General features: G+C 40.4%; 1 protein-coding gene across 3 annotated transcripts; it reads left to right on the forward strand.

The window, feature by feature from the left end:
• The first annotated feature begins 2,404 nt into the window (after nucleotides 1-2,404).
• Nucleotides 2,405-58,085, forward strand: ppm1e (protein phosphatase, Mg2+/Mn2+ dependent, 1E). Of its 3 annotated transcripts, none has more exons than XM_085364682.1 (8): nucleotides 2,405-2,553; nucleotides 2,666-2,853; nucleotides 46,171-46,292; nucleotides 51,495-51,694; nucleotides 52,766-52,954; nucleotides 53,237-53,380; nucleotides 54,364-54,457; nucleotides 55,368-58,085. In XM_085364682.1, exons 2-8 carry the CDS (start codon nucleotides 2,675-2,677, stop codon nucleotides 56,294-56,296), a joined length of 1,857 nt encoding a protein of 618 aa, XP_085220808.1. In that variant the 5' UTR covers nucleotides 2,405-2,553; nucleotides 2,666-2,674; the 3' UTR covers nucleotides 56,297-58,085. The 3 variants fall into 3 exon arrangements, with proteins under 3 accessions (XP_085220808.1, XP_085220807.1, XP_085220809.1); XM_085364681.1 differs by having other exon boundaries at nucleotides 2,405-2,534; nucleotides 2,618-2,853; XM_085364683.1 differs by having other exon boundaries at nucleotides 2,405-2,534.
• Nucleotides 58,086-65,721: the final 7,636 nt, after the last annotated feature.

The raw sequence follows: 65,721 nt of genomic DNA on the forward strand, positions 1-65,721 counted from the left end.
TATGAATAAGATAGGAAATAAATATGAAAAATTAAAAAGGGTAAATTTAACTAGGAAGGAATAAAATATAAATTAAGGTTAAAAATGAAATAACTGTACAACACAAATTAGAATGAAGGGTAAATTTAACTGGGAAGAATAAGATAAAATATATAAATTAAAGTTGAAAATAAAATAACTGTACAACAAAATACACAATATAGAACTATATAAGAATGTATGAAGAAATCTAAATATAAATAAATATATACACAATAACAGCAGCTGTACAAGTATTAACCGGAAATGAAGAATATAGTGACCAGTGTTGTGCAAAACCAATGTCCAGAAAGTCCAGTGTGTGTGTAAGAACTGTATGTGTGGGTCAGTACTGTGTGGTGGTGTGATTGAGAGACCGTATCGCCTGCGGGAAGAAGCTCCTCCTCAGCTTTCAGTTGTTTTTGTTTCCTTTTTTCTAATTTCTTTTTCAAATTAATTACTATTTTCCATTAACTAAACAGTTTTCTTTGCGTGTGTTTTTTATTTTCATACGTGGTTTTAGTGTTATTTTTTTAGTTTTAGTTAATTAGAATAACCTTAATTGACATAAATATTAATTCAGATGTAAAAATAAATAAATAAAAAAAATAAAAGTAAAGCAAAACCATACTGTCAAAATATAAACCGTAAGAATGATGTGAGACTGAAATTTTAATTTGTAAAAAAAAAATAATACAAATTTAAAAAATTAAACTGCCCATTTTAAGTAGTTAACATAAACAATCATTAAAGTTTTGTTCTAAGTTTTTTCTTTAGTAAGTCTCATGTTTTAGCTCTGCTTTTGTTTTGCATTTAACTGTTAATATCTTTAAGCGACAGCAGCTGTCACATAAATGCAATGAGGTTTTTTCTTGTACTGAAATTTTGATGTTTTTTGTTTACTTTGGAAAAATGTGTTTTTAGTGTTATCAATGAAAAAAAAAAAGTGTTATCAATGATGAGTGGATTGACCTAAAATACACTTTCAGATGAAATAACATATTCATTAATGTTCTGTTTTTTATTCTACTCGAATTGATCAATTTTATATATATAGACAAATAGACAGCTGTGTAATTATCTGGATATACACTCATGGCCACTTTATTAAGCACACTCTGCAAGTATTGATTTGAACGCCCCTTTCGCCTTCAGAACTGCCTTAATTCTTAATGAATATGAATGAAGCTAATGTAGGCTGCAAAATGCAAAATATACTGTGTAGAGATGTGTGTGCTTGTGTTCTGTGTATGGATGGGTGTGCTGTGACATTGAGGTTATACCTGCAACTTGTGATCATGTACATCACTTCTGACCGTTATAACATTTCTCCTAAGCTCTGTAAGCTGCTATTCTCTCCATGGAAATGTACTCTGTAAGTAAATTAATCCAAAATTATCGCTAAGAGGGAAATCATCTGGGAATTCCGGACTTTAGCCAGATGTGTGTTCATGGGGAAAGGAAATAAAGTAAGTAGACAAGCATTAGTTATTTAAGACTTTGAAACAGTTTGTTCAAATCCAGATAAAAAAAACTAAGTCATAACTCCTGTTTGAGGTATCAGTGTTTAGTAAAATACATGCTCTTATCAGTCCTGCTATTTTCTTTATCAAGTGGATATATACAGTATATCGTTTCAGTCTCTAGGGCTAACACAGAAAGACAGACAACCAGTCACACTCACATTCACACCTATTAGAACCACCAGTTAACCTAACCTCACTAACTGCATATCTTTGGACTGTGGGAGAAAGGCGGAGTACCCGGAGAGAACCCACACACACAGAAACTCCACACAGACAGGCCACGGCCAGATGGTGGATCCAAACCCCAGGACATTCTTGCTGTGTGCGGAGTGCAGAGTGCTAATGACGACGCCATCGTGCTCTCCTCAAAATATATTAATAATTCTGTAAATTGAAACATAGTCATAGTACTGTTCCCAAAAATACTGCAAGAATACTACAACCTAAGAAAAAGTTATATTTAAAAAAAGCACTAAAACTAACTCACAAAATGAAAACACATAAAAACTACTACATTTAAATAGTATAATAAAGTTCTCTGTATAAGCTGTAATAAAGTGTATAAGCTGTAATAAAGTGCTCTGTGTGTGTGTATATATATATATATGTAGTGAATCCATTCTGACTGTGATATGTTAGTACTGTTGTACTCGAGTTAAATATCTGAATTCCTTCCTCCACTCGTGTTTACTTTAAACACCTATCACCTTCATCGTGATGGCATGTCTTCAGAAAGGTCTCGGGACGTCAGGAGGCAACGTTGCGTGCGCGCTCGCGACCCCGCTTTGGCGTCCTCTCTCTGACGTCACCGCCCTCTGATCATCCGAAATCCCTGATAACACGGCGCGCGCTCCCGCTCTGCTCTGAATGGGGGCTCAGTCCAGCTTGTGACAGCTCGTCCTGTAGTGTAACCGTAGAGGCCACGGTCCGCTCATCCAGTCGGGTCCGCTGCTTTCAGACGCGCCGGTAGTCCACGGCCCTGCTCCTCCGGTAGTACACATTTATTCAGGTAGTATGGTACTGCACTGTCAGTCCAACTAGTTCGGTTAGTGTACTGACTCTTCTCTTCTTAGCCCGGCAAGTTAGTGTACTGACGGGCGGAGCTGTCTCTGTCTGTCCAGGAATGAGAAATGATGGCCGCAGCAGAGGAGAAAACCTTCCGACGGTTCTTGGAGCTCTTTATTCGGGAGATGAGGATGCCTCTGCAGGAGGGCGACCCGCTGCCGATGCGCCCCTTGTCGGACCTGGTGTCTGAGGACGAAGTGGAGGGGGAATGCCTCGACCTGTGTCTCCAGCACCTCTACAAATAGTTAAGTGTCCACTTTTTGTTCGTGGCATGCTGTCATTTCCGTGTCTCTGTATAGTCAGATAATGTCAGTGGCCGTGCTTTTGAAATGTGGGTTTCTACTTTGTGGAGAGCTGCGCCAGGTGAGCGGAGCTGCGACCCCGACTGGGTCCAGAGCAGGATGAAGCGGGATGCCCGAAGCCTGCTGCCCTCCCGGGCGGCCAGCCGCCTGCTTCTGGGCATACCAGGGTGTGCCAGCATCAAGTTTAGACAAGTGCCGTTACAGATGCGGAATTAAAGCTAAAGCAGAAGTTAAAAGCCGCCTCGCCTCGGAATGTGTTCGTGTTGTTCTGCGTGTTTTATTTGCGCACTTGCGCCTGTTTTGTGCCAGAAATTTACGTCGGAGCTGTAGGTCCACAAAAGGTGAACCCCTGGTTTTGCGTAACAGCACGACGTCATTGTGGTGTAGGAGGAGGAGGAAGCCATCGCCATCACTGCTGAGCGCATCTTCACGGGCTAAAAATAACCCACCGGTTACGTTATTAGCCTGAATCGTTACGCTCTAAAATCCAAGTCGCAGACTGAATGAATGGCCGCAGACTGAGATTACCACATTTATATCAGTGACATTTAACAGATGTGTGCTGTTTACCTCAACCTCAATCCCATTGCGAAAGGAAAAGAAGCAAAGTACAGATATGTTTATGAGTGGACTCTTCTCTAACATGCACGCTTTTAACAGCTGCTCAGTTAAATTAGTAACAATCCAGCTTCTGAGGCACGAACAAACTTGGCATGAACGGTAAAGCTGAGACAGAAATGTACGGCTGCCCTGAGCTCTGCTGCCTGGCCTGGTTTTTGAATCCAAAATAGGTGCAGAAACTGTGCTGGGAAGAAGAGGGTGGAAGGACTCATCTAGGGCACCGAGTGGCAAGGGGACTGCATGGTTGCATGTTGAAAATGACTGCACCGACCGGTCTGCATGCATGCTCTTCCAGCTGTGGTGAAGATAAACTCACGCACAGCCCGGAGTGCTCACAGGGGCTTTCTGCAGAGCGTATTTAACCTGTTGCAGCAGCAGCCACATCCAGATCAGTGTCACCGCACATTCACGCTGTCTCTATCGCAATGTCCAGGTTTGTTTGGCTGGCGGATACAAGGTCACTGACCGTTCAGCACTTAACATCTAGCGCAGCTTGCCACCTCCTCCCTCTCCCTGTCTTCACATGCAGGTTAACCCCAAAGGACAAAGAGTGGGAACAGTATGAAAAAACCTGTAGATTTTTCTGTTTAACTCATGCTCTTTAGGAGCAGCTGCATCGGCTGGCGTGCCTGTGCCTGATGGTTTTAAATATTCAAAGAGCAGGAGCTAACAAGTTATTAGCAGGTACAATACATAACCACTGAGTGTAAAGGTTTCCAAACTGAGATGCACAATAGAGGAGGAATTAGCTACTACCCACTCTAAATTTATTGAGCTTTTTTTTTAATGTCTTCTGTATTTGAGAAACCTCCACAATAACCAAAGAAAGCATGAAAGATAGAAGTGCCTTTAACCTTAAATCAGTATTTATAATGACCAACAGGGGGCGACTCATGTGGTTCCAAAAAGAAGTCCAGATTATAGAAGTCTATGGGAAAATGACTGTGGGCTCCTATGATCCATGACCTCAGTAAATGCCGTCCTGATGACTTCCTAGGCCCAATCACTAGTTTAAGGTCATAGATTAAAACATGAAGTCAATTTTGTAAAATATAGTTATTATTAGAGTTAGAAAGGAGGATCATCCAGCATAAAAATCCAGCCAATGAGAATGCAGTGTCTTTGTTTTCCCTTCGGACTGATCCTTTCGTCACATTTTGTATCAAATATCAAGATGACGATAGTGAAAATACTAAGTTTGAGGCTTCATGATGCCACTTTTTTAACCGTTCATCTACATTCATCTTTTGCAATGTCACATCACACTTCCATCTTTTCGTGATACTTTGATACCCACAGTGAATGCTAATCTAGTGAAAGCTGTAATGTTTAAAGATTGTCGCTCACGATCCAATCACAAACAAGTGATTGGGACTGTATTGCAGATATATATATATTTTTTTTAACCCACTGTTTCAACGCTTCACAGTAGGCGTGCCTGATCTTTCAGCAACTGATCAACCATAAGGTGGGCTTACAGAGTTTTGATTAGCCTTTAGTAAAACTGTGCAATTAATCAAATTTTAATCTAAGCAGCAGTTTTGCCTTACACTTATTAATAAAACAAAACAGCCAAGGTGATTATTGGACCACGTGATCACTCCCCACAACGATCAGCTTCTCCCTTAGTTTTGTGTAGAACTTCAAAAGCGGCCAGAATTTTTAAATTTAGCAACATATTTGAAAACTCAAAAAGTAGAATTTTTCTCAACATTACAGCACAAGTCTCAAGTCTCAAAATCTCTTGGTGTTGCCGGGTTCAGCTAAAGTCACAAAAGGGAACACAACCCAAGTTTACTCCAAGCTTGTTGCACACTTACCTTCGACAAGACGTTGAGGGAGCTTCACAACCTCAACGTCTGGGAAACCATTTAAATGCAATCGCTCACCAACCATGTTTTTTTTGTGGTCACACGGAGGTTGATGATCTATTTTTTCCTCTACTGTGATTGAGGCCTTAAGCAGTCACTGCACTTCACACTGTGCTTCGTGTACTTTATAAACCTGGATACGACAAAACATGTCGCCTGTACGATGATATCACCTACGGAGATGCACGTCTGCACTATCCTCCCTCCTGCATCGTGATAATACAGAGGTGGAATACACAGGGAGGAGACATCACACAATCTTTGTTAAAATTTCAGATTTGCACTGTAGATATGCACGTTTCCTATTGCTTGGCTGGTTAGTGGATCAACAGCAGCCATCTTTGATCGTATGAGCGACCAAAGACATTGCCAGGAAAATTTCAGCATGCTTATCTTTAGTCTTGGAAAGCCCGAAATCACACATCATATATTTTATCTAGCTGCCCATATGGACACTAAAACAGGTTTGGTTTTCTGTGATGATTCCTCCAGTTCATACTGCACATTAGGAGTCTACTCGCTAATGCGCTTCATACTTTAATCCAAAGATGTGTGACTTCGCTCTGACTCACAAGTCTGAGCTTTCAGCTGGGTGAACGTGAGCTTCCACCCTCACCACCTGGTGCCAAACCACTCCAAGGAAGCAGAAAGTTGAGGCCTGAAGCAAGAGTTTGAATCTGATGGGTTTCTATAGAAGTGACTGTTAGTTCATACATTCTTGGTTGTATTCAACCGATTTCAGAGCTGACAGAGCTGCATATGAAAGTACAAATGTCTGATGTGATGAAATTGGACATTAGTTGATCTTTAACCCAACAGCTTACTAGTAAAAAGTAGCACACCTAATCTTTCAGTGGACTAGTTACCAATTCAGGCACCTTGCTTAAGACAACCCTGGAAAATATCCCAATCTTTAATCAAAAGGTATTCCACATTGCCTCTTTATCTGTTTCTTAACTTTGTAATAATTCTTTGATGATATAAATGAATTAAAATACTATCAATAATAATGCAAAATAATTGCTGCACACCAAGATTATTACATAAGACTGTGTTTTTATAACTAAAGCTAAACCAAAAAGTAAAAGTAGGTGTGAAAAAACATTTTAGCCAACTGCCACACAGCATGTTTGTTCATCTGTAATATATAAATGGTAATATAACAGTGAACTAGGCCATTTGGAGAATGATATTAGTCTTAGATGCTGTTATTGCTTGAACTTCGTTTTACTACAGCCCTCGGAAACTTCATGCCCTCTGAAACAGGTGTGAAGGTGAAACAAGGCAGAAGCATGGCTGCAAGATGTGGGTGTTTTATATGTACTGTAGTAATATTTTTGCGCAGCTCTGTGTGATTCATCGTGTGAGAGTTACTGCTGATCGGATTCGAGTGAAAAGCTAAAGTTGTGGCAGTCATTTTAAAAATAAGAGTCCGTCCAATCTGGATGTGTGAAGCATCCTTTAGCCAAGCCTACCAAAATAACTGCAGCTCAATGCACAGGCTTACTTTGTAAAATATCCCACTGTCTCTGTTTTCTGGCAGAGGCACTTTGTTGTACATTTGGCTTGTTAGAGGCAATGAATCACTCATTGGCCACTCTCCATGTAACACTATATTTTCAAGGGAGACAGATTTGAGGAGCTACTGTATGAAGGTCAAACAGGGCCATTTATTTCTCCCATCTTATATACCCAAGGCAAAATGTTGGAGGCGTTAAATTATTAATTAATATATACTGCTTAAGGAAAAGCCAGTTGGTTCCCAAAAACCCAGAGGACTCGTCTTCTGGGAAACATGAATATCCCAGATCGGCTCTCCAAGATAAACAAAAGCATCAGTCATTTCAGCCAGCGGAGCAAAACTATATGTTTAGAAGCCATGACGCTGGTCAGTTGGGAGCAGAAGTGGGAGTAATTTACTGCAGAGCCATAAAATTTACTAACAGTTGGACGTGTGAAGCAGCCTGGGTTGATGGATGGGTCAATAAAACATTTAACTGTAGAGACGACCTTTCATTTACTATTTCAGATTCACACGCTACTCGGGTTTGCTTCAATAAAATCCACAATTTCCCCCCCAAACCTCAATGAACTTATTATTATAACTAGTTAGACTTAGCAGAGAAGATGTTTAAACCCCAATGTTTCACTACATTTTTAAATTACTGTGCACTGAATGGGTTGAATCAGTGAATGATTGGATGAATCTGATTTTCGGCTCAGTTTTATGTGATTTAGGTATGTTTTATGTCGCTCTTATTGCTCACATTGTGCTGTGTTGGGCTGCTGCAGCTGTTTTCAGAGAAAAGCTCTTAAACTCGTTCTGTCCAGACCATTTGGCAATATTTACAAGTAAAATAATCAGTCAGGGAGAAAGTTGGAAACAATAATATCCGTCTCACTGTTTTTCTCACATGCAGTGACGAGTGGGTGCTCACTCTCAGAAGTTGTGCCTCAAGGAGAGTTCTTGCAAGAGAGCACGGCCTCTGAACAAACCAACAAAAACAAGCTGTATATCAGAGATGGTAAAAAACTAGAAAAATACACATAGATACACATCAAACCATACTATTGCTGGGACGACAACAAGCCAAATATGATAAATATTGAAAATGAAATGAGCAGCATGCACGCTGCAGGGCTCCAGTTTGACTGTTTTATCGCACTAGCAAAATGATAAAAAGCGCATGTGCTTGAAGACGGTAGCAGTAGTTGACAGAGACAGTATAAAAGATGGGACATAGCTACTGTGACCTCACTCCAATCGGTTTCTGAAGTCCCGTTTTGAAGCCTAGAGATGAGCGTTTTCTGCCAGAAACATTTTGGCTGCACAAAACAGATTTGGTGAAACGTCACAGTTTTCATGATGTAGTTTTCTATTAAAACTAGAGCCCTGCAGTGTATGAGCCTGAGCAGAGCATTTTCTCCAGTGTCATCTCCATTGTATCTTAATTTTTGACCATATTGGGACAATAATTGACAGAAAAAACATCATCTTGTGTTGAATAATACTTAAAACTAATGACTGAGACTATAAGCTCATAGATCAACGGAGCTAAAGGGTCGGTTTCCCATAGATTTCCATACAACCGTTTACAGCCAGAGAAGTTTCCGGCTGAAGGGAAAGAGTTCAGGTTAAAGCCTCACTTTTCAGTCCCAGAAGTAGGTCCTTCCATTTTATATCGGGAATTAACACAAAAACTGTCTAAACTTTCATCAGATCAAAATGAACAGAACGCGTTATGAGATGGTTGAAACCAAAATTATAGCAAAAAAGAGAGTGAATCACATTTGCAAAGGGATCAGAAAAACTTACAGCTCAAACTAAAAAGTGGATGATGTGTCAGTGTTGTTTCCTCAACTTGTTTAAAATCTGTTATTTTACTTGAATCCAACCAGGAAAGTTCATCACTTTAGCAGCCGATCTTGCAGATTTAAGTGGCGTCTGGTTTAAAGTGTTTTAACATGTAAAATGAGCTCCCTCAGTATTAGGCTGGAGGCAGTCCTGCAGGTACAGGAGAAACAGGCAACACATAGATCACGTATCACCTCCAATTCAGACCCGATACACGATCTAATGTATCACTTAAGCGCCCATTAACCTTGGCTGCAAGCTCTTAAAGCTGGGCTCTTTGTGCATTAAGGCTGCGAGTGGAAATGCAGAAGTATTAGCTGCGTGTATTATTTGTTTTTGTTTTTTTACATAATTTACAGCACTTATCATTGTAGCAACCCAGGTATCCTCTTGCTTAGAGTAACAATGGTCAGTCTGAGTACAGCAGGCAGGAACAGCAGCAGATTAATCATGTTTCAATCAAGCGTCTTTGTATGTGAAGTTTGATAACAGTGCTTCAGACAACAACATGGCCAATCAGTATGCCTGGTCCACTCTCACTGTATTATTTAGCTCCTTAGTTTTACTTGTTTGAGTTGGCATGTCCTTAATTTCTGGTTGTCTGAGGACAGTGTGTTCAGATCAGTGGGAAGGACATTTTATAGCAGAATGTGGAGCCGAGTTTTATAGTTTACTTTGCAAAATAAATAAATAAACATTAACTATAACATAAAATCCCTTTTCAGTTTAACACAGGGTCTTGGTCTTTTGCTTTTATAGGGATGCAGTAAAAGAATTAAATGAGCGTAAAGGGACGCGGGGAAGGAAAGCTGAAAACAGCTTCCTGCTCTGGCTGTTTGGAATAATGGGTAGAACCGGAAAAACTATTTTTCTGACCCTGAGTTCCTCTTTTACATTTCCATGGGGTTATCCCCAGTGCTAACCAAATAAGCAGCCAAAAGTAGCTGTGTTAATATATGTAGCAGCTATCTTTCCTCTTAAATGAGATCAATGGGTTGTATTGTGCTGTGATATAATTTGGGCTCTCTTGAATCTTGTTTTTTTTGTATGTCATGTATGTTTCTTTATGTATGTCATGGTATGTATGTGATAATCATCACCTTATGGTTTAAATTGGGTTTGTGTGAATGGACAACGTCCTCACGGGGTCGAGGTGATGGGCAATTTGCTCATTTCCCTGCTAACTCATCAGTTTAACATTATTATTATAACAGGACTGATAACAAGTTGAGTCTGCCTCGCTGTAGTTTCATGTAGCCATCTCCAGATATGATTAATGCTTGTAGATCTCGAGATCTAAAATGAAAAAAGTAAAGAGCAAGGGAGATGCTATAAGTTGATACCATTTAAGATGCTCGGCTGATATCCGTCCACTTATCACGGCAGGCTAAATCGTGCAAAGAACAGGTAACCATGCAAAGACGTCTCTCATCTCTCTAATTTATAGAGGTTTTCTAGTCTTAGTGACTCCTCAAAGCAATTTAGACTACATCTAGCTATACAGTCATACTGCACTTTATTCTCTATGCTTTAAGCTCTTTATCTTCCTCACATTCACAGCCACATTAGAATCCCGAGATAACCTGGGAGGAAGCCACGCAGGCACATGGAGAACATGCAAACTCCTCAAACCGGGAACCTTCTTACTGTGAGGCAACAGTGTCAGCACACGTATGTGCTGCTGAGAGAGAGCAGTGTTGTCTTTTTTGTGTTCGGGGCAAACATGAAGGGTTGGAAGCACAACCTTAGGCAGAGTCCGGTTTGAATGATCATCTGGTCACAAGGGAAAAATACGTAGTCCCCAATTGGTTTGTGAGTGAATTATTTTGAGGTTGCCGTCAAACGCTAAAGATTGTGCTGCATCAAAGACCTCCATGCGATTTGTTTGACTGAATTCTCTTTACTTGAAAACCAGAAATAGAGGACATTTGCCTTCAAAGTAAAAGTTCCGCCATAACGTGTTAGAATAGGCTTGACTTATTTTGTAGGCGATTTCCATTCGAGTCGCACTTTTCAGAGTTTCAGTACTGCTTGGACAATAACTAGCAGGGGGTTGTAGACAAATCATTGCCCGTGGCAACCTGCTAGTGACCAAAATTATTGCAAGGAGGTCTTTCAAACAATTTTTCCACCAGCAGCTCGTGACCATTGGTGACCAGTCTCTAGGCCTGAGGTAGCATGCCTACCTGTGCTTCCTCTGCCAACCTGTTGGTGATGGTATTGGTCATCAGAAGACGATGACCCTTTGGAACAGGTCACCCGAAACTAGTTTAAGAAAAATTTATGAGCAAAGCACTGTAAAACAGTTAAAATTGTTTAGGCTTAATTTTATAGGACAATGGGGAGAGGAATCAAGAAAGGCCTTGGGGCGGATTTGAACTTCTTATGGTGCATGCGCGCCTCTTATTTTTCTCTGCAATGCAAAAGAAATCTCCTTTCCCAGATGGAAGCTGTTTATATACCTCACTGCCTGGATAATTTTAATGCACGGTAACAGGAGGCTCTGCTGTGGCTGTTAGAACTGACTGATCATGTAACTGAACTGTAATGTAATGAAGATATTTACAGAGAATACGTGCTGAGTGTGGAGTTTGGCTGATACCTGATCGGTCTGAGCATTGAGGCTGAGAGATGCTAAAAAGCTTTGCAGGGGTTATTGACAAAAAATTTTAGGATATGAATCTGTCAAGCCATCGACACAGTAATGAGGTTAAATCCTCAGATGGATTTGATATGAAATAAAACAGTGGGTATTTGCTGAATCTAGATTTGTACCTGCAGACACGTGGGCTTCGGACGCTAATGGACGAGAAGCTGTAGCAGTTGAAGCAGACTAATGGTATGAGTGTGTTTATATTTGTGGTGGCCAGCATCCTACATGGATGTCTCTACAGTAGCTCTGCTGTGAGTGTAATGATAGTCGGAGGCAGCAGCTCTGGTGATTCATCCCAACGTGTCATTAGTTTGTCTCTGGGTTGAACAGCTAATAATAGACTTGTGCAAAAAGAGAGAGATCCCCTCTGCGTGTGAATGTGTGCGTTAATAGGGGGTGGGTGAAGCACTTGGTGTGCTAGAACGTGATTGGAGGTGTGGACAGAGCTTGTGTGTGTGTATTAATCCATTTTCCTCCAGGCAGCTGGGAGTCATATCTGATTTTTGTAGATAATTGATACATTTGTTGAAATATCTACAGATATTAGCGGGAAACACACACACACAAACAGACTGGGTAATATTTGTAAAGTTGCTTTTTTAAACTACTCTTGTCCAGAAATGTGTCCAAACTATAATTTGGAACCTGTAATTTAGTATTCAGTATCTTTATATAAGTAGAGATACTAAACAAAAATAATCAGCTGCTGATGTTTACTTCATTTCTATCAGACAGCAGTAAAAAAAAAAACCCTGATGTGCTGCACTATTATTAAACGCGAGGCTGTGGTTAACTAAGGAAAATCCTGCACACTATCTGCTTAAATAGAATTACACACAGATATAAGTATCAAGTATCATTTAGCTTGGAGCGGGTGGAGCTGCTGACAGAGCCTTAAGCTGGTGATAATTATTCAACTAAATATATTGAAATAAGCCAGCAGTGTTTCCTTACTCATATAATTTACTTGGGCGGGTCACCCAAGCATTTTAAACATACACCACGCAAGTAAATTTCAGCTCTGTAAAGCCTGAACCATGAAATAATTCCCTGAAAATTCAAATTTTTTGAAACAGGAATGGTTATTGATTTTTTTTCTAATTACAGCATTTTTGTGCATTTTATTGTTCGCAGTAGCACTGCATGTGTCTACATCAGGTTTTTAAAGGATAAAAAAAATCACACTGATGATGTAGAGGCATCAAAAACTCATGTATCATATATGATGAACTTAGTTTTACAGGGTTAGGATACATTTTTATCCTTTCATCTTCCAAAACTGGTAAATGGTAAATTGTACTGGTTCTTATATAGCACTTTTCTACTTCTACTACTTTCATAAACACACTTTTTTGTGGAGGGGTATTGCTCAAAATTTCTACTGTAAAAAACAAAAAGGTAGGAGCAGAGTCTACATCACTTGGTCACCACCTTTGTTACCAGTTGAAGATCAGGCTCTGGCTGCTGGGCTGGGGTCAGCAGACATTTGGCTGTGTCATCCCTTGAGGTTCTTGGCTCTGTGTTGACTGCCCAGTACGGAAAGGACAAGTTTTGATACTTTTCTTGGCCTGCTGTTAAGATAACTGAAGAACTTCATAATTACTTTAATGTATTTACTGAATGTAGTACAGTAAATCATTACAATACCAACTGAAAAATGTAATGTGACTATTGTAATGTGGTACTTTAAAACACACTGCACCCACCAATGTTTAAAACAGCGATGCAATTTGTTTTTGGTATAGCCCCTAGTTCTTATTTTGAAAGTTTAATCACTGAAAACTAGCTAACTCCAGTTAAATAGTTAATAGACTGTTATGTACAGCATATAAGGTGCTTTTCTAATATAACTAAACCCCACACTCACAAAGATTTCATATGCAGCTTTATTCTAGAGGATCTGGGAAGCAAACCACCTTAACCAGAGTCACACAGTTCTTCTCTTCTAGTGTTTCCCTAGATCAGGGGTGTCCAACTCTGGGCCTCAAGGGCCGGTATCCTGCAGGTTTTAGATGTGTATTTAATCCAACACAGCTGATTTAAAAGGCTACATTACCTCCTAAACATGTCTTGAAGTTCTCCAGAGGCCTGGTAATGAACTAATCATTTGATTCAGGTGTTTTCACCCAGGGTGATATCTAAAACCTGCAGGACACCGCCCCTGGAGGCCTGGAGTTGGACACCCCTGCCCTAGAGGTAGGTCAGCTTGCTGAGTCTGTCTCCATCATTTTGGACTCCATCTATTGGTGATTGCCTTTTTCTGCTCTGGGATCTGGAGGGCTACTCTGAGGACCTCAATGCAGGTAGCTAACTTCAGTCTGCAGAAGAAGTGGCTGGAGATACATCTGATTATTGCTCAGATGTCACGAAGTGTATATGATGGCTCAGTGTTCAGAGGCCAATGATGTGACTTGTATCTCCCTAGGAGAGCATACGGTCTGAACAGTTGACCAGTTGAAACTAGGATCCTAAATAAATGCTCATGTTTGCCAGGAGATTATCGACTGAAGACAGTTTCTCTGCACAACGCTCCGGGTGAGCTGTCTGCCCGCTGATCTCTTTCTTGTTACTACATGTAGCACAGTTAAGCAACCATACATTTCCAGTGAAGAGATTATTTTGGTTTTAGAGCAAATGAAATGATCTGTTTGCACCTGATTGTTTTCATGTGTATTTGCACACATTTGATCCTTTGAAGGAATTCCCTCAAATTGAGTCCTTGCTAGATTACAATACTTTAAATTATAAATTTGTTATCGTCCATGAACTGTTAAGTACTGTCCTTTGTCTAATAACTGTCTAAAACGAAAATAAATGTAAATCTGGCCTCATCGGGCACAATTTAGCTTTTCCGGAATAAAGAAAGTGGGCAGCAGTCATCACTGTCAGTTTGTGCTGAATGTTGATGAATTGATGATGACTTGAAGAGCAGGAAGAGGGGGAGTTAAATAACCCCTTCTCTCTCTCACACACACACACACGCAGCTGATAGATAGTAATTGAGGGGAAAGCCTTTCTATACCTCATTAAACAGAAACGTCTCCCACAGCTGTAAAGAACCAGGGGGCAGGATCCGGCTTCCTCCTGCACACAAGCACACACACTGTTATAGAAGAGTGGGCGGTGAGAGAGGAGCTGCCGTTGACGGCTTTATTAAAGGATAAACCACAACGTGTGACGAGCCGCTGTGCACATGTACTGTATGACTCCATGACGAGCGTCTGATAGCCACAAATCACCTGCCTCACATCACAGACAGTTCTCTTCTTTCCTAACCTTTATTTAGCACTAACCTTTACAGTTTAGGACTGCCTGCGCCTCAGTTATTATATAACGCCACAATATGTTTGGCGTAAATGCGTCAGAGTATAATGTCAAAGCCAAAGTTTGACTTCACATGGATTTCATTGCAATGATTCCTGTTTTAATTGACAACTGAACTTGTCTTCTTCTTAAAGTTTTGCAGTAAATGTAGCCTACTGGTGAAAAACCAGGGCTTTGTAGATGCCTTGCAGTGGTTCAGGCCCATTATACTGGGAATTTACAAAAAAATTTTGATGTTTTTTTTAAATCAATGTATTAATCAAGATGATATTTATCTAATTAACTGGCACTGAGAAGAAGCATTATTTTCTTCATTCTTGAGGACTTGCGGTCTAATTTTGTTTGTATCAGTAAATGCTTTAGTCAGATAGCTGTTTTTCATGTGCAATAAAACGAAAGCCGTTAAACATTCAACCATTTTCTGCTTTTTGTGCATTAGCAACAAGACAGTGAATTCCCCATAACGCTTAATTAAGACAAACAGGTGTTTCTGGACTGCTATAACAACTGTAGGAGGAAGAATACCCTTATTTTGTGCATCTGCTGGCGCTGAAGTCCCAGAAATGCCGTTCCCTGAATGGCCAAAATGGTTGACAACAGTGTTGGGGTGAATTTTAAATTACTTTCCTTGTATTGTATTGAGGCTTTTTCATTATTAGGGGTGTGAGAGATGTACCGATTAAGCCACTATCTCCCCGAAGGTATCACCTCAGCTCATTCAATGACCTCAACTGGACCTCTCAATGTGGTTGTGGCCCCTTTAGGAGTCTTTGTAACACAATGATCTGACAAACAATAAGCGTTTGTCAGGATTTCTTTGTGTACTTTCTGTCCAAGTAGTCAGCTTTCTAGTTCAGGTGAGTGCAATTAAAGAATTAGCACAGTAGCAACTGGGGATAGTTGTAGTTCTTAATGCCTAGGTTAGGGAAGGTAATTTTCCAGGACAAGATGACTGTTTAGTGACGCAATTGTTTGCCTAGTTATGGTTAGTTGCCATAGTTGGCTGTGCGAATGCAAACTTCATAGGTTTCCTATACAAATCCTGTAAAGTTTAAAGTTGACAGCATTCAAAGTCCTTGGTGCCAAATGATACCATACTCAAGTTTTTGCTTTTTGTTTGCTAACTTCGCTCAAGGCACTCTTATTTGAATAGTTCAACTTTTGCTCCAACGCTGTGGCTGTCGGTGTGTCTTCTTTCTTTAATCAACCAAAATGCACAAGGGTCCAACATGGCGATGGGGCTGCGGACACTGACGCTCAAAGTATATAGTTTCCTGGTGGTAGGTCAGGAATCAAGGCTATAATAGGTAGCTACAATTAAACTAAAAAGTAAAACTTGATGTGAAAAATCATTTTGTGAACTTTGATAACCGAAATGAAAAAATATAGAGGAAGTTTTAGTATTTGTGAGTTTGGTATAAATCTTATTTCAACTTGTCTGATGAGGTTTTGATGGATGCATTTATTGAGACTTTGGATGTCTACAAGGCTGTGGGTCATAATACCTGCACTGATTTTCCTAAATCTTGCCTCTGACATATGCTGTCCATTTAATGGTAATAATTTAAAATGACTAAAACTAACACTGAATCTAAGAGAAACTAAACTTAAACCGGTTCTGGAAACAAACTAAAGTAAACTAAACATAAAAGCAAAAAGTCAAACAAAATGAAAATGAGAAAATACAAAACTATAATAACTCAGTGAGGAAATTAGTAACTCTTAACATCTTTACAAGAGAAAGAGAAGAAAAAGGTCACGTGGGAGATCGCAAATGTCCCAAACTTCTATAACCATCCAAGTTGCAGGAAGCCAGCGTCCTCTTCATCTCAGGTATAGGAAATCCATTTCCCCGTAAAATCTTGGTGTGAAAGTCATGGTCATCATTAAGATGGGAAGCATCAGGTTTACTCCAGTTCTGTCCGTCTCCTTTTTTTTTTTTTTTTTTTTTTTACCAAAAATTTGTAATATTTTAACATATACCATTCATTTTTTTAACAACACTTTCTTTTATTAGCCCAAGGTACAATACAATGGCACCTTTAAAGTTTTCATACCCTGGGTCCTTCTTTAAAACATATATTGTCCCAAAATATTAGAATTTTCCTGTGTGGTTAAAATATGTGTGAACGGTTGGCGCCCATGTGGCGGCACTCCCTCCACTGTAAGGTGTAATAAAAACTAATCCTGTGTTTCCAACCAAATTCTCTTCACTTCCTTAAAGAGCTTTAAATGCTAATAATAGTATTTTAAAGCTAATTCTTTGCAGTACAGGGAGCCGGTGTGATATGTTCAGCTGAACGTGCAAAAATCCAAATAGTTTTAAACCACTGTGTTTAATAAAGCTTTATTTGGACCCTGGTTTATTTAGTGGAATAGCAGGAAGTTGTTTGAAAGGTTCCTCTTCCTGCTGCTGTTGGTTTGTTCCTTCAGTATCAGTGCTAACAAACCTCTGTCTGTTCTCAGCTTGTGAGCTACAGTTTGTAGCGGAAGTTAGTTTACACCTATGCTCCTGCCAGCTTAGTTGTCAATCACACCGGAACGGTTTCACACCCACACTGAGGCTAGCAGGCTAAAGGCCTTCTGATGTCTCTCCAAAGACCAGTTTCTTCCTTTCAGTAATCAAAACTAAAATAATTAAATGGTGGGTATTAATTTATCAGAAATATATTAACAGATAATTGACAACAGATGATGAACTTTACTCATACTTAAAGAGAGTGACAGCTGCCACCCTGTTATAGCCTGCTGTGATCAACCTCTTTGACTTTAACTGACTGACATTTGCCTGCTTCGGGCTGGGCAAACCTCTACTTTTATAAGTCATGTCCGCAGGTCAAGGACAAGCTTAGCTTTGTTTAGAACAAGCATACCTCTCAAGGGCTTTTTTTTAATGAGGACTTACCTCAGGCTGTGTCGATGAAGTACAAGCCCAATTTGAAAAAGGCTGGGACAATGTAAAATAAAACAGAATGATTAATCTCTAAAAAGTTGTGACAGGGACATGTGTACCTCTGTGTAGCATCCCCGTTCTTTTAACAGCAGCCTGGAAACTGAAGAGACCAGCTGATGGACTTTTTTGTCTAATATAGGATTTTAGCTGTTCAGCAGCTTCTTTGTTGTATTTTTTATTTCATGATGCACCAAACATTTTCAGTTTGTGAAAGGTTTGAATCACAGACAGGCCAATTCAGCACCCGGACTCTTCTACTATGAAGCCCTGCTGTGGTAATAGAGCCTCAAAAGCCTGAAAAAGACATCATCTGGATGGGAGTGAGTATATACCTTTCAGCACTCATGGACCCTTTCTAGCTGCATAAACAGTCAGTTCCATAGGCACTAATGTACCCCCATACCATCAGCAATGCATGCTTTTGAATTGAGTTCTGATAACAAACCAGATGATCTCTCTCCTCTTTACTCCGGAGGACATCCATGTTTTCCAAAATTCATTTCAAATTTCCAGTCGTCTGAGCACGGCACAGTTTTCCACTTTGCCTCAGTTCGTTTTAAATGATGAGCGTATCTGTAGCATGTTTACATATGGCTCCTTTTTTTGCATGATGCGTTTGTGGATGGCACGGTCTGAAAGCGTTCCTGAGCCCTTGCAGTGATTTCCATGACAGAATCATGGCTGACCAAAGATCGTTAGTGCGAAATACAGATTTTTGCCTTCCTCCCTTGCTAACAGAGATTTCTCCAGATTCTCTGAATCTTTTGATGGTATTATGATGAGTTATTCTAGGTCTACAGAATTCTGCACTCAGGAACATTACTGTGAAATGATTTCACATTTGTAGAAGTTTTTTTTTATTTTTTTTATTGGTGATCCTCTCCAAATCTTTACTCCTGAGAAACGCTGCCTCTCTAAGATGCTTTTTATACCCAGTCATGTCACACTGACTTGTTGCCAATTAATTAGTTCCAAAATGTTTCTCCAGCTGTTTATTTTTAGTATCAATTACTTGTGTCTGTGAAGGTTCTCAGTCTGGGCGTGGGCGTGGGTCCCAATCAACCCGAACACACCCGAAACTCTGGCTGATTGGGACCCACGCCCAGTTTCCCACCTTGGCTCAGGCAATTAGAGGATCATCAGGGGGTCCTTTTGTCCCTCTGTGGGGGGTCACTCCCACTAGGTTTATATCTGGGACTCTCCACCATTTGACCTTAGAACTGAAGAAGCTTCTCGGATGAGAGGTGAAACGTCTTCAAGCAACTTAAAGAAGTCCAGACGCTTTTCTTTGCAAGCTCCTTTGATCAATTACTTATCCAGCCTTTTTTTTTTTTTTTTTTTGTCCCTGTCCCAACTTTTTTAGTCATGTCGTGCAGTCATCAAATTCAAAGGGAGCTAATGTGAATTAAATATGTTATATGAGATTTACAGATACAGATCTGTTTTTATTTACATTTGAAAAAACAACCCAACTTCTTACCCCTCAGCAGTAAAAAGTTGATGGGTAGTCGTAACCCTGTCCCGGGGTTTATCTACTGCGAGGCTGAGGGGTAGCACCGGCAGCTTCTGGTATTTTTTTGGACCTGGGGTTGTAGGATGCTGCAAATGAGAGAGAAAATACTGCCAGTGCAGGCGTGTGTGTGTAGCAGCATTGATGTCCAGCTGCCCACACACAGTCTTCCCACCCCTACACGCCAGGAGATGTGTTCACACATAGCTGGTGCATCGCAAAAATGAGTGACCTTTAATGTGTAGTAACACCGAGCAATCTGCACGGAGCGATAACGGTTAAATTAAGGAGCAGTAAAAGCATTTTTAACAGTAAATCGGCTTTAAAACTGATAACAAATGAAAACATTCTGTACAAAGCTGATGCTGATTAAATATCAGGATCTTATCCTGGGATACAAAATTTATTTCCTAGTGGGAGATGAAATGGTGTAATATTATGTGCTATCAAATGATTTTAATCCTATCTGGAGCAGTTGGACATGTTTTTTTTGTTTTGTTTTTTTAGGCCCAAACATCTACTGTGTGTGTGTGTGTGTGTGTGTGTGTGTGTGTGTGTGTGTGTGTGTGTGTGTGTGTGTGTGTCCTCTGCTTTTTTTTTAAGGTCAAGTCTTTGTGCTCGTAATGCGAACACACACAGTTTTTCATGTGAACACTTCTGTGGAGTTTAATGAAAGAAGACACACTCTGTGGTTTTATGAGCACGCAGGGGATTGTCTTGTCTCATATGAACAATCTCTCTCCACTTGGCGCAGCCTACCTCACATTAATTGTCTCTGATGTCTCTCCTGAGCACAGTTTGAAATGTTTTATTATTTATCATTTTGTTGTGACGATAAATAAATGTCTTAACAAGAGAGACCCAATGTGAATGTAATCCAAACATAATTAAGTTGAATCTAAGCGGCAACATGATGTGATTTTAGTTAACAAGGAGCAGTTTTAATAAAAGGAAAAGTAATCCACTAAGAACATATTGTGAGGTAATGAAATCTAATTCCAAAACCAGTCGGTGCTCTTTAAAGAATAGTTTATATTAGGAATGTAACACTTCCTGCAGAGAAGAAGGACAAAAGCTTACTTCATCTTAATTTTTTAGTATGAATACAGACTGTGAACATGGGCCCTTATGATCGTCTTGACTTATTGATTTCTAAGCAGGAGCTGTCAGACAAGATCCCACCGAGGTAACTGACTTGTGGTGTCTAAGCGCTCATAGCAACTCAGTGGGTTGATTTCTGTTTTGGCTGTGAAGCAGAATTCACCAAACTTTGCATTGTTTACTCAATAGCAGAGAAAGTGACCCAGGTTTAGACCTGAGACGGGTTCATTTTACCCGCCTGATGATGTGTTGTTGCAACAGTAATCCTGCTAAGCATGAGAGGAACTGCAGGTTTAGACATTTGGTGTATGCACTTGGCTGAGAAGCCAATGGTGCTAAGCTACCATCTGCCTCCAAGGCAGAATCCTGTTGTATGTATCCACAGTGACATTAACCATTTCTAAGCTTCACTGTTGGCGCTTTGGCTGCTACTATTTCATTTTTGTTTGTTTCTTTCACACCCGGAAGCTATGTCCATCTTTTATGGCACAGACACACGTGTTGGCAAATTGGGCCTATATAATGGACTGATAAAACACTCGAACTTCATCCACCAAAATGAAAGTGCAACTTTTTTGGATGGTGTGTACTGCACAGAAAGAAATAACATTAGTCTTACAATCCATTGAAAAATCTCCAACAGTGCAAACACACCAAAGAGATTTAGTTAAATTAGTCAGAGTAGTGGATGAGGCCTAGCAGCAGTGTTGGTCAAGTTACTTGAAAAAAGTAATCAGTAACTAATTACTGATTACTTCCCCCAAAAGTAATCCGGTTACTTTACTGATTACTTATTTTCAAAAGTAATTAATTACTTAGTTACTTTTTTAAAAACACGATTTACAGCCTGAATAGGTGATAAAACGATAGATCTTTCAGCCCAATTCTACTTTTTCTGCATAATCTATCATACAAAATGTAATCAAATGGAAAAGTCTCTTTTTTAAAACTTGTTTTATTAGTTTTAATCTTTTAACTTTATGCATCACGCAAAAATTAAATTATATGCAACATTCTCTGACTTGAAGAATTTTTTTAAACATTTAAACCTATTTTCTACACACGTTACTGCTAATCTCTGCCTAGCAGTCACCAATGTCGGGACACCTGCTGCCACCATCCGAACGTACTTATCCAGGTGGAGGAGTTAAAGCAAGAAAATTCAACCCCACTGGGGAAACTATACATATAGTTTCATTAAGCCTGTCGGGTTAGTGCCATCGTACTGTGCTTCTTGAAGGTTTGAGTCCCAGTAAACACAACATTGCACCATAAGAACATGTTACCCACAGTCAAGCATGGTGGTGGTAGTATGATGGTCTGGGACTGCTTAGCTTCCTCACGACCTGGATGACTTGCCATGACTGATGGATCCTCTCTACCAGAAAATGCTGAAGGAGAATATCTGGCCATCAGTTTATGCCCTGAAGTTCAAGCTCACTTGGGTTATCTGATCTGAAACACAAGTCGTCATAAGAGCTTAAAAAGAAGGCGACTGGACTTCTATGTCCATCCCAAAGGTGAACGACCATCATTGAACAGAGGTGGTGGCTGACACCAACTCAGCCACTTACAATGCCGTCTCTAGATGCCTTCTCAGAGACCTTAAGCTTCCATCAGGTGACCTCAAAAGGTCACATGATAGGGTAGGGCACAACCAGTAACGTTTTCACCCTTAATAAATGAAATCATAATTTTAAAATGATATTTTGTCTAATATTAAAGCTGAAACGTGTGACAAATATGCATGTGGCGTGGGTGTGGTCTCTGGCCAGCTGCAGAGGAGGGGTGACGCAGTGAGCTCCCGGGGCGGCGCAGGGGCGGGGTGAACAGGTGTGCTGGGGATCTGTCAGTGACTGTCACTGCCAACATATAAAGAGAGACAATCACTGACAGATCCCCAGCACACCTGTTCACCCCGCCCCTGCGCCGCCCCGGGAGCTCACTGCGTCACCCCTCCTCTGCAGCTGGCCAGAGACCACACCCACGCCACAATGCAAAAATAAGAGATCAGTAATACTTTAACAGCACTGTAACTTTTCTCCACCTTGCTGATATTCTACCTGACACACAACATGTACAATAGTGAAAGTGGACCAGCAGTTTTATGCTGGTGACACAGAGAACCTGTGAAGTGCCAATCACTCCTACAGTGCGCAGAGGGGGCTGGGAATCAGTCGAGAGGTTGACAGTAGAAACATGACAGAAATCGAGTGGAGACATGCAACAAAGATTCCTCACATTGTAGGAGGACCTTGGTTTTCATAGTGGAGCAACCCAAGGCGTTCTGTTAATAAAAGAAGCCCATTCACCTTCAGAGAGCAGAATGAAGCTGTATTCATTGCACAGGCTGTCGAGCACAGCTGACAATACGTTCTTCTTTCTGCTTTAATTAGAACATCATAAAGGTCAGAGAGCCCGAGAAGATGTGTCAACAGCAACGGTACTGCAAAGTCACAGAGGGAATGTATTGTGTGTATTACCATAGCAATGATCCAGAAAACAAGGCTGCGGTCCAGAGCTCAAAGTGGATTTTACTGACAGTGAGCAAATGTTAGTTGGTTTTGTCACTTTGCAGCAGACAAATCAGAACATCCACCAAAGTCCCACTTGCACTGTCTCAGAATGAAGTGACCTCCTTTTGAGCTGAACTAGTTTCAAAGACAGCGGATATCTTCCTCACCGCACACACACTATAAAACAACATCAGGCGCGTTCGCCGCTTGTGTGAAAGCCGCCGCTCACCATCAAAAGTCGTTATCATGAGCTTTAAAGGAAAACTCAAGATCTGCCCGAGCACAGAAAGTGCATTTGCCTGGAATGTTTGAAGTCCTACTTTTTCATGCTACCATCTGTCTGTCCGCTGGCTTCTCTCTGTTTAATCAGAGCAATATGATGCCGGGAGAGTTGATCCCCCTGGAGATGTATATCCATCGAGGCTTCTGGGAAGTAACTGTATGGCTTTCTAGAGCAGCTCTAAAAACTAAAGATGTGTTTTTTAGGCTGTGAGAGCCTCCCTCTGTCCTTAAAGGGGTTTTTCTGTTAGTCTGAGGCATCCTGCCTTAGAAAAACACCAGCCTGGTAATGTATACCAATGAAAGACAGTGCTGGAAGCTTTTAGAGAGTTATCGGTGCTCTTCTTCGACACGTTTAAGGGCTGTTTCGCATGCATCCCCATCCTCATTCTCTCATTCCTCCCACTCTTTTTCCTCCAAGCGCTGCTCTGGTCTATCCCAGCCTTTGAAATTAGTTTCAGAAATAATCCTTTAATCAGAGAGTCTCGCTGGGATTACTACAGAGGGCAGCCTCAGTTACTGCCCTCAACCACTACTGGCAATTGTTGAACCTGCAGTATTTGATTTAGGCAGCATCACACATCCAGCACCACCATGAGGCAGCAGGGATGCCTCATGGTGGCAACTTTTTCACACCCGTTTCCGACTCTTGCACGTACACATGCGATAACATTTCTCCTTCCTCTCTTTTAAGCTGTTAGTAACACATTTGTGTGGACTCATCTGAGCTCCAGATGTCAGCTGTGAAACTAATAATGGCAGCATTTTCCAGGCATCATCTGTCTGTTTCTTGGCGTGTCACACAAGTGTAGTCAGAGCATGTATGTGAATTTGAAACATTCGTTCCACTCAAATCGCTGCGTTCAGATGAGCTGTGCTATTAGAATAAAAGAGCAAGAAACAATTTTTATTCTAACATAAATAAAAACACTAAATAAATAAGGTTTTGCATAGGGGTCGGCAATGTTCAGTGACTGCTTAAAGTTTATTGTGGTTACTGTGTAGCCTGGTGGCCCATGGGAAGAAGCTCTGTTTGAGTCTGCTGGTCATGCCTTTTATTCTTATATAGGTTTAATGCAACGTGTATTTGCATAAACCATTTGATTTCTGACTATCTCAGTATCTGGAAATCATGCACATCCCTTCTATAGAGAAACTACAAAGTCTGAGTAATTGTTTTGAGGTTAAACCCCTCTTTATTTTCTAATATTAAGAGTAACCGGTGATGCTAATGATAATGGTAAGCCTGTCTGGGCTCACATCAAACATAGTAGTCATTCCTGTCTGTGAGAAGTAAATGGAGTTCCTCTTTATGAATGCATAGTTAGTTATGGATTTATGTGACATGACCCGGGAGGACTGGGGAGGGAAACCAGCACAGGCCACACAGTCATGAGCGTGAGTGTCCGGTTGACCGAAGCTGTGGGAGGAAAGCAGAGCACGCAGAGGCAAAACATGCAAATATGGAAAGGACATGCAAACTGCACGCAGACAGGAACCGGAGTCTGGCTGTCATGTGCTACAAAGCCAGTCTTCTTCACAAACACACAAAGTGTTTCATTTAAGAAGTTCTTCTGCTTTAAGGGACACATTCAGCACATCTGTGGTTTTGTGTATCATCTCAGAGATTTGTGTACATCACCAAACTTCTCTTCCTCTTTTTTTAAGATGCTCTCTCATTTTTATTTCAGCTAAAAAAACACTACCCTCTCTGTCCTTCTGCCCTTCCCCTCGTCTGCCGAGCTGTAACGTTTAGCCTTCTAGGGCTAATAGGAAGTGGAGTTAGTTAATGGCAGCTCTAAATATAAAATTTGAATAAACAGCATTGGATTGTTTTCATCATCCTTATCTGAACACATCAGTGAGACATTTGGAGCAAACCTGTTCATTTTGCTTTCGTTTCTCGTGCACAGGATCCAGTCATTTTAGAGGACAAGGACTTACTGGGGCCTTCATTTCTATTTAGTATTTGCCTTCCTCTGTGTATGTAGTTTAACTGCCTGTACTGGGAATAGCTTCGCAGTCATTCTGTGACCCAATTATTGAGCTTCTTTTTACTCCTGTGAACACAGTCTCACTAAAGCAAACACTTCTAATGATCCTAATGATCACTTACCTGAAAAAGTAAGTGAACTGCTGCATTTCCCCTGCCTTAAACTGGGCCTTCAAGGTGTTGTTGAAGCAGATATAGTTATTATTAAGGTAATGTGTCCAATTTAAGTTCACTTAAAATGATTTTTTGCCACCTCATGGATTTTTTTAAAATTAACTACCTCTTAAAAACTCCTTTAACCACAACAACCTCCATCATGCATTTCCTCTAGCTTCTTACGAGACAAGGAGATGAGTTTTGAACCATTCTTCCTGAACTTTCATCTTTTAAAGCCTTACACTTATCATTTTACTTTTTCATTGTGTAGTTCCATCAGTAGCCCTCTTTCAGACAAACATAATGTACCTAGATAATGCTACTTATTGCTTTTCATTGGGCTTGTGTGAGTTAGCGGAAAGAGGCCCTGTTGGGTGACCTTTCTACCTGATAGGTGGATTTTTGTATTTAGATCGTGGTCACGCTGCATTTACATGTGGCGAGATCTAATCGCAGCAGCGTCCTGACCTCCTCCAAATGTGGCCTGTGGAGGTTTTTTTTCTTTTTAATGGAAGCAAACAAAGCTAATCTTGATATTTGTCACATTGTGATATCTTTGATCGCACACGAGTCAGCAACATTTCTAACATCCTGCATTGTTTTTCCTCGTGTTCTCCAGATATGAAACAAAACATCAGAGACTTGGTGAAGAGTTCACAGCATACATTTAAAATTTCATATGTCCAGATAAATGATCTTGCCGTGTCAGGCTTTTAAGCAAACATCTCTAACCACACCTTCAAAAAATGTAAAAGAAAATAAGTTTTTTTTGTTTCAAAATTAAACTAATATATTCAGTATCCTTAAGCTTTTTGGCTTCTGAAAATATCAAAAAAACAATTAGATTATTTGATTATTACCATGTTCTTCACAAAATTGTTTTCTGATATTTTTAAGCATCAAGTTAATCAACTGGAGCTTCTTACTGTGTGAAAAGCACTTTCCCTTTTTGTGTGAGAGATGCAACATAAGTTTCTTCTTTGAAAAGAACTCAGTGAGACATTTCTGTTCTAATGTGTTTGGTATTTCAAAAAGAAACACTTTTTACTGACATTTACAAGAGGACAACTAAAAGTTGGAGCCGTGTTGGTTTGAATGCTTAAAAATAGAAATCTTTTATGTGAAGCTGCAGAAATTTCTGAAGATATTTTCATTGCTTTTCTTAAAAGAAGATGAGCTTCAGGTTAACGGAGGAGCATTTACTTACAGTCCAGTTTTACAGCGTGGCAGGTTCACGGTTTGTGACTCATACTGGGCTGTAAAGAATGGAGAGTCTTTCCAGCAGTGGCTCACATTGATGTCTCTAAAACAGGCGCCTTAATTAATTTCAGCTCTGGAGAGGCCCCATTTTTGGAAGTGCAATGACCTTCAAAAGTGTGCAGTGTCCTCCTTTTTCCTTTTGCAGCATTATGGATGCTTTTGCAGAAGCTCTTCCAGCCTGCTGCTGCTGCTTGAAAGTGCTGGGCATCTTTGTTCACACAAGGTGCCCATAATTCAAATGATGAGTCATATGTCTGTGGCAGACGAACTGAATGCAAAGCAGTTCATCTCATGCTATAGTCCAGAATCCCTGCCTGTCTGACCTTGAAAAATGTGCCTGAAAGCTACTGAACGAATGCCCCCAAAGCAGCCGTGCACAAACCGACATTGTTTTATCTGAATCTGAACGAGCACCTGCAGAAACAAACGGCACAAGTGCAGTTATTGTTCCTGGAATTGAATCGATATCAGGCTTTTTTCTGTATGCTAATGCAGGGTCATACAGAGATAACTGAGGTTGTGAATTTAATGTTTGTACAAATAAAAACTGATGGGCAGTGACAGAAGAAAGCCACGGTGACTTTAAATGTCACTAAATCAAGTCCTAGTTAGCAGTGAGTTTGCAGAAATCTTGAAATGTTGCAAAACACTGAAAAATGCTCTCAATAAATTCTCTAAAGTCAAATGTCTTATTTTACCAGTCCTAAATGCCCAAAAATGTGAAACCTAAAACGTGCAAACATTTGTTTTTTTATTTGGTGATTCTTTAAACAGCAGTTTTAATCTTTCTTCTGCCCAAAGCACGCTAAATGGGGAAACCACAAAATCTGTTCATGTCTGTGAGGGATAGCCTCTATATGTCATCTCACATGCCATTAGACTGTATCTGTGATGGCTCATTTCCCTCATCCAGCCCTAGCATGACGTTTTTTATGCAAGAGTGTTACCCCGCTACAATAAACTTGCCTCTGGTGCCTCATTGGGCTGTCTTGCTGCCTCTGGTTTAAATTAGTCTGTAGAAATAGGCCTAGCTTCTCTTTGAAGGCATGTTTGGTTTATTGCACCATACCGTTAGCCGGCTTCCCCGACAGATGACACACTCAGACTTGAGGCTGTTGATATTTGTTTTCTTAAGGTAGATTGGCCTCTGATGTGTCATTATCCGGCAGCTGTGCAATCAGACTGGGGTTTCCTTTGAAATTAGTTTTGTTTATAGATTAAATCATTATAGTAAATGAACAGTTCATTTATAACTGTACATGGATAATACCATTAAAGCCTCATTCTATTAGCAGGCTAGGTCTAATAGGTTATCATTTTGCCCCATAACTGCTGGGATAGGCTCCAGCTCAAGTTGGATGGATGGATGATTGCACACTTTGACAATTGGGAACCAGTTTTTAAATATTGAGATTTGGCTTCGGTGACTAAGAAGCACATCTTAAAATCCAGAATAGTGATTTTGGAAAAGATTAGATTTCGATGTTTCAAGGTGTGTCGCAAGAGATAAGCGAGTTTGAAATTGTCTTCAGCTTGAAATTTTAGCCTCATTTATACCACAGAAAATGTCAGGGGAGGTCACCAAATACACGAGGATTGAGTCTCCCTGCAGACTGGGAACATCCGCGGCTAATTTCATGGGAAGTGAAATGAATCAGAGTTTCAGCTTCAGAGTAAAGGTCGCTGCTCTTTTTGTGGCCTTTAATACAATTTAAGTCATCAAACATGCACGAGGGCTTGTGGTGACGACACAACGTTTAACGGATGAAAGCTCACAATAACGAAATGATAAAATACAAGGAAAATTTGAATTTAAATTTTGGCACGCCTGGTCGAGGCTGGATTTATAAGTGAGAGGTTTCACAGCTGTTTTCTGAGCCACATCAGTATGCAGGGAACGCTTCCAAATCACCAGCATGTCATCCTCTGAGCGATTTAAAAATGTGTTTTAAAAAAACAGATGTACGAGATATGATCGTCCACACACTCAGGCTTGAAGGGACACTTCATTTTGCACTATTCGCTTCCCTTTGGACAGCCTTAAAGTCAGTATCTGAGTCTCTTTTTTCAACTATATCAACATAAATCACTTAGTTAAAGAGAAAAAAAATATTCTAGAGGTGAGCAGCAGTGCTGATATGATGTTATATTGTCAATAAATCTAAAAAAAAAAAACCAGTAAAAACAACAATGATTATCTTACAACAACTTAAGAGGATGATTAAAAAATATTCAAGAGCAATTTTTCTGCTTGGCAGCCTCAGTGAATTTGGTAGAGAGGTATGAATCACACCCTCGCCTGCTGTAGGCTCTGGTTGGAGTGCACCTCACAGATTGCAGCACCTTAACATCACTTTCGGTCCTCTCTGCATGGAGCTCCAGCCCGAAGGTGACTGATTGTCATTTTCTATTTCTTACTTTTCTGAATAATCACAGCAACAGTAGTCACCTTGTCACTGAGCTTCTTGCTGATGCTCTTGTAGTCCACTCCAGCCTTGTGCAGGTCTACAATCTTATCCCTGACATCCTTTAAAAGCTCTTTGGTCTCGCTTAGGGTGGTGGAACGGAAGAAATTGATTCCTTGGACAGCTATGCACATAACCAGAATTCTGGGTGGGTTGTAGGATAGCAAATACTTAACTTTTATGTAATTTTTTTCTGGACTTTTGGTTGATATTCTGTCTTTCTCCATTAAAATGAAATTACCATAAAAAACGTGTGACTTTTCATTTCAATGTAAGTGCGCAAACTTACAAATTCAACAGATGATCAAATAATTATTTCCCCCATGTGCACAGCATGTTGAAATGGGACATATTCCACTTTTCCTCATGTTCTGCTACATTCTTCAAATAATTAGAGCCAAATATGTACAAATAAACCTTAGCTGCTTTAAACTCTTGGATCGCTGTGATATCAGAGCTCCAGCTGTGATCACAGCAGCTCCAACCACACTGAGATCTTCTGTTTGTGAGGGGCAACCAATCAGAAGAAAGTTGTCTTTAAGAGGAAGGAGCAAAAACAGCTTGTTTCACATAGGGGGTGAACTGAGATAAATCAGGATTTCAAGATAACTGTGACTCATGCGCGGTTAGAGTAGAGTCAAAGAGTAAAATCATAGAGCTGGAAATGACCGTAAGAGGTCTCCTTTAAAGCATGTGTCATTCATATACCTAACTAGAGATGGCACGATACCACTTTTTTATGTCCGATACCGATACCGATATCATAAATTTGGATATCTGCCGATACCGATATGAATCCGATATAGTGTTTTTTAATCAACGAAACTGTTTTTTAAAATATCTTGCTGCATTTTGCAAGTCTGCAAGTTCATACTCAAGTTTAAAACAACAACTACACTAAAGCTATTCTGTTATACCTGTATACAAAAAAAATATTTCATAGTTCAGCAATACTGATCAATCTAATAAACTTAAACCTACACCATCCTCACTATTCTGGTATTTTAAAGAGTACTTAGCGTAAATATTAAGCAACCTAACTAATAGGGTTCCAACTCCCAGCAACAACAAAAATAAATAAATAAAAAATAGGGAACCACCCCTCACGCTCCACCTCATGATGCTTAATCGACGTAATCAACCTTAATTTGATGAAGTGTGAAAAAAATGCACAGAAATCAATTATTTTTCAAGAAATATTAAATAGATTCAGCATCTTTCTTCAACAAAATTGCAGACAGCACAGATGGTACCATCCCAAAGTAAAAAGTACTATAGCTTACTAGGGTATATATATTAGACTTAATAGTCACTATATACAGTAATTGACTTCTATTCATTTTACATCAAATTAAAACTTTGGGTGTCAGATAATTATTTATTAAAAGCTCGACATTTTAAATGAGAGTAAGAAAGAAAAGTATGTCTTTGTGCCCCCTTTTCCCTGTTCATGCCCTTATCGGCCCCCCTGGCTAAACTTTGCTAGATCCGCCCCTGCACAGTTACGTCAGCTACATAGAAAAAGATCCTCGAGTACAAAGTAATATTAAATAAATTCTAACAACAGCTTATCAAGCTTAAACGTGCTGCTGTTGTTCAGCCGCTGGTTTCCTCTTTCTGGTGCAAAGTGGGGCAAAAACAAACAAGACAGACGGACTCGTGACAGAAAAGCCGATCAGCTGATCATTAAGCAGTTTCATGATTGAAGTAGCAGCCGGAGAGCGAGAGGCAGTCGCTTGTTAAGCTTAACGCAGGAATGCTTTACAAACATTCAGAGATGGACTTACACACTTGCTTTACTTCTCTCGGGGATAACTTTGTCGGAGATGAAATGCCAGGTTGCTAGCGAAGCTCCACATGCTATCCAGACCACCGACAGGTCCCGCATGCCACAGCCGCTCTATCACGTGATGCATACTGCTCCGACGTGCTAACGTTCTGAGGTGAGTTACAGCGTGTTGCAAGTTTTGTGAGGTGCTTTCGTGATATTTAATGGATCGGATTACATTTTTTATTTTTCTCCGATATCCGATCCAGTAATTTAGGTCAGTATCGGACCGATACGTAATATCGGATCGGTCCATCTCTATACCTAACAACATAGAATTATGTCAAAAGAGTCTCTTGAAGTGATGAGCCCACACACAATGTTCCTCTTGGCTCTACTGACAGTTTTAAAACCTTGCAGCTCATGGCAGAAACAGGTGGAGATGTCTGCGGTGCATTTAAGCTTTCTGGCAGTGTGAGCACCTCATGTTCACCTCGGGGTAAAGCCCAACTAAACTAAAAAATATCTTCTTTGACAAAAAGTTAAAGAATGCACTCAAAAAACTTATCAGGCAAATATCCCCCCAAAACATCCAACAACAGAACTTTAAGAAGCTTTACAAGAAAGATATGAAGACCAGATTAAATGTAAATGCTGTGCCAGTTTTAAAATTAGTTTAGAAACTAAACTGTTCCGAGCAGCTTTTATCCACCCTTCTGACTGACCTTTTCTCTGCTGCAACAGCTCTTTTTGTTTGTCCAGATTCCTCATTAGCTGCCACTGGGTCATCATGGCCATTGCGATATTTAAATACACATTGCTGATGTTTAAATAATGCTCTCACCATGCCAAACTGATGCGCAAACGTAGAACATCAGCTAACATGTTAAAAGCTGGCAGTTGTTTAGGGTTATTAATGTATTTGTGAAGGGCTTGTTTTTCTGTGTTAAGTAACTGAGGATGTTTGTTACGGGATTTGAGATGGAAAACCCCTCCCACAGCCTGCAACTTTCAGCTCCATCGCTTCTCATTATACTTAGTGAGCTCTAGAGGGGTCGTTAGGTGTGTTTTTGGAGGGCCAGACCAGCTGTTGGCCTCCAGTCTTTATGCTAAACGAATCCAATGTCCGGGCAGTATTTAGGGCAGAGACACCACAAAGTGGTATCGATGTTCTCATCTCAAGAAAGAGAAGTATGTTTTCCCGAAACTACAGCCCAGCCATCCATCTGTGCATTTAAGCTACAGCACCACTACAGCAACTAAATCAAATAAACTGCAGGTCTGTCTCTGTTTTGTGATTTGAATGCAGAGCAGAGGCTGAAATATCTGCCAGCTCAAAATATGCTTGATCACTCCCTTGTCTCAGATGTCACTATTGTTTATGAGAAAGCGGATCAATTAAAGGATACTCGAGGTCAGGACATGATGTGGCTTCCCTGTAGGCTCTCACCAACCCACCAACGATCCAGCTGGTGGATTACATAATGCTGCCTTAAGGCTTTGTGCAGCGCAGCGCTGGGCTTGCTCAAAAACCTCACAGGGAATTACATGTAAGTTCCCCAGTCTTTCTGCAGAGGCTGAGCACAGGCTCGAGGCTTATCTGAAAACTGACTACACTCAGCTACTACAGACACACAACCACTTCAACGACATGACACATGCAGAGCTGTACGGCTCATTTTCCTCAGAGTGTGTCACCTTTAAGTCTCCACTTACTGCCATGTCTTGTTGAAGTAGTAGAGCCGCTGCCTACACAGCAGTCCCAGATGTACCGTAGGCGGTTGTACGAATTCTGCGGCTCTGAAGGGTTTTCTAATTTTATGACAGATTAGACACGCCTCTCTGCAGCCAACATTGTGCAATTCATCGTAAGTGGAACATGCCACTGCGAGTGCGTGCGGCACCACTGTGTGACGTCTGCAGTCACAGTTGGTCCATCATTTCCACTCTGTTTGAGGCACACCATGTTACATCAGCAGAGCTCTGAAAACACCCGGAGGGGCACGCAGGTTATGAGGTAGAGCTGCTGAAAGGGCCAAACACAGCACACTTTCTTCTTGACTGCAGCTTGATGAGAGCCGATGGCAGATCACACTGCTCAGGTTGACTGTGGATGGGCAACACATCTGCACAGAACCACCTCTGTTTCACCGCCACGCACAAAGAGTCGCTGTAGCTGAGGCTCATAGTGTCACTGTGTTATCAGATATGGTGCTGTTACACAACATCTAGGTTTTTATCATTAATTACAAATGCTGCTGCTTCTAGTGCATATTATTACTTTAGTTTTGTTATAATTATTAAGAGTGAAGCCAAAATATTGCAGTAAATCGCCGCTGCCATGTTTCCCTGGCGATGTAATTTGTAACTGGAGGCCACAGACTGGTTTCCAGGAGGTGGAGATGGGGTACTGATGTCCCATCTCCTGGCTGACACAAATATGATGGACGTAGCTTCCAGGTCTGAAAAGCGAAGCCAACATGGAAATGCTTTAAATCTGCAGCGTTTTTAAAGGCCAGCAGGGGGGCATACCTGTGGTTGGAAATGGATTTCGGGTCCTGATTAGTTTTACAGTCGGATGGCGATAGTTAAAATACTTATTGCTGTAGCTACATTCAACTTTACATTGTCTATGAGCTAGCCATGAGGTAGTAGATCATTATATACCAGCTAATGCATTGTCAGTAATCCTCCAGACATTTCTGGTATTCAGCTTTCCAGCTTTGTTTGTGTCCAAAATTACAATAGTGCTGCACATTGTTGTTTTGAACCTCCTTAGCGTGCACGTCATTCTGTCTGCAAATAAACACAACAGTTCAAAAAAAATTGAATGAATTCTGGTAAAACCTTGTAGGAGTGTGGCCGTGTTAAAAACCCACTAAAATTTGCCTGAAATCCACCAAAGTCTTGAAGATCAGCTTAATGATTTATTGGTCATAAAATGGACAAAAAGTTGTATAACTTAGAAACTATGATACTTGTGGTGTATATTTTCAACATATAGAAAGTATCATATATGATTTCAAATATCATATCAGATTTGACCTTTGACCTTCCTTTATAGTGAGTAGATTGATCTAAAGATCAAAGTCATGCTAATGCTATATAGAGCCATTTAAAAGCTTCTCCACCAGCTGACGCAGAGGTCGTCCCAATGTCTGCGGTGAATGACTGTAGGTAATTAATGAATCCAGACCACCCTCTAAACCAATTACTGTGCAGGCAGCAGAGAAACTTTCTGCTTCCACAAGGACAAATACAGACAGCGCCTCCATTTATAATGTTTAGATTTTACTTATTAAGCTACTTATTGGCTATTAGTGTTTAGTTTTTTTGACCTCTTAACTTTTTGTCTTTTTTTTTAATGTTATTATTATTATTTCTTAAGGTTATTTTTCAGGCTTTGGCAGCTGTATTCGAGGAATTTCCCAACTTTTGGAGTAACTTACAAAATCTTATCTTATCTGTTAGAGTCACAAAGAGAGTAGGAAAGGTTGGATGGATAGCCTCACCACAGGTTTCATTTTAAAACAGGAGGCTGCTGCACCTTGATTGTTTCCTGACTTGGTTTCTTTTAATTTGAACCAAAAAATTTCCAACATTTTAGTCAATACATGATCATTGCAACCATGAAAGCTCCTCTAAAACCAATTCAAGCGTCGATATTTCCTCAGCTCTGTTTACTCTAACTACAGAATGGAAAACTGTGGAAAGACTTCGTATCACCTGCAGTAGTATCCTGGAGGTGTGCATGCTCTCACCACACATTCTATTTTATATTTAAATGCCTGCTTACATGAAGGAAATTGCATATATCCAACCTCATTGTATCCATCCTTTGCTTTGCAGCCACAGCACCAAATGTCCCTTAATTCACGGCTGAATGTAGTCCACAACAAAAGAACGATTTAATCTGTTTGTTAACGTCTGCTAAAAACTAAAGTGCTTTGTGGTTGTTTTAGGGAATCATGCAGCAGTTTGATAAAAATGAAACTATAACATGTCTGACCCATTTTTAAAGATTTACGAGAGCAAGATGGCTTTTTAATAGGATTTGTCAATAATGCGGAAATGCACAAGCTTTATCCTTTAAAGAGGAACAAAAACAGCAATTACTGTTAAGTGTTTATTACCAAGTGATTATACAGTGCTTAACTTGTACATGCATGTTGGGTTATTATATTTTGGCAGCTTTATTTATATAGGTAAATTAGAAGAACAAAAGGGGTGATTTATTTATTTATTATGTTGTTTGTTTGCTTGTTTTTTTGCTTAATAACACATATTAAGACTACGACATGGTGTTATTTTAAAACATGAAAAAAATCCTGAATGGAAAAATATAAAACGCCAAGCTTTACCCTTGATTTAGCAGAAAAAGATGTAATGAAAGCGAATTATTTGATATTGGAGCATTCAGAAGAGGCATCAGTGGATTCCTGCTACTCGCCATCAAATGCCAGAAGGCCCCAGTAACTGACTAAAGCACCACATGGTGTGTGTGGACTGAGGAGACAAATTAATTCATCAAAGTCATTTGAAAGCCATCTTAAGGGAGAAGCAGTACTAAAATGCCACGATTTAAGGCTTCCTGGCACACTTTGTGTTATGTAATCCTATCAGGTCCTCTTGAGAATACTGTGTTCACATAACAGTAGTTGTTAGGGATGGGCTAATTCAACATTTCCTTTGGAAATGTAAGGCTGGGAATAGCCTGAGGATTTTCTCTCTGTTGCTAGAAAAGGCTCTGCCATCTTCCAGGTTTAATATGAGGGATGCCTGCTACAAGGGACCGGCGGCCAAACCAGAACATATCGATGGAGCCCAGTGAGTTCCCATGGATTTCCACTCTCACCTCCACTTGGCACAGAAAAGGTTCAATATTTAGAATAATGAAGTGGGAGCTTGTTCTGTGGGCTTGGCAGCAGGACGACTGACACCACCGACTGTCAGTCACTTGCTTCCATGTTGCTATGGAAACAACCTTGTTGCTCCGCTGCGGGGCTAAGAAAAAGCTTGTAGAAAGCATTGGTAGAAAAAAAAAGAAAGAGAAAAAACATGGCTGCATGCATGAGTCATCTGCTAACACATCCACCCAGAGCTCTCCAGTTTTATCACTGCGAGCAGCCTGTCAGAGCTCCCTGCACGACTGTAGCTAAACACAGCCGCAGCAGAGACCACATGAGAGAACAAAAGCAACCACAGACTGAGTTAAGGACCACGGGGGGAAGCCAGTAATCACCTTTGACTCAAGCATACCGCCATACCAGCTGCAAATCTTTTTTTCTCATTTCTAATCACAGTCCAGCAACAGCAAGATGAAAGGGTTAGAGGGGAAATCCAGTCAGCAACAGCCAAAGTCATTTTTAAAGGAAATACAACAAATAGTCTCCAGTATATTTGCCTTTATTACTAGGATTTTTTTCTTTTTTTTATATCATTATGAATAGAGTTAATTTTGAATAGCCCGTATGAAGTCTAAGGAGCTTGGAAAAGGAAGCGTCTGGACTTCTTTAAGTTGCTTGAAGACTTGCTTAAAGAAGCCCAGACGCTTTTCTTTCCAAACTTCTTAGACTACGATCACCTGGATGACTGAGAACCTTCACAGACATATGACTCATGAAGAAATTTTAGCACTTTTGAGAGCTTCAGAATGCTTTCAGTACATTTACTAGGTGGATTCTGTTTGCTGGGCAGTCTCAGGCTTTTAGCTTTTAACTACTGCTTCCAAATATTATTTCTTTTACCCTCAGCTTCCCAAACCTGCAGCTTTATTTACTTGGACAAATAAAATCAGTCCAGGATGTCCTTGCTCTTTTCTAAAGTAACCAAGTATCCACTGAAAATCACACACATATTAAAGCTGTAACAAAACTGCAGTTCTTCTTCCTCAAGAAACCAGTTTGTCCTTTACAAAGTCTCGAGGTCACCAGTAAAGTGGCAAGCTCAGTACCACAAACACCAGTCAAGGCACTCTAATCCAAAGCACCAGCCTTCTTTCTCAGTATTACTCTGCTCCAATTGTGTTGGATGATTTTATCTATGTATTTGTTCCTTTCAATTTTCAGAGATTCACACTGAAAAAACATAAGATAACATAAGAATAATGAGAAGGAAGGATATGTAAACTAGGGCAGAGCAGCGCCTGCAGATTGATTTTAAAGAAGCATTTTTTAGCCCGGCTGAACCGGCGCAGGTCGAGTAACATGTAGTCAGTCGTGCCGCTGCAGTGTGATGGTGTGAACTGAGATTAAGCCCTGCTTTAATCCTCCTCCGCTCCACATGACCTCACTGTGATGCATGAGCCACAGGGAACTGTCATTGGTGCGTCACGTCTTCTCCTGTGTGACCTGCAGCCAATCAGAGCTCCTCAGCTCAGCATCCACCCCCAACAGCCAGCCGAGAGTGAGGGAGGAGAGAGGGGAGTAGAGGGGAGAGAGAGGGAGGGGAAAATATGGGTTTCTATGAATGGAAACATGGAGGAGAGGATGCTGGTGATGGAGAAGCCCAAATAGGGACAGTCCCATACTGTCTAATTTCCTGGTGTCCACCCTCTTCTCTGTCTGTCTTTATTTTACCTAAAAATTACTAGATGCATAATTAAACAGTGGAAAGCAATCAAGAAGAGTTACTAAAGTAAAAGCACATCTCTCTGCTTTACTGCATTAACAGTGTTTTCAGCCAGGTTCTGACACCTTGATTAATAATCAACCATCCATCAATTAGCTTTTCCTGCTCTATCTTGCAGACAGTTGCCTACCCTCAGCTGACACTGAGCAAGAGGCGTCATTCATCCCGGACAGACAACCATGCACATCCACACCTACGGCTAATTTGGATTCACCACACTGTGTGAGAAAACCCACACAGTGTGCAGTCCCTTTGAATATTAATTACTTCAAAGAGCGTGGAAGAATAAATCACAAACAGAAAGGAAAACAATCCTAACCTTGTTTTTTTTTCTTTATGTCCATTAAAATCTCCTTTAAAAACCTTAAAGAGATCATTTTTTGTTTAAACCAGTAATGGAGTATGCTGTATGTTTACGCAGCTTTGAAAGCAAAAAGCAGAACAGAGGAGCTGTTATAACACAGACCTGGGCACAGTTTGTGGAAATACTGGATGAGTTTGCTGGTTTTGCCCTGGAGGGAGACAAAAAACACATTCTTATCACTAAATGCCTGTGTGATCATGAAAATACCTTGGAAGTGACTCAGTACCAGATAAGAGCCCCCCCCCCCCCCCCCCCCCCCCCCCCCCCCCCACCTCATGTTTTCAACAAACACATTATTATGTCTCTAATGGGAGCTGACTGTGTAAAAGAAAGGGGAGAAGGCGGTTCTTTTTTATGTTTGGTGGAGAGCAGCCAAGAGAAAGCAACATGGGGGTCAACAGAGTCAAAGAATAACAGCTAAAAAGGCATTTATTCATAGCAAAAGGATAAAATGATATTAACAAAATTCAACATTGCCATGCAAGGCAAAAAAAAAAACCCTAATAAAATTCTGCAGAGTAAAAAGTGATAAAAGCAAAAGACTGAGTTAGTGGCTAATCAGGTGAGGGCTCAGGTAGGAGGTAAAACTAAATGAAATAAGCCGTGCAATGAAATTGTGAAAATTAAAAGCATGCAACATAAAACAGAGAGCAAAATTAACTGCTAAAACCTACACGCTAAACAAACCACAGCAAGTATAAAAACAATAAAAATATTTGTACTGGATTCATTGGATCCATTCCTCTAACAGTAACCCCACTTCTAAAAGTCGCTGAAAAGATAGCTTTGGATACGTCGCAAACCACATTGAGATTTGGTTGAAAGGGTGGTTCTTTTTTCACCTTTTCAGGCAAATTTAGTGGAAAGGGACCAATCTGCAAAGATGGCTTTTAACTTTCCAGGTTTCAAAGTTAATGAGATATCTGCCTGACTTAGTTGAACGTGCTATGATCATCGTTTTCATGGTTGTATCTCCGTGATCCAAAAAAAAGATGCCGATCTTAGGCTAAATTGGGACAAAATCCGATGTCAGTGACTAAATAAATGCAGTGACAGGCAGATTTAACCCAGAAAATGTTCGGTGCTTGGTGGGACATTTACTAAAGTGAAACAGCCCACCGCTACTGCAGAAAGTTAGATGTGATGGTGATATTTTGGGAGCACTTTAGAAACATTTCTAACTCAAAGACCTCCTTTTCAAGGATATCTTTTGACCTGATGTTGGCAGCAGGCTTAGATGACTAAATTCACATTACGGCTTTGCAGACAGACAGTGTTGTTCTTTCCTTTGATCTGCGCTTTAAGAATGAGAACTAGATATTTCACCAATACAGCGTCTACACTTTCAAGGAGAAGTTTACCCATGAGGTTACAGTGGATGCTGCTTTATGGGAGCAGGCGTCTACTACTCCTTTCGTCATGTTTCTAGGCCTTGACCCAGTTTGAGAGCAGCATCAAGGACCTAATGTAAGACAGGTTTCTACAGGAGGACATGTAATATAAAACTTTTTTCTTTGTCAGGCAGATAAAGAAATATGATGCTGAATGAAAACCAAAAAGATTTAAAACACAGTAAAGAGTTTCAAGCTACTTTGCCTTTTTATTTCTCCTCAGTGGTGTGAGTTGTGGACAGACGCATGAGGTTTTTGGGTTATCTGTCCATTCCTCCGCTCTGAACTCATGGACACGATATTTCCAGGATTTCTCAAGAAAATTTCTTCAAACTTTCCAAAACATTCACCTTGATTTGGGGATGAACTTATTTGGTTTGTGGAAGTCAAAAGTTAAAGGCTTGTTAGCTTTCTGATGGTTCGTCTGTGCACCTGTGTTTCACCCTGTCACCTTGAATATGCTTCAGCTTCCTACCGCCTACCTCTTTTGGCCTTTGACCTCAAAAGAATTTTTACAGCCTTTTTTACAGCATCTGGTCAGTTAAACTTCTGTGATATTTATCTGTCCACTTAAACTGTTGTGAATCCATTTCAGCTGCTTTGGTGCAACCCAAAGTGACAATGTTTTCTCAGGTGGTGGCCACACATCGTTGCTCTCTTTGCTTTGTGCTGGTTCCCTTGTCACTGTTAGTAGCATGAGATGATGCCTGTAGGCCATTCAGGTTGGACACGTTGCCCAGCTTCTCCAGGGTGATGCGAGAGGGTTTGCAATGTCTCCCAGTGAGTGGAGGAGATATCAAGAGACACGAGGAGAGCTGGACAGCTAGAAGGGATTCAACCCAGCAGCAGTATGAGATATTTTGTGCAAGGAGTAACACGTGGAGCGCTGACGGAGCTCTGCCAAATGACCTCCAGTGGATACTCCTGTGCATGTTTCTGACCAAACTGTCAGGATCAGACTTCATCAGGGTGGAGCTGGCCTGGCGTTCGCTACAGAACTGGTAGGTTGCACCGGTGGCAGCCCCATCTTTTCACAGAGGACAGAGTGACACTGAGCACATGTGACTGATATAAATGAGTTTTGTTTTTTTAAGTGTATATACCAGGTGTTTATGCTGTAATCAATCAAAGAGTTGTTGTTTTTTTCCTCCTTCCAGTCTCTCAAATATTGAAGTGAGATATAGTGATTGGAAAGGCCATAGCATGTGATTCCATTTGAGTCACTCTGATGATAAATTATCAGTGAAATACAACCTGTAATTTGTGTAAAAATTACAGGTTGAATGAACCTGTTAAACTATAAAGTAAACAGGACTGTGATCCTAAAGCTGCTGCAAGATATCACCGATTCTGGACTGTCGTGTTAGTACAGTAAAACACAAATAAAGTTTCCCTTTTGTTGAAAAGTTCCTGAGGTTCATGAGAGTTCAAGTCTGTCGTGAAGCTACAGGAATACGTCATACTCTAACTGGATATATTCAGCTCAGTGTCAGGATGGGAATGAGTAATTGCCTTTTCAACATATTTAACTATTTCTGTAAAGATGATCGTCAGTGAAGTTATTTGTAGTTTTTGTGGTTGCCATGGCATGGCTCTTTCTCCAACACTGTAAAGTATTGAGAGAGCAGGAAGAAAGGAGAGGCAACAGCAGGTTGTAACTGCAAATGTAAAAAGCAAATTAGAGCTTCTTGTTGGCAACATGAAATGTAAATTAAGACTTTATGCGCAGGTGCAACTGTTTTCATCTAATCTATAAATAAACTGCTCCAACGTGATGGATGACAAATAATAATCAAGGGAATATCTCATCATAAAAAAGTGGCTGCAGAGTAAATGCAAAAAACTGCAGCTGCTGTGGCCACTTGAGGAGTGTTAGTCCAAAACTACATCTGCAGCTTCATACAAAAAAGTAGATATTTTGCACCTTTATAACAAAAAACTCACCCACTGGGATTTTATTATGTTTTAAATTAGCTAAAAAATAAATAGCTTGCTGTGTGATAAATTGCACTAAATGCCTTTGCAACGAGACAAATTCTACTCTTTTATTAATGCGTTGTTTCACACCAATCCAACTCAGCAGGTTTAAGTATCTACACCCCATACCTGCACAGTCAGTGAATGCATCAGCTGATACCTTAGCATTTTTATTCATTTATAGCCACTATTACAAAAACACCACAGCGATGGCCAGAATACTAAAACATGGCTCCATGAACCACTGGGAGACGTGCTTTTTTCTTTTTTTAAACTATGAGTCGTGCAAAGCTACTCTAGAAGCTCTCATTTGAGTCCATGAATTAAAATACTTTAAATAAAGCTACGTCTACTTAAAATCAAATGTATTTAGGACCCACCCATCCACCCTGACCTCCTCTGGTTGTGAATTTGCATTGTCATAATTAATCCCGCAAGAAAGCTTTGTTACTTTAAAGGACACCATGTTGCCATGGGTACGAGTAAAATGGCTCATGCTGTTGATGTGCTTGGGAGGTCAGTCTTGCGATGAGACCACGCTTTGTTAGAGTCGTCTAATGGTATTTGCTAGTAAAAACACACATCTTTTCAGTCGTACATGGAAATTAACTCACTTAGCTGTCTCTGTTAGCAAGAGTACAGCTGAATTAATTAAAAATGTTGAGGTTGGCTGCCGCTGGCTTTGAGTTTTCATTGATTAAACCCATGCTATTTGACATATGAGCCACAGAGGCCCCTTTCACACTGACTGTATTTAATTTTAGAATATGTCCCTGCGTTGTACTCAGCCAACCCAGCTCATTTATTAGGGGGAAATTAAATGCAGTGCACTGAGTACTGTACTGAAAGTGTCCAACAGAGATTATCTGTATTCAGTTGCCCTAGTGCTACATTTTAAATTAATATGGAACATTATGCAGTATATCTGTTGAAGTTAAAATACGATGGATATATTGTGCTCCAAAGAAACAGAGTTCAAAATGACACATTGCACAAGCAGGATGTGGTCAAAATCAGCCTTTGGGAGTGATTATATACGTAAGGCTGATATAGGTAAAGCTAAGAGTCTACACAGCAGACATTTTATAAACAAAAACATATTTTCAGCTTAAATAAATCAAAGGTTATTAAAAAGAAACATAGTGCTGGTGATTTTTCTCTGGTGAAAGGTCAAAATGCCTTTTCGGACACCATCATTTTTTAGATGTAGGAACAACCCAGCTGTAAAATGCTGATCGAGGTCTAGACTAAAATCTACTGACATCTGGTACAGATGATGTTGTTGTTGTTCTGCAACTGCTTTTGGCAATCCCAGTGATGCTGAAATATTTTTGTTTTGAACAAAGTACCTGACCATAAGTGCTTTTAGATTTAAATCTAAGCACTAAAACAGACACAAAACCTATTGTGTTTAGCACTAATTAGAATTAGTCAATTTTCTACGTGCTGAACTAAATAGTAAACAATGTCCAGCCACAGCAAGTTATCATTGTGGTAGCGATGTGCAACAGATTTTTTTTACCCACTAGTCTGGGGTTTGCCTAACATCTAAAAACAAAACTTTGAGTTAAGTGTTCTCCACATCAAGACATTTTTTAAATTATCTATCTGAAGGACCATGGATTAACTGGTGGACAGTGCCCTCGCTCTTATTTTGAAGGTTCAAGTCATTGTTAACCAACCAGCCCTGGACTTTTTGTTTTTGTTTCACTTCTGTCAGACAAAGCCAGTCACTTCAGATGCCTCCCAAAGAGTCTTTGGTCCTGGGGTTGATCAGCTCAAGTGCTTACCTGTTATGCTCTTGAGTTCACTGCAAGTTGAATGGCCACTCCATCCAGAAGTGGATGAATTTGCTGAGATAACTAAACATATTTATGTGTCCGAGCAACTTATTAATCATATTATTTAATCTTTAATTTATTAAAGGGTTAGTTTATCTCGGGGCAGCACGGTGGCACGGTGGTTAGCACTGTTGCCGCACAGCAAGAAGGTCCTGAGTTCAATTGCACCATCAGGCCGGGGTCTTTCTGTGTGGAGTTTGCATGTTCTCCCCGTGTTTGCGTGGGTTCCCTCCGGGTACTCCGGCTTCCTCCCACCATCCAAAGACATGCAGCTTGTGGGGATAGGTTAATTGGATAATCCAAATTGCCACTAGGTGTGAATGTGCGAGTGAATGTGAGTGCGAATGGTTGTCTGTCCCTGTGTGTTAGCCCTGCGACAGACTGGCGACCTGTCCAGGGTGTACCCCGCCTTTCGCCCTATGACAGCTGGGATAGGCTCCAGCGCCCCCCGCGACCCTGAAAAGGATAAGCGGAAGCGAATGGATGGATGGATAGTTTATCTCCATTTCCATTCACCCACACATATGCACAGCATCCCCCAAAAAATTATTCAACTCTTTGGGAAACAGTGTCGTTAGTGTTTTTTAGACCTACTTTGATTCAATATTTTCACTTTTCAGTGATCTTTGTCAGTTTTTAGTTGCAGCAGAGTTTGGCTGAGGTACCAAAACTACTTGGTCAACTTTAGCAAAAGATAAGGTTTCAGGTTAATATAATCCAGTGTCCTCAATCATAGGTATAGAGACCAGTCAGCAACTCACTCGCACCTCTAATTGCTAGGGAGAAATGTGTACTCCCCAACCAGTTGGTGAGTGGTTTGCTGCACCGAAACCTCCTTGTGATTGTTTTGGTCATGGAAGACACTAACTTATTGCTTTTTGAAACATGTTTGGTTGCATTGGTAAGGCACAACTTTTACGTTGACGAGAAAGCCTCACTACAGCTGATCGAGCACTATCTTTTGCAGACGAGGCACTGACATCCATTCAAACTGAAGGCGACCATGCCAACTTGCTAGCAACCAAAGCAATCACAAGGATTGCTTTGGTTTATTACAGCCTTACATAGCTGGTAGTCTGGGTGTGCTGTGTATATTCTGTTGATGTAAGCATAGGGTGTTAGAATATGTTTAGAATATAGCATGACATTTTTTTGGACACATATATACTTCAGTTTGTAAGTTTCTCTTTCAGCACAGTAACCTCTGAACACTCGCGGCCTCCCATCTGTTGTCCCACTTAATGAATCACCCCCAGAGGAGTGCACAGCCTCAGGTGCTGTTTCCTGGTTTGAACCTTTGTTCGATCATGCCCTGCTTTCTTTAAAACCAACATTACTGCTTCATTAACAAATCATGTAACCAAAATCAGAGCTTCTCAACACACCTGCCGGAAGTTTTAGATTGTGTGAATGCTTGAAGGATTTTCAGGTGTGACCAGATCAGATTATTGTATCAGTCCAGTTCAGGAGAGTCGTTTTTCACTGCTTGTGGCTCCTTAATTAAAAAGCCATTGAGCTAGCATCACTTCAGTTCAGATATATTTTCAAGTTAATTTGAGTGCTATGGAGACTATCCAGACATTAGGTTACTATGGTTACCTGCATCTGGATGTGGCCTAGTTATCGTGGTGACTCATGTACAGCAAGCCTTCAGTCCTTCAAACGACCCTCCTCTGCTTCCTCCCACTCCTTCTCCTCCTCCTCCCCAGCTCTCGTTAACCTTAAGAAAAAGGCACACCTCCTCCAGCGTGTGCAGATGTGGCCAGATGTTGTGATATTCTGCTGCACTAAGCAGAACTTTGTGTTATAAAATTTTTAAATCCTTCAAGGCAAATACGCACGTGGGCATTCCACAGATGACATGCATGATATCAGAATTCAGGGAGTGCCCAAATTGAATCATGCTGCAGCCACACGCACACACACGCACACACACACACACACACACACACGCACACACACACACAAACCAAAATGAAGTGATTTCTCATTTGTGATTTGTTTTTTATAATTTTTTAGCTCTAAAAACATGTAATTTAAATTCCATGGCTTTGTTTAACTGTGATTATTTAGAAATGGTTTCTGTATTTAATATTTGATTTATATTTTATACCTATATTTTAAATATTAATGTTAATTTCAAACAGAATTACAAAGTGTAAAGTTAAAGGTGTTTTGTTTATTGTGAAATATCTTGTACAGCTCATCAGCAGTGTCCATTAGGGGGCGGTACCCCACACTTTGAGAATCACTCATGTAATAAATTCTGTTTAGGTTTTTCATGTGATGTCATATTTCTCAAGAGTGGTCCACCATGTTGGACGTGATACAACCTCTGGTTTCTAGAGAAAAAAAAATTGTATTCCCTGACCCTTTGGCAAGTGTTTGCTGTGAAATTGGTGATTAGCCTTGTGTATGTTAAATGGGCCCCGACTGATTTTATGTGTTTGAGCTCTTATTCATTGACCCTACAGCACCATGTGCCTAGAAGATAATCCATGACTGAAAAACCCGAATAGTAGAGGTGAGGCCTAGCACATAGCTAGCAGTTACACCACATATGTCAATCAAGAAAGCCATATCCAAGATTAAGCCTCACCGGTATGCAAATGGATGTGTGGATGAAAATGGATGAAAAATAAATTGCCTACCTTACAGTTAATATAAAGGAAGAAACTGTGCATAGAGACCCAACCCTTTTTTGTACCAGGCTGCAAACACGTTCATTAACATGGGAGTCTATCGGGACTGACTCGTTTTTGGAGCCAGCCTCAAGTGGTGACTAGAGGAACTGCAATTTTAGATCATCTTTCAGCCTGCCAGAGTGCGGGTTTGCCTTGTTAAGTGAATGGCATGACTTATTATAAAAATGTAACTTTTAATAATTTTACTGCTATGTAAAAATGTGATTGCTCTGAAGCAGAAAAATGACCACAGATGTATATTTCTGAGATCTGTGTGCTGTCATTTCTTATTACTTATAATCAGATATGCAGTATCTGTGCTGATGCCCACACCTGTGACGAGCCAAAACCAGCCAATAATACCTGCCAAAACTTGTTTGTGTTAAGGCTCCAAGAAAGCATCAGTAATGCTGTTTGTTCCGGCATGTTAGTATTGTGGATCCTTGAATATATTTCCTAATAAACCTAGATCATGCTGTCAGTCGATGATGTAAGATGATTTTTCTTTCTGACCCATTCTTAACTGTGTCGTCTCTCCTCACCACAGTAACTGCCCGTGCTCCCTGGCTGCCGCCTTGGCCAGAGCCACAGCAGACAGCCTCCTGCAGACTGACCTCTCTATTCACCACCTCAATAAGACTGTAGAAGATGGAGCTGACCCATTACCACGTGAGTCCCCAGAGAGCCCACGAGACCGCTCTCTCGCACAAATTAGGTCTCTCTCTCACTTCATCCCACACACATGCACATAGGCATATAACCACCAGGGCTTTGTCCCAGTTCTCCCCCACAAAGCTGCACGGAGAGGTGTTTGACCGCTAGAGGGCACAAAGTAAACTCCGAAGCACACCCAAAGCTGTCAGCCAGGATGTGCTAAATCCAACAATGGCCAGCATATTTACATCAAAATGGCTTTCAAGCTACATGAAAGCTGTATACTGGAGAAAACACAGCATGCAAAGATATACAAATTACCTTCAACAGTCAACATCTGCTCAAACTGCAATTAGGCTGTCAGTTTGTCAGCTGTCATGTTTTGCAGAGGACGAGATATGTATTAGTCAAAAATAGTCCCAAAGAACTGCTGTTTGACATGTACATTGCCAGCTGTTTTCGAAGGCAACTGTCTTTTTGTTTTTTGTTTTTTTAAATAAGCTGAAATGATGTATTTATGACTTGTTTTTTAACTTAATGACTTCTTTGGGAACTAAAGTAAAGGAACCCGTTCAGTATTGACAGTCTAAAGTGTTGCTCTGTTAGCCCTTTTGATCAATTTGTGAAAAATCAATGAGGAAAACAGTTTCATTTCAAAGGGAGTCCTTCAACTGTAGCTTGCTCTCTTAATCCTGGTGGTGGGGTTGTTGGTGCCAAACTGGTCTGAGTATTTCAGAAACTGCTGATCTACTTCACAGCCATCTCTAGGATTTACAGAGAATACTCGGAAAAAAGGAAATATCCATTGAGCATCAGTTCTGGAAGGGAATAGTAACTTAAATAACCACTTGTTACAACCGAAATGCAGAAGAGCAACTCTGAATGTTGAAGCAGATGGACTACAGCAACAGCACTAGTTAGTCAGCTAAGAACAGGAAACTGAGGCTACAGTTCACCAGGCTCACTAAAATTGCTGTCTTGTCTTGAGTCTTGGTTTCTGCTATATTTGGATTGTAGGGTCAGAATTTGGCATAAACAATATGAAAGCATAGCTCCATCCTGCTTTGTATCAATATTTCAGGCAGGCGGTGGTGTAATTGTGTGGGGGATATTTTCTTGGCACACTTTGGGCTTCTTACTACCAACTGGGCATCATTTAAATACCAGGTCCATCCCTTTATGACCACAGTCCACCCATCGTCTGATGACTGCTTCCAGCAGGAAGACACACCATGTAAAAAAGCTTAAATCATCTCAAACTCGTTTCTGCGTTCACTGTACTCAAATGGACTGGTGGTTTCCAGCATCTTGTTGACTCTGTTGCATAAAGAAATAAAGCATCAAACAATGTACAAACAGTGCGTACCTAATAAACTGGCCGTTGAGTGTATGTTCTAATGTAACTTATTGTGGTTTTTAATCATTTGTGCAAAAAGGAGATGAAAAATCGCACAAAATTATCAAACATAATTACTTATATTTAGACAAAAAGATACTCTGCTACTCACAGTCTGAGCGACTTATGTGCATATAAGTTATATATAGCTTTAAAATATAGCTTTTTCTATTTTCCATTGTGGAAATTGTCTCTATGATTACAAATTATTTAAAATGTTAACAGGCATCTCAGTTTAATATTTAAATATTAAACTGAGATGCCTAATTATGGAATTATTAGCACCAAATTCCAATAAAATCGAATCTGATAATATTTAAAAAAAAAACATAGAGGTATTAACTGACAGCCATTATCCATGCCACAACAATGGACCTATTTCTGCAAAATACTAAAAGTTGTAGGAGAAGTAAATTCAGAGGTTCATGGTAGGAAACATTAAGAATATTGCACGTGCAAATATCAGTTAATTAAAAATGATTTATTCTTTGAAAACAAATTTTTAACCATTTTTGATTTGTCGTGCAGCCAATCATTTGCTAACAGTCACAAAAATCTAGTATTGCTAACATATGTCAGAGATGTTGTTTTTTTCTTACAGTGAACAAGAAATTATAACTTTACGTTTCAAATTAAAATTCAAAAATGCTTTATTTATTCTCAACAGAGCAGTTATAAAGGAGCAGAGAACGTCAGCTGAGATATACAACATTGAAAAAAATTAAATAAATAGAAAAAGTACAAAAATATAAATGCAATCCAATTACCAAAAACACTCATTATTTACTAAAACCATAAAAGCATAAAGACTGGGTTTGTTTCCATTACATTACACCAGTTTCTCTTTAGTTCTCCTGCTTTAAGCGGGCGAAGCGCATACAGTGAATCCAGCATCAGGAGCTGTAGAAAGGTTGTAAATGTTCTGCTCTTGCTGGAGTTGTAGTGAGGCTCAGAGTGCACCACCACCACCATCTCTCTGCTTGTGCGTCTTGTGTTGTGTAACAGCCGATCACATCCTGTTTGATGCCGCTTCATTGCACGCCACAATTCTCTTTTTTTTCCCCCTCCAACTATTTGCAAGGTGTTATGAATAGACCTTTACAACATCTCCATTTGGAGCAAGACAGACGGGAGGAGAGCGTGAAACATTCGGCTCAAAGTGCAGTTTATTACCAGGACATTGGGTTTGATGTGCACATACTTTTAAAAAGGAGGATGAGTGGATGCAGCACCAGCTGGCTCTCCATCTCGCTGATGCCATATTTTTCAAGCAAAGTGACAGTGAGAAGAGAGAGAAAAATCAGGATAGACTATAATACCAGCAGATAGCATTAGTAGGTCACGCTCACATACTCGCACAGACGTGGTTATTACAGCGAGCGCATATTCTGCTTACAGGCTCGCCTCTGTTCCACTAACTTGTGTACCTGAGTGAAATCTGCCAATGACTTTGCCTTTCTGACAAAGTAAAACAGGCCCCTGGAGTGCCTCTGTTCACAAGGGTGTAATTTCCTCCGGGGGATGAGGAGTTTTCAAATGTCATTGTTGGGTATTTTTTGACACAGCAGAAAAATTTAGACAAGAACCTTTTAGTTTAATTCACCCTGTAAAATCTCTCTGAGAGGAAGATGTGCAGGGACTACCCAGGGATAAAGTACTTTAATTTGACCAATGTTTCTTTAATTTTTAGATCTCGCAAAGCAGTTCTTGGTAAATGTTACTGACGATTTGTCTTCTGCTATCTGGAGAAATATTAAACCTTGTCCAGAAAACTGCTGTAAGGATGAAATGGCAACGGTGCAACCAATAAATTGGAACTGTGATCCACATGAAGCAATAAAAAGGTTTATTTATTCAAATACTTACTCATTAAAGAAAATACTCTTGTTGTAAGCTGAATGTAGACCAACCTCATGAAGGTTCGAAACTCGACTCATTAACTTTCTTTTTTCCTCTCCATCTGGCCAGTACGAGCAAAACCTGCCAGAGGAAAATATAGGAACAAAGAAGTAGCAAGATAACAATGTTAACACATAATTATTTTCAGCTATTAAATCCCCCCCCTTTCAACTTAACTGAACTTAACTACTGAGGTTTTGTTGAAGACAGAGTCGGTAAATTAAAATAAATTGATATGGTGACAGACACAGACGTCACACCCCTGCAATGGCTTATCCTGATCAGTTACCAGAAAATGTATTTATGCTCATTTATGTAATCACTTAATGCACTGCTCAAATGAATTAAGGGACCACTTGATCATCATAGTATGACACACAAACGTCTGGGATATTAATCTCTCCAGTCGGGAAGGAGAAACCACTGCGAGTCCATTTCAGCTTTGATGCAAATGAAATTGACGACAGGTGCACTGAAAGGCAACAACAACACAAGCTCCAAAAAGGGAGTGTTTTTGCAGGTGGTGGCCACAGATCATTGCTCTCTCCTTCTCCTCTGTGGCTCTTTTTTTTTCTACAGTTTTGCTTTTTGCCAGTGTCCTGATCACTGCTGTTACCACGAGATGGTATCTGTTGCACAGGGAGTCCAGCTTCTCCACGATCAAAAGGTTTCCTGTGTGAAGAGCGTGGAGGAGATATAAGGAGATGGGCTGTGGGAGAACAAGACAAGGGCTCAAAAGGGCTGAGATCTCCTCCTTTATGTGTGAAAGAACAGGAGGAAAACTGCCAAAGTCCAGTAAATTATGACCTCGGCCAGGATATTCACTTGCATGAGGTCCCAACGGCCTAGAGTGGGGCCTGTGCTCATAGATGAGAAAAATGCACTTCTACTGGCTTTCACCAGGAAACAGAGCTGGCAGGTCTATACTGAGCTCATTAGACAGATGCTGTCTAAAATCCTGGAGAAGCTGGTCTAGCTGGATAAACAGAATGGGCTGCAGGTCCCGTCCCCTGTTGCCAGCAGTGACAAAGGCACCAGCAAAAATCAGTCAGGAAGGAGAAAGAGAGAGCGATGCCCTGAAGCACCACCTGCGAAACCATCCCCTGTTTAGGGCTTGTCTTGTTGTTTCTTCTCAAATGCACCTTTAATCACTTTGATTTCCACTAAAGTAGCTGACATGGATTCAGAGTGGTTTCTGCTTCCTAACTGGACAGATTGATAACCCTGAAGTTGTGTTATATTGTGACGATAAGTGCTCCCTTCATTATTTTTTGAACAGCAAAAACACCAGGTGTTTTCTAATTTCTCAAACATGAATCTTTGCAGTTTATATATAAATGTAAACTGAATGTCTTTGAGTTTTAGATTAGACATCTGAAAATGTTGCCTTGGACTCTGGGAAACTACACTGAAGATTTTCTGTGTTTTCCTGACATTTCATTGAGGAACAGCTAATTGACATAAAAAATAAATGTACTTTGTACCTCAAACAGTTATTGCAAACCTACATTAAACCTTTCCTTAAATGAAATAAATAACTATCATATAAATTTAAATGGTCACAAAAATGATCAGATTTACAGATGTGCCATTTCAGGGTAACCGAAATATTGTTTTACTTTCGCTATGGTAAGAAAACTGGATTAAACTGTAAGAGTGATTCATGCACATTTTCTTTATCTTTCCAGTACTCTGTGTCACTATTAGAAGCTATTGTTACTGCAGACTGAGCGATCACCTCTCAGACAGCTTTCAGAGGCACCTAGAGACGCACTGTTTGATGTTCAAAAGATACATCTCTGATAGAGTATACTTTCAAAAGTGCAAGCTCTATAAACTGAGCTCCAAACCAACAGTGGAAGCAATGAAGCTAAAATAGAACAGCCTGGCTCATCGCGTGTGTGTGTGTTTGTGTGTGTCAGAGATGGAGTCTGTGAAGCTGGCCCGGCTGGTGTTTAATAGACTGTTTGAGACGTGCTGCCTCTGGCTGAAGGAGCTCCCCTTCCGCCGTCGTCCACAGCCATATTATGAGACGTCCATCCACGCCATCAAGAACATGCGGCGCAAGATGGAGGACAAGCACATCATCATCCCTGACTTCAACACACTCTTCAATATTCAGGTAGGGGTTAGTGTCAAAAACACACAAAAACTCATGCATTAAATATGTTACATTAGGCCAGAGGTCAGCAAACTGCAGCTCATGAGCCATGGGTTAGAATTACGGTCAATCATAACCTAATTAATACACTATCCTGGATCAACACAATAATGATTCCACAACACTGGAACTGACCAATCACATTGTTGGGATGTCATAGCTTTGCGACTTGCAAAAAAACTTGCTGATGTCCACTTAGGAAAAGGTTAGGTTAGGTTTAGGATTACGGGGCTATAGGTTAGGGTTATGAGATCAGGGTTACGGTTTTGTGTGTGGTGGGACGGTCTTTCCACATCGCAAAACAATGACATCACTACAATGTTGAACCTGGACCAACGTTACTTTTGTTTATCCAGAAACAACACTAACATTAATGTGATCACATTAATACATCATTTCTGGCCCCTTGTTTCTATTTTTGTACTCTGTTAGCAACAACAAGCCTTTTCAAGCTATTTTTATTTAATTATTTATTGATGAAATAGGGCTCGAAAACTTAGGACCATAAACTCCAGAGTAAAATGTTTTCTGAAATCAGAGGAGTCGCCTCCTGCTGGCAATAAGAAAGAATGCAGTCGATTTGGCACAAATCATATTAAACACCCAGTGTCTCTCTCTCGTTGTTTGGTTGCCCCTAAACTACATGATCAGACCTTGAGCAGCCAGGTACATCTTGGGCCCCTGAAGGATCTTATTTCATCATCATGGTGCCTAGCAACTACCCACCATCATGCTAAAAGGACCCATATGTAGCATTTAAGTACCTGTAATTCCGTATATTTTATATAGAATACCTTAGCAAATATTGCATATAGTAACTTTTGATATATCCAAATTGTGATGTTTGCAGTCTCAATATTACATTACATCATTTGACCAATTAGGCCATTAAGTCATTTGAGTTTACTGTATTTAGGGACTACATCAAAAGTTTAATGCCAAATAGATAACTGTGGAAATTTGTTTTTGTGATATGGGAGTTTCACGCCATGCAGTCCAGCCTACAAAATCATGTTTTTTCCTGTCTGCCAGGATCAGGAAGAGCAGGCTTTCTTTGCTGTGTTTGACGGTCATGGAGGTGTTGATGCTGCCATTTATGCAGCCAATCACCTTCACGTGAACTTAGTCCGGCAGGAATCCTTCAGCCAGGACCCCAGCGAGGCGCTCTGCAGAGCCTTCAAACTCACCGACGAACGCTTTGTGAAGAAGGCCTCGCGAGAGGTAACCACATAATCCAAGGACGAAACCATTTAGTAGTATTTACTGCACAGTATTCCTAAACTATGAAGTACTGTTAAGTTTACTCATGGTGAATAACACTATTTATTTATTATATTTATGCTATGAGTATAATTCCAACAGCTAGTCCAATTTTAATAAGAATGAGACAGAGGTGTCTTTCTAAACAGCTCAATGTTGTCAACATTTTTTTCTGCTCGTTTCAAAGTATTTGTGGTGATGCAGCTGCTCTTGAGAACACTGTGACATGTGTCTGTCTGGCAGAACCTACGTTGCGGCACAACAGGGGTGGTGACGTTCCTGCGGGGCCGGACGTTGTACGTGGCCTGGCTTGGAGACTCCCAGGTCATTCTGGTCAGGAGAGGGCAGGTGGTGGAGCTGATGAAACCACATAAACCAGACAGAGAGGTGAGATAACTCAGTCTCCTCATACCTCAGACATGATGAGTCCTTTATGAATTTCTCTGTGGATTGTAGAAACTCTGTTAGCAGCCACGCCTACCTGCTGTTCTGACCTTCTGTTTGTGAGGGGCAGTCAATCAGATGTAAACTTTCTCAAATAGACAGTGGCAAGGATAAGACAAATGACAATAATTTATCAACTTTAATAAAGAGTTGTTTTATACGTTGGTGCATTTTGACTTAGATGGATTTCAGATTAATCATATTTGCACTTGCATTATGTAAAGATCCCGTTACTGTGTTGTGTTGATTTAATCGGCAAAAGTACTGAAGTGTAAAAACGTCGAGTTTCCATTTTACGTCGTTATGTGGCAAAATATTTATTTTCTCTGAGCAGTTGGCAGGCGGTGAGAACTTTCGTAGATTAATAGTTACAGCCAAAAAAATATTCTGGCACCAATAAACTCAGATAAAACAACACATTGTTAATTTACACTTCTTTTAAAAAAAATGAGAACAAATGAGATATAATGTGTTATTTAGTGATATTTTAGGGTGATTTCTGCCAAAGCTTTATATTTCACAACCAAATGTGAGAGCAGTATTATACCACCTGCCTGCTGAGTACCTGAAAGGTGCACGTCATAGTCAAACAACTGAACTCCCTTAAAAATCTGTATATAGGAAAACTTGTGCTTCATGAGCTTTCCACTTCCTGTTCATTATTGTAATTTGTCGCAAAATTTCCACTCCATTATTGCTCACCATGTGTTTCTTTGTTTAATTCTGCAACAACAATAGTAACACAGGACACCGTCCTCCTTCCTTGCTACATCCCAGCCTGTTTCCAGCATCATTAATCTAGAAACAGCACCAGCATTTCAGATTTTAAGGGCACAGCAGAGGCGGGCAAAGCATTGTGCTTTAGTACTGAGCTTTCTGCTGCAGAATGGCAGCACAAGATGATTCCAATCATTTTGTGTCTGCAGGATGAGAAGCAGAGGATCGAGGCTCTCGGAGGTTGTGTGATCTGGTTCGGCACGTGGAGGGTCAATGGCAGCTTGTCTGTATCCAGAGCGATAGGTAAACTTTTCATGCACGTTCTTTTTACTGCACAATTCTCATACATTTTTGTAGCTTCATAGATGACCCTTAAACGTGTCACATTGAGTTAATCATAAAGTTTCTCTTTTGAAAAGAGAAATATGTGTAATTGTGGGCAGACTGTGGGCAGGTTGTGGGTGGTACCCTTCTTGAAAACTGCTCATCCAAAAAGAACGACAGAAGTCATTTGCTACAGAAAAGACAAAAAACAAATATAAAATGACATTAAAACACATCCGTAAAAGCATATCCAAGTTTAGCAGCTTACACGTTTACCTGGCAAGGAAAAGACTCCCTGGTTCAGACCGAGGAATACAGACAAATCCCTTTGAGGTTTTGAGTCAGGAAGTAAAAAAAATCGACCAATCAAATATGCAGAGCTACCTTTTGTGGTGACCCTTTGTGAATAAGGGAGCAGCCAAAAATAGCTTCCTTACAGAAAAATTGATCCAGCTATCTTTTTGAGAACCAGACTTAGTTTTAGAGCTGCAGAGTGAGGGAAAGGAAAAGTTGCACCTAACCCTAATGTATCGGTTCACTCTTATTTTTTTCACATCCCTTCAAGAACTAACATGAGAGTTAAAGATTTCCTTTAGGGTTAAAGTTACAATTTAACCCTAAAACAGAGTTAGATTTAAGGTAGGGTGTTAAATGTAAGAGTACAGAGAACTTTAACACCCCCACCCCACCCCCACCCCACCCCAACATTTAAAGCAGCACATGTACATATGCTAATCCCACTATTAGAAAGCAGTTATTATAAATATAATGTTATTATTTTAGATAATTTCCTACTAGATTCCTTTTCCTGATTCATGAGATGTTCCTGGATGTTTTTACCTTAGTCTGAGCAGATCCTCACAGATTAAACTGTTACCTGTGTTGACAGGTGACTCTGAGCACAAACCCTACATCTGTGGCGACGCAGACCATGGCATCTTCCCATTGGATGGTTCAGAAGACTACCTGATTCTGGCCTGCGATGGCTTCTGGGACACGGTGAATCCAGATGAGGCGGTGCGCGTGGTCAGTGATCATCTCCAGGAGAACGCTGGGGACACCACCATGGTAGCTCATAAGCTGGTGGCCTCAGCCCGGGATGCGGGCTCTAGCGATAATATCACTGTCATAGTGGTCTTCTTGCGGGACCCTCGCTCGCCACCACCCACCAGCACCGAGGAAGAGGAGGAGGGTGTGGTGGAGGGAGAGGTGGCGGACGAGGAGGAGGTAGCAGAGGTGGAGGAGGAGGAGCAAGAAGAGGAGGAGCATGAGGAGGAAGATGAAGCGGTCAGGGTAGAGCGTGATGGCGGAGAGGGAGGAAGCAATGCGGACAATGGGGGGAAGAGCCGTGGAGGCTGGCCCCTGCAGCAGTGCTCAGCGCCCGCTGACCTTGGCTACGAAGACCGAACTGACTCGTTCACGGACAGAACTAGCCTCAGCCTGCTGGGGCCATCGCTGGAGGGCCGCATCTCGCTGACCTGCGGCTCTTTCGGCCTTAGCCCCGACCTCTTTGCCGCCTCTCACATCTTCCGAGAACGCGCACTGAGGCGCAGGTCCTGTGTCCCTCTTCAGGAGTCCAGCATCTCTAGCTTCACGGACCCACTGTGGCCCCACACAGCCATGCTGTTAGGCCAGGCAGTGAGGCGAAGCCGCAAGCTCGGTTATGGTAGTCGCCGGTGGGGGCGGAGGTTGCCAAGCAGATCCAGGGAGCTGCTAGGCCTGTTACCATCTGGCCCCCTGCTGCCCCACATGCAGCGCTACTCCAACCAGAAATCCGAAGTGGCAGTGCCTCAACTGCCCCATGATGCCACCATCTGAAGAGGTGACCCAGACCAAACCATCTCCTTCAACCCTCCTTCCTGCCCCGCAGTCCACCCATCCACCTTTGCCTTCAACAACACGTCAACATGTCTTTCTTTGATAGTTGGTAGTTGTAGCTCCTGCAGTTGTTATGTGATTATTGAATCTCTGTCAGAGGAGTGGTGCTCTCTGTCCTAAGCTGAAATGTTTCCAATTGTAAGCTGGCCCATTAACACAAGCCCCACTCCTCAATGCTGTAGGTAAAGCTCATAACTGCATTCTCCATTGGGACCACTGACCAGTCAAAATGAAGCCAGAGCTGGAAGTGCAGGTTAATAAGATGTGTTCAGACTGAAGGACACAGCTTACCGTAGGCACCTTACATAAAGTTTACGTCTGAGTATTTCATTAACGAGGATATAAGTGAAGATTTAAAGGCAAATAACAGAAAGAACTGGACACCAGAAACATTTAGAAGCAGTTTTGTTGATGAGAAACATATTCAGTCTGAACACATTTAAGATTAATTTATGTGCTTGGTCGCTCTACAGACTATTTTGAAGAGACCATTTTAAAAAGAAAGAAGATGCAACACAGAAAAGATTAAATCTGGTACTTGAAGAAGGAAAAACTGAGGATGAAATAAAGAAAAAATTGCTCGGCTTGGTCAAAAGTATGTGGACAAAAGTATCATGTACTGCAGGGATCTGATCCCTTTTAGCCATCTTTACCGTCATTTCTTGTTACTCTCTTGTTACAATATATAAAATGTATAAGCCACCACCAAACTACTTTTGCTGGTTTGCTCATTCGCACAAAGTGGACAGACGGGGGGGGGGAGTCAAATCTATCTCCGTAGCTCTAACTGAACTTCATGCTTTTAAGTGTAATCATCCACAGACTGTTTTTTTTTTTTTTTTTAAATTCTGCATCTCACTGTGCAGTCATACCCAGGTATAAATGCACGGCGAGGTGTCACATATCATCTTTTCTTCTGAGTAAGCTACTGAGAATGTCGAGCGACCCAGCATTAAATTAAGCTCTAATAGCGCAGCCTGCCTCTCTGTCTCCTCAACAATCCCTCGGTGGCAGATGAATAACATTCGTAAACGGAGGCCGGAACAATTGTTGCTCCTGGTTTCTCAGACTGGAAGCACACACTGTTCTGCCCCCTCCAATTCAGTCAATGACCCAGCCATTATCCAGCCACATTTGTCTACAGATAAAAGCACTTAGCACCGGATTATAAAAGATTAGCGGTCACTTACCTGAATAAATTCTTCATGTAGTCCAGATGGTGATATGCTCCTGAGATAATGGGGTTTTTAGAGCGGGTTTAAAAAAAAAAAAAAAAAAACAATTTCATCATAGTTTTGGTTGTTTTTGTTTTTTACAGAAAACCCAGTGAAGAAAAGCATTTTTCCCACAGGTATTCCATACCTTCCATATTACTGAGTTACTGAGCTCCATGTCCTTTATGCACACCCAGTCACTCATTGTTTCCTATCACCATTAAAGACAAGTCTGGCTTGTGCGTTCAGCCCAGTCATATCACGAGGCTCTAACAGCAAAAGAGATTAACATTTTTATTTTGCCAAAATAAAAGTATGGATACCACTCTCACATCTGTCTGATAAATATGAAGCTATTACCAGCAGCTGATTGGCTCAGCTTACTGATGCTTACTTATGGATAACACCGATATCTATCACCGCTATGTCTATCAAGATAGGATGACCATGCAATATTTTCCAGCTGTATTATTTATTAATTCAGAGAAACAGGAAATTTTCTAAACGTTTTTAATAAGGTGGGGTCTGATACAAGTTTTTCTAGACTGTAACGTTAATATTTTGCTACCTTTCGGCAGACTATTATGTTACTACCCAACAAACATATTACATAATTCCACGTTGTTACATTTTGTCATAAGAACTTGGTAAGTTTGTATGCTTCTCTTGTAGCAAAATAACCAGACTATTTTGCAACGTTATAGTAACATTATAGAAAAATGTGGCGGTGATGTCATACATGTGAGGTACATTATAATGTTTTATAATGCTGCTTTGACTGGGCTTTCTCTTTTATGTTAGTATTGTGTCATTTTTAAATGTCGAGCAAATGTAAGAGACCAGGAGGAGGCGTTGCCGCTACACTGCCCCAAACAGATTTTGTTGTAGGGTACCTGCTTCCAGTCTTCACGCTAAGCTAAGCTAATTGACATCTGGTTTGCAGTGGCTTCTTGTTTAACTAAGTGTACAGATGTGGGAGTGGTTTCAACTTCTCATGAAGAAAGCGACCCAGCCAGTGTCCCCAAAAGTTAGGAGCCTAAGAGACAGCTATCAAAATGTAAATAAAGAATCACTGCATAACAGTATATCATCTACATTACATAGTGCAGCTACTACTGTGCATTCACATCCTCCTTAGATGGTCCCAGTTGGGAAAATTGTTCTTCCGACTTCCGCTGTTCATGTAGCCTATAGCATTTAATGTGAAAACAACATGAGTGCTACAAAGAAGACATGTTGTATTTTCTTACTAAGTGCTTTAAAAAGTACACACATATTCATAGCTATAATGAATTAATATGGATTTACCTGACTTGTTATCCAAAGTTATGGCAAATTAATAAAGAAAACATTTCCAAAATTAATTTTCATCACAAATGTGTATGAAAATGTGAATTTGCACCACTAATCAAAGATTTCTCAGTATAAGCCAAACACTTTGTTTCATTTGTCTCGTAGCAACATTTTTGCAGACATTCAGAGTTGTTGTAACTTCAGGGCATGTTTTGCAGTTGGTAGCTAATTTTTCCAATTCCTTTCAACACCACATGAATAGACAAATAGCTGCCACTGTCAGAGAAATCCACTGTGGCTGACTCCCATGGCTTCACAGAGCCTTTATAATTGGATCTGATCTAGATTCTGCAATGGACAGGCCCTCTGTGCTGTCCAACAGGCTCACTTCAGGTATCTTATCAGGCCATAGAAATCTTCAGTTTTTATACCACTTTGCCTGAATAGATATTCCTCACATTTATGTTTGTTTTTTCATGTCTTATCCCAAATATCCACTCAGTACAGATCCTATAAACAATAATTCATAATCATAAATACCAAGCAACCATGTAGCCATCAAACAATAATCCTCTGACTGACTTTATGTGATAATACTACAAAGACAGTTTTTTTCATATTGGACTCATTAATCCCTTTCTAATGACACTAATAACACTTAAACCCAATATGATCTCACTTTGCATTAAATATATTACCTTTTGTATTTCACCATACTCTATGGCTATAATCTAATATTACTGAAAATTTACTCTGAAAAATATTTACCTTTATACAGAAGCGTGCACTAATCTGATTGATTCCTGGCCAACAAACTTTAGTTCAAACAACAGCTGTGGTTAGTATTTTTATGGGGTCATTCAATTTTGAAACAAAAACCTTGTAAAAGGTTCTCAAATATACCCTCATAACTAGCTAAAAACAAGAAGTTTACCATCCTCTACAGCTACTGAGAATGCTAACTTTTTCACAAAAGAAAATTATTTTTGTACTGAGGGCAAAGTTAATTAGCTCCAACAAAAATCCTGTAAAGCGTTAAAAGTAAAAGGTATTTTGATGCAACCCTCTTTAAAGCTTGGGGGAAAAAACACATGGAATCAGTATAAATCCTATCTGACATTCAGCTGTTAATATTGGACTTTTAATGTTAGCCCACATGAGAGAAGGCTCGCATCAGGGCTAACCAGTGTTTGGTGATTTTAATGTTTTTAGTGGCCGTGTTTTAAGACCACTCAGCAAAGACTTTAAAGGGGGTAAAGTGGGTATTTATGTTGAATCATTATCTAAATTATCTCAAGACATTAAAAATCACCTGTAAACCCTGATTTAAAAAAAACTTTAAAACGTTTGTTGATTTTTGCCACAAAAATGGGATTTTTGTTCTCCATTAGCCACCATTGTTTCTGTTTCTCCCACATACTCTGGATTAATTTAATGCCATCTGTCTCTTAGTCTGCTTTAATACTAGTAAACTAGTTATCCAGCTGAGCAGATATATAAAAAAGGTGGCGCACCTATATATTTTTTACATATTCGCCATGCTTTATTTGTTATTAAAGTCCAACTTCAAATCCAGATTATCAAGGGTAACCAAACGAAACAATAGCCAGCGAGATTGCAGCTATTTAATGAGGTTACAATACGAGCAAGTGCACAGACAATATAAAAGATGGATGTAGCCACCATGACGTTACGAAGCCTTAGGCGGAACTTTTTCAGTGTTTTGAAACTCGATGCGACAACTGATCAATCAGAACTTGTTAGCCAGTGAGTATACCCTGGATAATTCTCCTTTCTGACAATTAACAAAGTGGACCTGACGGTTTATTTGATATGACCTGAAACTCTGAGCTATATTTTTCCATAGGCTTCTCTAGGGCCAGAAGTCCTTTTGCAGCCAGAGAAGTCACCTCCTGGTGCCCTTTAAAAAAATGTATCTTGAAGGCACTTCCATGCTGGCTTCAGTTTTCAGGCCTGGAAGCTACACCCATTTTTTCATTGTCTATGCTAGCATACAGAAGCCCATTTTGAAGATGTAAGCCACCTGTACCCCCTCCTCCAACCCTCCAGCCTGTGAGTCCATGCACTGGTCCAAGAGGCCTGCTCACCATGGGATTACTTACCGTTGTTTCTTGTGTTTTGAGGTTTGGAAAGGCTAAAAATCTGGCTGCTACGCTTTTGTGTGGACATATTAATTCTTCCTGTAACACTGTACCTCCACTCTTTCCAAATGTTAGTGATAACCTGGATCTGTAAACAGTTCATCCACTTTCACTGGCTGACAAAACACCCAGCATCACTAACCCTGTTGCTGTTGTCTCCTGTAACCATCCTGTGGACTGAATAGTGACGAGCATGAGCAGAATGTACCTCATGTCCCAGAATGTCCTGACAGACTTGGTGAAGAGGGTCAACATGAGGTGTTTACTTTGTTTTTGTTTTTGTGAGGGTAAGAATAGTTTTTTGAGGAATGTACCGTCCAGACACTCAACAAACTACAGCCACTGGATCGCATTTTGTGGGACTGTATCTGCAGTGTTTGTCTCCAGAAGCGTGAAGACGATAGGCAACCAAGGAAATCAAGTCATTCTAAAAAAATCACTTAGGAATGGATGTGTGTATATTATGAGTAATGTGAGTTAATTGGGTGCTGGAGGAGTGTACATATAATAATTCTGTCTTGTAAATCAATGGTTTTAGTCCATCAGCTGGTGAGATATCTACTTGAAAAAGTCATGAAAACATACATTAAATTATTGGCTTAATCTTCTGCAATAGCTTTGATTTTTTTTATTAGTATCAGCCTTAAAAAATGCCAGTCATATCAGTAGGTTTGCGTTACAAACACAACCATTTTAGCTCAAAGATTAGAGCTTTCACAAAGCCTCGAACTCCGGGGAAGCAGAGCCGCCATTGGGTGACAGGGTCTTGTTATAATGATAGACATATGACAATGTTGGAAATACATTACAGGGTTACCTTGGCAACTGGAGCTTGGACTATCCACCAGCTGTTAGCTAAAAAGGCATGGGTGTGCGTCCACAAGCGACTCGCCTATAATTCCCAGCCAAAATCCTGCAAATGCATTGACAGGTTCCCAGATTATTGCCGAACATCTCTGATCCAAATTATGTCACTAACACCAAAAGGCAGCGTCCATTTCTATTATATTTTGTTTACTGCAGGGGAGCACAGTGGAGCAGTGGTGCAGTGAGGACAATGAGACAGTCCTGGGTTCAAGCCCATGAGCCGGCTGGGGTTTTCTCTGTGCTTCAGCTTCCCGTCACAAAGACATGTACGTTAGGTTAATAAACTACCTGTCAGGGTGTACCCTGCTTCTCACCATGATGGCTGGGATTGGCTCCGGTCCCACTGTGTGACACTGAATTGGATAACTGGAAGATGGACAGATGGATGGTAGTGATAGAGGGGAAATCATGGGTCCACCAAAGTTGTTAGGGTTCATCCTCTGGAAAGCATGAATTTCTGAACAAACTGTGGAAAAATAGCAGTAATACTATCAGAGATCAGTTGTTAGTCAAAATACAAATGCATGGAAGTGATGCAATGGTCTGTACAAGACCATACAAAAAGGAACAATCGCACCATTATTCACTACTTAATGATTTTTGCATTAAAGAAATGGTCCAGATATTCTCAATTAAGAATTAATAACTCTCCTAGGAGTTATTAATTCTCAATTAATAACTCCTAGGAGAGACTCGAAAATTTCATTTTATTTACATTCATTTCTCTAATGCTTAGTTTAATACAGTTTTACTTTGGTTTAGGGTTGAAATATTGGACTATGGTGACATATCTGTCTCTTGAGTGAGCCGCTCACAGCCTGAATACATTTCAGATGCATTATTTTAGATCCTGAACCCATATCTGTTCAAGCAGAGAAACACTAAATATCCAGCAAACACACAGTCTGCACCATCTACTCCAACATAAAATTGTATTACATTAAGTTTGATGGTTTTTCATTAGAACGAGATCTCCTTTGATGTTAAGAGGTTTTGATATTTGGTGGCAGTTCTGCTCTGCTATAGGAAACTGCTGTGTGCACACTGACACTCTGAAGCTCGTTTTACTTGTGCCCACTCCAGCTTTGCAGTGCAGTTGTAGTTTTCGGTGTCCTGTTGTTCAGTTTTTCAAACTGTGACAGCTCTCAGTGACCAGGAATCCCCGCTGGCTGCATTCATGTGAATACAGTGTTACCCATCATACTGAAAAACCACAGAAGTTGTCACTGTATAAGCAAAGAAAGCATTTGCCATCATTCCCTGTGGTAAATCCTCCACCTTAGATCGAGAAACCCTACACTCCCGACCCGCTCACACTCTGCTTGCTCTTAATAAGTTCCTCCGAGTCGGACGTGTCCCCGCTCTCATGATGAAAGCAAGCAGAGGTTCGGCTCTGCTCTCCCATGATCACCGTCCAACTATAGGGCCCTCTGTGAATCTGCACTGTGTCTATGTACACAAAAGCTTTTTCTTTTACTCTGTAAGCAATAATGACATTGCATTAAAGGCTCTCTGTGGGTTTGTCTTCTGCTGAAGGATGCAACAAAATACAGTTGTGTTAAGCCATACTTGAAAGGGCATAATGGGCGAGTCCATGAAGTCCGTTTCCCATTCATTTTATCTGCAGATGAGTCCTAATATGTCTCAGATCAGCTTTAGCATTAGATAGAAGAATGAATGTGAAGCTTTCTTCTATAAAAACAAAAAAAAAGGAGCTGGGATAAAAGAGGCAGGATGTTTAAACTTGTATAAGCCATCTGTGTGCGTTAGAAAAGGAGTCCGGACTTCTGAGACCTATGCACTGCTCAAATGTAGACCAGTGGATATGTGGTGAGTTGGGAGTAGGGCTGAGAGTGAGAGCCTCTCCCCTTCTTGTCCTCCAGGCTTGAAGACAAACCCCATGATTGGCACTTCTTCAACATGCAGGTTAGGTAAAGAAAAAATTATAATAATAATAAAAAAAATGTAAAACACACACTGAGTACCTGTATTATCTGTGTTCCTGTAGTATATAAATACATGTATTGTAACTGGTGACTAATTATGTATATAAAGATTAGACCAAGTCTCTGGCTGATGCTTTTTCTTTAACTGTGACTGTCTGACATCGCATAAAAGACTGTCGGCTGATGCGTTCTCATTTAATTTATTGAATCTAATAGCTGTGAAGCATTTGCATCAATAGGACCGTCTGCAGGCATGTTTTTGGGAATAAATGTTAACATTTGGCAAGTAAAATTATCAACTACCTACAAAATATTGCTATTTAAGTAATTATTATATAATTTTTTCTTTGCCTTCATTTTTTCACATTTTGTCTGGTTTGGCCCACCAGAAAAAACACCAGGTTGGTTTTAAAAATACATCTATAGAAGATACTTTCGTTGGTAATTAGACACATAACAGGTTTATAGATTCACTAACTGATCAAATTTTATTATTATATGATGCTTAAAACATTATACCCATCCCAAATGGGCTTACAAGACACCTATGATAATTAACCAGAACTAGAGTATCACAATAACCTATAAGTTGCCCTATAAACAACCTTGAATCAAAACATTTCTGGGTTTAAAGATTTTAACAAAGATTAAATAAATGAGAACGGCACAAAATAAAGTTTAATTCATGCGCAGCTTCTTATTCACATAATTCAATTCAATTTTTATTTATAAAGCGCCAAATCACAACAAAAGTCGCCTCAAGGCGCTTCATAGGTACAGAGAAAAACCCAACAATCATATGACCCCCTATGAGCAAGCACTTTGGCGACAGTGGGAAGGAAAAACTCCCTTTTAACAGGAAGAAACCTCCAGCAGAACCAGGCTCAGGGAGGGGCGGGGCCATCTGCTGTGACTGGTTGGGGTGAGAGAAGGAAGACAGGATAAAAGACATGCTGTGGAAGAGAGACAGAGGTTAATAACAGATATGATTCAATGCAGAGAGGTCTATTAACACATAGTGAGTATAAAGGTGACTGGAAAGGAAAAACTCAATGCATCATGGGAATCCCCCAGCAGCCAACGTCTATTGCAGCATAACAAAGAGAGGATTCAGGGTCAGCTGGTCCAGCCCTAACTATATGCTTTAGCAAAGAGGTAAGTTTTAAGCCTAATCTTAAAAGTAGAGATAGTGTCTGTCTCCCGAATCCAAACTGGAAGCTGGTTCCACAGAAGAGGGGCCTGAAAACTGAAGGCTTTGCCTCTCATTCTACTTTTAAATACTCTAGGAACAACAAGTAGGCCTGCAGTGCGAGAGCGAAGTGCTCTAATAGGGTGATATGGTACTACAAGGTCATTAAGATAAGATGGGGCCTGATTATTTAAGACCTTGTATGTGAGGAGCAAGATTTTAAATTCAATTCTGGATTTAACAGGAAGCCAATGAAGGGAAGCCAAAACAGGAGAAATCTGCTCTCTCTTTCTAGTCCCTGTCAGGACTCTTGCTGCAGCATTTTGGATTAGCTGAAGGCTTTTCAGCGAGTTTTTTGGACATCCTGATAATAATGAATTACAGTAGTCCAGCCTGGAAGTAATAAATGCATGAACTTGATTTCAGCGTTGTCAGGATATTTCTAACTTTAGAGATGTTGTGCAAATGGAAGAAAGCAGTCTTACATACTGTATTTGTTTAATATGTGCGTTGAAGGACATGTCCTGGTCAAAAACAACTCCAAGGTTCCTCACAGTGTTACTGGAGGCCAAGGTAATGCCATCCAGAGTAAGAATCTGGTTAGATACCATATTTCTAAGCTTTTCAGGGCCGAGTACAATAACTTCAGTTTTATCTGAATTAAGAAGCAGAAAGTTAGCGGCCATCCAGGTCT

Source organism: Diplotaxodon limnothrissa, linkage group LG10, assembly GCF_057381915.1.
Source record: "Diplotaxodon limnothrissa isolate DT_005_m linkage group LG10, D_limnothrissa_male_GT1.1, whole genome shotgun sequence".
NCBI classification, from domain to species: Eukaryota; Metazoa; Chordata; class Actinopteri; order Cichliformes; family Cichlidae; genus Diplotaxodon; species Diplotaxodon limnothrissa.

Coding starts and splice junctions, on each gene's coding strand:
- ppm1e (XM_085364682.1), top strand. CDS start 2,675: ATGATGGCCGCAGCAGAGGAGAAAACCTTCCGACGGTTCTTGGAGCTC. Junction 46,293..51,494: donor TGGAGCTGACCCATTACCAC/GTGAGTCCCCAG, acceptor TGTGTGTGTCAG/AGATGGAGTCTGTGAAGCTG. Junction 53,381..54,363: donor CACATAAACCAGACAGAGAG/GTGAGATAACTC, acceptor TTGTGTCTGCAG/GATGAGAAGCAGAGGATCGA.